The sequence below is a fragment of the Stegodyphus dumicola genome, chromosome 10, assembly GCF_044657685.1.
Source record: "Stegodyphus dumicola isolate Sdum_Otavi_A_Nest chromosome 10, ASM4465768v1".
In the NCBI taxonomy this organism is placed as follows: domain Eukaryota; kingdom Metazoa; phylum Arthropoda; class Arachnida; order Araneae; family Eresidae; genus Stegodyphus; species Stegodyphus dumicola.
In genome coordinates this window covers 87,492,488-87,564,576 of record NC_140777.1, presented here as the reverse complement: position 1 = coordinate 87,564,576, position 72,089 = coordinate 87,492,488, and positions in this window count along the sequence as shown.

The following is a 72,089-nucleotide window of genomic DNA, read 5'->3' as shown; positions in this document are numbered from 1 at the left end:
TAAATAAAACCCTAAAAAAAACCCACACAAAACCCTAAAAAAAGCCCCTTTCTATAATATATATAAAATATATCTATATATAAAATCTGAAAGCTTTCGGACTTTTTTGGATTTTTTTTAATTTATTAATCTCATTGATTTAAATAAATATGCTTTTATTTCATCCTAAATGTAATTAAAAAAATTCAATATTTTACAGAATTAGGTTATATATTTTCCCCCTTCCAGTTATTCAGATTGGTTAACATGACTACGGCAAAGCCTGGAGGGTTGTCTGCCTATGGAGAGGGAACTGAACTACCAGTGTTCAGCGACTTTACCACTCGGCCGCTGATGAGCCGTTCCGATTATTCAGAAGATATGTAGCCTTCTTATGTTAGTCTAAATGTATAACATCATCCAGTGTCTTATAAAATGCTTCTCTAATCTACCTGGGGCATCTCTGTTAATAATCTGTACTAATAAATCCTATTAAATTTTAAAAGAGTTCACAAAAGGCGAGCGTTAAAATGTGAATTTTTTCAGACCTTTTTCTTTCGTTTATTTTCAATTTTATTTATTACTAGCAGCTTCGCTGCCAGCCTTCGTCTGGCTTTTAAATGTACCGGAAAAATGGCTGAAGGGAACAGCAAACGTTAAATTTAAAAACTGCGTAGAATTTTACTCTGCAGAACAACTTCATAAAAAAAAATGTTATTACGTATAACAAAATTACAATTAAATAAGCAATATCTCTTAATACAAATATTAATTATTCTAATAAATAAATTAACCAACTTCCCTTTGCAAAATCTTAAGAACTCAAATAGTATAAAGGAGGTTAAAAACTTTGTTTCCTAAAAACAAAAATCACTCAAAACTTTTCAATATCTTAAAAACAGTGATATGAGCAATAAATAACATAAAAGAATACAAAAAAACAAAAAATTCGGAAAAGCAAAGTATAATTAATGATATTTTATCTTATACTTTCAAGAGAAAAAAATTACAATGAAATAAGCTATATCCCTTAATACAAATATTAAATATCCTAATAAAAAAATTAACCAACTTTCCGTTGAAGAAAAAAAATCAGGCAAAACTTTTCAATATCTTACAAACAGTGAAATAAGTAAAAAATAACATGAAAGGAACTCAAAAAACATAAAATTATTACAGCTGTTTTTCTGCTTTGCTTGTTTATTTGGTTCATTGGTAACATATCCGAAACCATGCGTTGTTTATCTCCTTATCAATAAAGACAAAAATAAAGAAAGAAAGTAAAACAAAAGTCTGAAAAGTTTAGGATTTTAAAGCCTACACAAAAGGGTTTGTTAAGGTCTTTTACGCTCTTGCTGAGTTCCCTATCTACGAGTCTGCTTTTGCATTCACATCTGCTAACCCTACATTTTTCATTCTAGTTTTATTATTAAGCATCATTTTCTTCGCAACTACGCCATATATAGATGAACAACAAACCTGCGAAATGTTTAAAAAGCTGCATAGCAGCATATGTGTAGAATTCCCGATACGATCTTAACACCTTATCGGGTTTGCCATGCATTAATATATATTTTTCAGACGTTTTCTCAGCAGTATTCAGTTTTCTTAGTAAAATGGTTAGTATAAAAATTGTTTTGTCATTTTGTGCGATAATATTTATTAAACATCACTTTCCTCGCATTTTGATCATGTAAAATTCAATCCAACAGCAAAATCTCAAAATATTTAAAAATAGCGTAACTTAGAATTCAAGACAGAGTGTTAAAAGTTGCCATACAGATTTTTACAATCGCTGTAGTTTTTCCTTAAACACTAGCTGCGCGCGCAACAAGCCGTTAAAAAAAGAAAAAGTATATAATGATTGTAATGACCTAACGTAATTTCGTAGAAATGTTGAATATTTGTAATTAGATATCTCGTGATTTAATCCATATGTATTTAAGTCAATCACATTAAAAAGTAGAAAACAATATTCTTAAGAAGTCTGTTTATTGCTATTAAATCGTTACTCAGTAATCTTCCAAATTAAATTTGATAGCATTTTAGGTTTTACTGAATGGCAACATGCTAGCGTGTGGAGGTAAAAGTATTTTATTTCCGGTCGTGACAAGACTTTGCATTCAGAGGCGAGTTTCTTAAATTAAAATAGAAAGGTAACTATCTTGCATTTTCCGGAAAGGCAACAGTCTCGGAGATAAAAATGAGTGTTGCCACATCTCGTTTTGAAAATGAGTGTTGCCACATCTCTTTGAGTTTTTTCATCAAAAATTTATTAAAGGTTTATGAAGTATGAAATAAATAATACAATAAATTCGAAATTAAAAACTGGAGCTTCCAGTTGAACATGTTCGGATGGAGGACTAAATTATTCGAAATATGATGTCTCTAGGTACCGTTGTTTTTCACAATGCGAGAATTCATGCAAATTCTTCATTATTTAATTTCCTTAAACATAATATAGGGCTCTAATATATGGTGGCAACAGTTTGGAAAGTGAAACGCGCTTTATAGTGACCGGACGCAAAATGCCCAAACGAAATTAATAGCCCTTCTGGACAACTGCTCCTTTGGAATGTAAATTCTATTAGTCATTTAGATTCGTTTTTATCCTAATTTGAAAATGGGAGAACAAAACGCGCATTTCAGGAATATTTTATTATATTATTTCCTAAAAATTAGATCGTCATAGCATACGAGATATTATAGTGAAGCCCAAAGTGTTACATATATGAATTAAAAAAATCTGATGTGTACACCACATGACTTCCTTGTACGGAATATTAAATTACACGCATTTTTTCTTGCACTTCATTTAAACCTATTGGATTGAATTAAATCTACTTCGCCGACAGCGCATAAACCACAATAGAATAGATGCATTCTTTAAAATTCACTCTAGTATTTGTTTACCATAGCGACACTCTAGCGCTAGATTCACTTAACAGTATTATATTTCGTTCATATTATAATTCATAATGCCCAAAATTTATATCTTTTAAAGAACAGAATTATCTAATCGTTGCCACATGTTCTATTCAAATACTATAATAAAGCTAGAACGATTTATAAAAGAAATTAAGCAAACAAAACAAAAAAGAAACAGTTTTTCACAGACGACTGAGTATTTCTCATTCACTTCATTCAGTTCTCACTTCGCGACAAGGCAAAAATACATAAAAACTCAAAATATCTATATTAAAAATTACGCAGTAAATCTGAAACACTTATTTCCTCGAAAAAATTCCAGAAAGGATTAAGCATGATTTAATTCGCAATAATAATGAAGGCGTTATCTTTGTTGTTGCCAAGCTAAGTTTCTCTAGATTGGCAACAAATCCACTAGTCTGCTGTTTCAAATGTAAACAATCAATGGCCGCCATAAAAAAAAGGCTTAGCGGCATTTAAACAACTTTAAAATTGTTTATAATTCTAAAAATATTGCATATCGATTTACTAAAGGCATAAAAACCTTAACCGGAAGATTAAAACAACATAATTCAATCATTTTTAAATCAAAAAATGCACGATTTACAAACATATAAGAGTAAAGAAACTGAGATCACTGAGCCGGGTAACAGAGTGGATATATATATAAATATATTTATGTACGTTTGGCGCGGCCGATTGCAACCGAAATACGAGGTGCACATCTACATGTTATAGCAGTCCTATATGCAAAGTTTCAACGTTATGAGCCTACTCGTTTTTGAGTTATGCGAGATATGTACGTACGTACATATGTTCATACAGACGCCACGAAAAAGCAGTTTTATAATTTTTTTGGAGGAAACGAGTCTTTTATTCTGTTCTTACGTACATATATCAGGTAAAAACGTCGTTAAATTGCATTCGATAGCGGTCAAAATGGATATTTTCGTTGAAATATGCTGCCTGAAACTTTTCGCGATTACAATACTTCCTTTGTACTTCGTACAAGGAAGTAAAAAAACGAAATTCAGAGGACTTGATAAATTTAACGATGTACGGAATTAAGTCGCACTCTTTAGAAGATTTGCAGCAAACTCGGGAAAACACAGAACATTTACGTGTCTTCGTATGACGCTTGTTTTACCAAATTTTCAAAATTATCGCAAACGATTGGTTTGATGAAAGATTGCTGCAAATCTTAAACTTGCAATAAGGCACAGCAACAGGAGGTTTACCACTTAATATTGCATTTACTCTTACTTTAAGCACTCTCCAATCATTAAGATGTTATGGTCTAAGCATATTTGATGTTTTCCATTTCTTAGAAAGATCATTTTTGTACGAGTCTAACATAAAAGTACATAACGACTCCAACCAAAAAGTACAACGAATCTATCTTCTATTAGAAAGCGAACAAGAGTGGGAAGCGAAAATAATAATGACAACGCATTATAGCAAAAGTGTCTCCGCCCTCTTTTAAACAGATCATAACCTGAGGGGCTACCACAGACAGCAGTGACACAAATTATTTTTTTTCGCACATGCTTTGCAAAACTGCCCATCGCACACGCACGCACACACACATACACTCACGCAACCCGTCACGCACGCACTCGGATTACGCTGCAAACACAAGAAGAGGAGCCAAATAAGAAGAATAAAAGCAAAAATGCCCCACGGAAAAAAGGAGAAAAAAGCTATCATTTGGACGTTGTTGTCACTCGGTCAACTCGGCAGGACTCTCAAAGCAAGAAGGATTACAGTGATTGAATATGATGAATGTTCTCTCATTATGGCTCATTACTCAAATGGTGGGCCACTTACCTGCAAGCAACAAAATAGTTCTCCAGGTTTCTTTCTTCATTACGGTTTAGTTTCGGGAGCCGTGATGGCGGACCGGTAATGGAAAAGGTCTGGTCTTAATCGTTATTGGTTTTAGCGCCGGGCATTATATCTTCCCATGCATTAAAGTTTTCGCCGATATTTAAGATTGATGTGTTCGAGCGATTGATTGCAAACGTTTGCGCTTTCGAGAAGTATTGGTAATGAATTTGTTGTGTCGGGGGTATGTTTCAGATGCGTAATCTGCCTGAAAATTGTATGCTTGCTTTCTGTTTTCGAGAAAATTACTCCTTTCAAATAAATCCACAACTATTCAAACTATGCACCAAAATCAAATTCAGAATTGAATAATTCGCCCAAAGGGGTTTAGCCCACGAGGACTATTAGTTTCGAAACGGTATTTTCCGTCGAATCACTGTAAACGCCTGTATCACTTTTCAGAGTGTTGCCACCAAATATTATTCAATGTACTATATTTAAAGAAATTAAATAATGAAGAATCTGCATGAATGTTTGTATGTTTCTCGCATTGTGAAAAAACAACGAAACCTATAGCCATCAAATTTTGAATAACATAGTCCTGCCTCCGAATATGAACACATGGAAGTCCGAATCTTGAATGTCGAGTTTGTTAGCCCAAAGTGGCAATGCCAAGAAATGTTATTAATTTCGTTTTGGCATTTTGCGTCGCCCACTATAAAACAGTTTCACTTTTCAAATTGTTGCCACCAAATGTTAGAGCCCCGCATTATATTAAACGAAATTAAATAATGGAAAATGTGCATGAATGTATGTATCTTTCTCGCACTGTGCGAAAACAGCGAAATGAGTTTACTCTGCTTTTCAGTAAAAGTTTACATTTCCTGCCTAATGGTTAAAACTGGCAATCGCAAAAGCAATATTCGCAATTTCACGATGAAATTCCAATATGTAATAAGATTTTCAAAATGTGGCCTCAAAATCAACCTGCTGTCTAAAATAACGCCAAAATTTATTACATAAATTTTCCATTAAATTTCTTCTTCATTCTTCAATAGCATTGCGTTATCTGGTGTATTGCTGATTATAAACCTTCCTAATTATTATTGCAGTTGATTTCTAGGTATTGACGGCTATTGTCTGGACAGGACAAGAATATCAAACAATTTTGCGCTGATTTTGAAAACTATTCATATTTGGAGCTCGAGTAAAGGTAATTGTATCGTCATAAGATAAAGTAAATTGAATTTGCGGTCATGAAGAATGCCAGCTGCGTAAACATCGAATATATTTAAAACAAGCCACAATGATAAACGCCACCTACCACCAATTGTTTCTTCTTCTGGTAGAGTAATCATTTCCAAACTTAACTGTAAAATGTCTCTTATAAAGATAATATGCAATTAAGTTAATTGTAAAGAAAAAGTGTTTTTTTACAAACACAGAAACTATAATCAAAGTCAATGCTTCTTAATTTATTTAAATTGTTATATACTACTAAATAATATTTTGCATTTTTCGATTTAAGCTTTTACGGGGCTAAAAAAGGAAATCAGAAAAACAAACGACAAGTTTTTTTTGTTATGGAAATATTGCACTTGTAGACTGAATTTTAATATTTTGCTTAAATGATAAAGACAAATTTATAAAGTGGCAACAATACAACATTTATCTTCCAAATAGAAGAGAATCCAAATTTCAATTCTATTTTTAAATAAGAAAGTTTCCTTGCAGTAAAATGAATAGGATTTTCTTATAACAGCAAATTATTAAGGTAAATATGTTCATAATATTATGCAAAGTAAATGGTATTATAAGGTATTTCTCCTGCCTTCCTAGCGTGCCTTCGTGGTGTAGTGGTTCTGCACGCTGGGCCGGTATTCAAGAGGTCCGTGGTTCGATTCCCGGCGAAGGCAGTTGCTAATTTTTTATCCCTCCCGCCACCAAAAAAATCCTAATATCTCTACAGTATGACATCGGTATGACATTAGGCTGAGTCGTCAAAAATACTCAGTGACTTATCGACATGTGTCTGACAAAGAGAGAATAAGGTATTTCTAAAACATAATATGTATTTTACATTTATAAGGCATTTTCACCCTTCTTTCTGCATGCCTTCGTGGTGTTGTAGAGACATTAAATATATTTTTTGGAAGCAGGCGAAATGAAAAATACAAACGCCTTCGCCGGGAATCGAACCATGGACCTCTGGAATACCGCCCTAACGTGCAGAACCACAACACTACGAAGGCACTCTAGGAAAGTGGGAAAAATACCTTATATACTCCCCTTTTTAAAGGGCGACTGGAGGTTTTTTAGGAGACCCAATCGCTAAACCCTGGGGGTGAAGAGTCATCATTCAACACCCTTTTAGTTCGGGCGCCACTGTAGAGACATTAGGTATATTTTTTTTGAAAGCAGGAGAAATGAAAAATAGCAAACGCCTTTGCCGGGAATCGAACTACGGACCTCTGGAATACCGGCCCAGCGTGCAGAACCACTACACAACGAAGGCACGCTAGGAAAGCGGGAGAAATACCTTATAGTGTAACGGTACCACACCGTGGCCTTCGAGATAACATGGCCTGGTTAGCTACGAGTGACGTCACGAAAGGCGTCCGATTCTTCCGTGACTTTCTTTGCTTCAGATTTGAATGCGAGCGTTTCGTTCGATGTTTAGAGTGTTTTGTTTTTAATAATGCATAATAATTAAATTTCCAGAGACTTGAAAGCGTATATAAAAGGTCGTATATTCATTTGCAGTTAAGATTAATAACTTAATAAATATTATTTTTTAAGAAATATTCACGAAATTTTCTATGCCATCTTTTAGGTTATCTTGTGCATTTTTTTTTTTTACAATGTATTGTAATAATTTGTTAGAATACACTCAAAAAAGAAAGTACTGAAATAAGTAAATAAAAAGGCTGTTATTTATTAACATAAAAATGTCTTTACAGTTTGAGAAGGAGAGGAATGAAAGGAATGAAAAGATTTAGAAATATAAATAATTCACTAACAAAAGTAAATATAATTTAGCAAATTAAAAGACATAAAAAATAATTTTTTTTAAAACTATAAATATTTCAGAGCTTCCAAACATTATGCAAATGTATTTTTAATTCATTTAAATTATTATCTAATAAAATGAACAGAAAAGCCACAGAAAAAATTTAAATCTCAAACCTTTGTAAATTAAATAAATTACAATTTTGCTGCAACATTACAGAAAACGAATAATTTTCACATATTTATATGTTATCTATAGCAATAATTATAAGGATATTTACATCATTTAATAATATTTACATTATTAGTTATATGTAGATGCATAATAAATAATATATATACAAATAAAAGACATCCATATAATGTTTCACAAAAGCGTAAAATCAATAAATTTGCCAACGAAAACCTCAAAACAACTATACATAGAACAAACCATGATTTCTGTCTAATTAGGAAATACTGTGCAAGTTGTACTAGTATACTGAAGCAATAATTAATCGCAATTGATAATTTATTTTGAAAAATTATGAAGTATTATCAAATAATAAGGAAACAGCAAAAGGATTAATAAATTTAAATGTAAAAGATACATTATTGAAAATATATTTGAACTGCATCATATTTAGTACACTATTTTTAAAAAAATAAAACAATGTCATTTACATACTCATATCTTTTCATCACGTATTCTTGATTTTTTTAAGTTTCCTTTCATCGATTTTTGTATGCATATTATTTTGAAGAACTTTAATATAATTGTTTAAACAAATATTTGAAACGGTGCTCATTATTTTTTTTAATCTGCTAAAAAAGGGAATTCCACACATTAAACAAGTTTCATGAACATCAAACATGTTAATCTTTTGAACATATATCTCGGTAAGTTTGACCAGTAAAGAATGCTGTTCAACTTCTTTACTGGTTCTTTACTTTCAACTGGAACAACTTTATCTCCTAGATAAACTGCTATATTTATATGAAGCGATACAAAGATACTTTTTCAATTTTAGGATATGGATGAAAACTGAGCAATAAAATATAAATACCAGCAATAGATTTGTGTAAAATAATATTTGAAGTATCTGAAATATTTAATTTATTTGGTAACATAGAAGAAAAATCCTCAAATGATGCTATTTTGTCCTTTCTCAAAAATTCATTAAAAATATGCTTCTCCATCTTAGCTCTTTTTTCCTCCCTGCTCATCCTCCGAGGGGTTGGACTTTCAGATAAGTATTTTGGACAACCAGAAAAAATGCATGGGTAAGCATCGTTATTTAATTTAGGATGCCCTCTACACATCTGAATAAAAGTACTTTCGTTTGTTGGTAAATAATCATAGCGAATAATATCATCTTTTCGAAATGTTTTTCACATTGAATTCATCTGCGATCACTTGAAATAAAATTTTTCCTTGGAATTTTTTTGATCCATAAATCCCGTTTTACTGTATCTTTTGGAAATTTTAATACTGATACATATTCATTAGTGCCATCGTAATTGGATTTGCATGCTGGAACGCAACATCGTGCAGGCATGATGAAGACAGCTCTACGTAGAACGTCGATCGTTATTCTTGTTAACAAATAAGTTAACTAGTAATCTCAATTTAAAAACGAAAATATCCTTAACAACATTATTTAAATTTAGCAATAAAAAAGACGCGAATAATAAAAATATACAGCACGCAATCAACGTAATAAGAAGTCTTCGTCAGACGCCTTACGTGACGTCAAATCACGTGATTCTGCAGCTGACCAGGCCATCTAATCTCGAAGGCCACGACCACACTCGGAATCAAGAAGTCCAGGTTCGAGTCCCGGCGAGGACTTTACTCTTTTTTCACAAATCTTCTGCTTTAAAAATCCTAATGACTCTACAGTGGCGCCTTAACTAAGAAGGTGGTGGATAATGATTCTTCACCACAGGATTTGGCGATTGGGTCTCCTAACCCCCAGTCGCCTTTTAAAAGGGAGAGTATAGAAGGTATTTTCTCCCTTCTTTCTGCATGCTTTCGTGGTGTAACGATAGCACACTCGGTGCGTAATCTACAGATATAGCTTCAAGTCCTGGCGAAGGCCTTGCTCGTTCTTCACACAACTCCTGCCATAAAAAATTCTAATGACTCTACGCATTAAAATAAGGTATAACATTGTACATTAAATAAGGTATTCTTGCTAATTCAGAAGTCAAACAACAAAAATCAGCGTTATACCTACAAAAAAAAATTTTTTTTTGGACCATTGACATTGGCCAAACTAAGAGAGCCTTAAAATTTCGCGTCAAAGAACATGAGGCATATGTTAGAAAAAAGGAAACACAGAGGTCTTCTGTTGCTCAACATTGTTGGTCCGAAAATCACACTTTCAATTTTTCTGCTGCCAAAATTATTCAAAAAACATCTTCCATTGGAGAACTGGATTTTCTAGAGGCATTTCACATTCATAAAAATCTTTCTGTTCTAGTTAACGATCCTAATTCCAATCCAAATTTGCCTTCGGCTTTTAGAGAAATTATGTTTTAATTCTGGTTTCGCCAACAGATGGCGCCACTTGCTTATTCTTGTGCATGCTTTCTTATCTTATCTAATCATTATTTCCTATCTTGTTCATTTGCGGTTTTGCAGCTGAAGATGATGGTTCGGTAAAACCATCGAAACTAGTCCTGTGAAAATTTTGTAGGTATAACGCTGATTTTTGTTGTTTGACTTCTGAATTAGTATTTTTTCGGCGTGTTATTGTGTCTTAAGGTATTCTTGATAAAGATATCTCCGGGAATTTCTGCCGTTTCCTTCGTGTTCCATATCAAAGCGTTTTGGATCCATTTCCGCACAGCATAGCAGTTAGGAGATAAATATCTTAAAGCTTATTATTTAGCATTATATTCATGAATGTTACTTGAAATATAATCTTTATATATTAATATAAGGATTGGCATAATGAAATAATTAAAGAAACTTTTGTAGAGGTTTGTTTTTGCTGTGGCTATAAGAACGAAAAACATACGTCCTTTCTTCAGCGTCAGCGGGGAAACAATTTTTCCTTTGAGTGGCAGTTTAATTTTGGGAACAGAATGTAGTCACAATGAGACAATTCTGGAGAACAGAAGAAAGGTTCAATGCACGCACTTGTTTTCGGGCTAGAAACTGCTGTGTGCTAAATGTTCAATGTAAAGTAGATTATTGTGCAGTAAAACGTTTAGTAACAACGGCTTTCGACTGTTCTTTTCGAATAACCGAAACTACTTACCAGAATTTAATAAATGATGTAAAAAGGCCAAAATGACTACTAAGATTGAACCATTGGACTATTGGTTGCTGAATCGCTATGATGTGATATTCGTGAAAAACAAAAGTAAACTCATTTATCCTGTTAAAGAAGGGGTCAGGTATTTTACGTGCTTCATGAAATTCATTTAGCTGTTGGGTACGGAGGACGTGATAGAATGTTGAAGGAACTTTAAACAAAATACCACGGACTGCTACTGAAGTGTATATCCACTTTTCCGAGCCCTACCAAGCACAAAAAAAGGCATTAAAAAGGACATTATTGTGAAACATATGATTTTTCTGAATTTAATTCACATTATCAGGTAGATCTTATAGATTTCCAGTCAGGTAGAGAATACAAATTTATGATCGTGTACCTAGATCATCTACTTTTCTTTTACGGATTTAGAATAAAAGTTTTTTAATGGCAGTCTTTATTTTTTTTTTTTTTTTTCAAAATAACATTTGTATTTTTAAGGAATGAACTTCTTTTAAATAATAGCTTATCAGGACTTTTTTTTACACTTTGCTTAAAACTGCTTGTTATTCTATAAAATGCCTAGGTATTCTATACATGCCTAGGTAAAGTATATAATAATTCTCATATTTCATACATTGCCTAAAAAGACTAGATATTCTATAAAATGTCTAGGTGTTCTATAGAATGCCAGCGTTTCATACATTGCTGGTAACGTTGTAAGGTAGTTCTCCTGCCTTCTTAGCATGCCTTCGTGGTGCAGTGGTCAGCACGCTCGGCGCGTATTCGAGAGATCCAAGGTTTAAATCCCGGCGAGGGTATTGCTCATTCTTTATGTCTTCTGCTTCCAAAAAATTCCTAATGTCTCTATAACATATAAATTAAATTGCTACAGAATGTGAAATTCCAAAGCAACTTATTGACCTATGGCAACAGTTGTTCAAATTTATGACCTCGTTAGGAATGCTTCATACCATAAGATATTTTTCTCCAACTCTTGGCTTATGAAACAGATTTTCTCAGTGTTTCTTAGTAGTTTTTTCCTGAATGAAATAAAATAGCAAATCAAAGATCATTTTAAACAATCATTTACGAGCCCTGATTATTGGAGTTTCACCTTCTTTCGCAGCATAAATAGTATCAAACTCCTAACAGACTTGGAGGGAATTATTGCCGCGTCTGAAGTAACAACAGACAGAGGTGCACAAGAGGAGGGGGGGTAACAGAAAGGGAGGTTCACAACTACATGTTGTAGTAGTCCTATATACAAATTTTCAACGTTCTGGACCTACTCGTTTTTGAGTTATGTGAGGCAATGCATACAGAAATCCTCAAAAAAGCCTCTTTTTAATCCATTTTAAATTAATTTTATAATCCGTTTGGGGGAAAAGAGTCCTTTATTCTGTTTTTACGTAGAGATGTCACTCAAAAACATCGTTAACCTTTAACTACTGTGACTTAAATTGTCGCATAACTACTGTGAGCGGTCTCTCAGACTGCTTCTGCTAAAACAAAATAAGATACTGTTTTACTTTTCTTATTTGAATAAATGTTATTTAATTTCATATATTTAACTTTTTCATGAAGATCTAAAGCAATTTTTATACTTAAATCAGTTCATTATATACTATGATAATAAATCCTTCGCTAACGTAACTGGATGGAAGAAGTAAATTTTAAAATTCAACATTTTTATTTTACATTAAAATTTGCGATAAGAATGCTTTAATAAGAATATAGAATATTAATTTTTATTTTAAATTACAAAATTATAATTCGAGCTGCATTTTATACATACTTTTCTACTGCATTGTAGACACACTAGTTCTTTGCATTCTATACATTTGTAAGCTGTTTTTTTTTTTTTTTTTTTTGCTCGGTGAACAAATATAGCACGTTCTTTTTTTTATCTAATTTATCGTCTCCGATCGCAATGTTTCCTTCATCATCATTTATTTCGAAAACTCTTCTTATTGTAAGTTTGAGTTCTTCAGGTAAAAATGATGAAGTTATCCTCCGTTTTACATGAGACTGCACCAACTGAATTGCTAATGAAATCTTTTCGTTTCCTTTTCGGAGCCAATGGGATAAGATTGAAATAATAAGAATGCATTTGTTGCACATATATCCAAGTTTCTGAAGAATATTACCATAGGCCAACGTCGGGTTCTACGAGCAGTTGTATAGATTGAACGAAGAATAATATTGTGACTACGAGTTCGAACACCCTTGTTGGGCACTTGAATAGACTATTTGAATTCATTTTTTCGAATAAAAAATCTCTTGCAGAAGGAGAACATGAATTTTCATTTTCATCGGCAGCTATTTCTGAATTTGTGTCGTGGTCGCTCTCAATAATTTCATCATGGGAACTTTCATAAGAGAACTCTAAATTAGACCAATTTCGAACTATTTATAAAAATTGGTCTTGGGTAAGATATATAGAATGTTTCCTGCACGCATTTGAAGCAATTTCAAGAATATTTGTAAAAAAGTGAAATATGTAACAACAACGAAAAGTGAACTTTATCGGCCGAAATTTGAATCGTATCTGCTGTGATCGGTCCCTCAGACCGCTGAGGGGGGGGGGAAATTTTTAAAAAATAAAAGAAGAAATGGAGCTAGCCAAACGCAACTTGATACGTGACCTTGGACAACTGTTTTAGGAAGGTACTAAGAATGGCAATACCCATTAATTATTCTAAGAGGTGGAAGCATTAATGGAAAATGTCGCGCGGTCTCACAGACCGCTCACAGCAGTTAAGGGTTAAATTGCATTGGATAGCGGTCAAAATGGATATTTTCGTCGAAATATGATACCCGGAATTTTTTGTGATTACAATAATTCCTTTACTTCGTACAAAGAAGTAAAAAATGACGGAGAAATTTTGAAAAGTAAATATTTTACTTAAAAATATACTTTTACTTGAACAATATGCTTTTACCTTTGTAAACGCAAATGCAAACATTTCATTTCTCTAAAGCTGGTATCAAAAACAGAAGAATGTGGCAGTCCATCCCACTCTGACCTTCACCTTATGCGTATAACATTTCTTAACCAAATTTGTATTTCTGCCGCCCTTTTACGTGCACTCCTCCGTGGAAGAAAAGTGCTGCTACAGTATCGATTGCAGAAGGAGAAAGGGGAACAAAGAAAGACTGGCCCCAGCAGTAATTACCACCGCCTCCAGGTATTGTGTGTCTTGAGTTTCTCAGGTGACCGCATACCGCATTACGCTCGGCATGCTCCCGTGTACGTACACTTTGAGAAAACTGTATGAGGCTTATTTTCTTTTGATTACTCTTCAGGAGGAATAGCTGTGAGGAGTAACAGTGGGGTGAGAAACCTCAAAGCAAAATATAATAGAAGGAGAGCGAGTGTTATAGGTTTTACCAAAGGGAAAAAAGTGATACAGCAAATTCTGAAGCTAAATGATTATTTATTTGGTGAAGAATATCGGAGAAAGATATTTTTGATTTACACGCTTAGGATTGCACAAAATTTATGTCTCAGGTGTTGGAGAAAATTTTGAAAATGAGTAACTCTTGGTGACCTTCCAGTGATAAAAGAATGAGCTTTGTTGAATTTGAAAGAATGATTAATCTTCTTCCGTTACAAAATACGGTTTTATAAATATTTTTTCTTTACAACTTCGAATGGCACTTCACCAAAAATTATTCTGGTGCGTGAAAGAGGAAATAGCATTATACAATAAAATTGACAATTGGCAAATAAAGGACAGCCGATGAAATACTTGTCGGTCTGCAAAAAATTTATCAGGCTCAAAGAAAAATAATTTTTTAAAAAAACCTTAATACTGCTATCGCAATCCGATCCAATATTTAGTTTACGAAAGCAAATTTTTGTTTGCTGTTCTGTTTTTTTTTACTTCCTTGTACGAAGTAAAAAGGAAGTATTGTAATCGCGAAAAGTTTCAGGCAGCATATTTCAACGAAAATATCCATTTTGACCGCTATCGAATACAATTTAACGATGTTTTTGCGTGATATCTGTACGTAAGGACAGAATAAAAGACTCGTTTCCTCAAAAAAAAAATTATAAAACTGCTTTAAAATGAATTCTGAACAGAATTTTTCGTGGCGTCTGTACGAACGTATGTATGTACGTACGTACGTACGTATCTCGCATAGCTCAAAAACGAGTAGCCTTTAGACGTTGAAATTTTGTATATAGGACTGCTATAACATGTAGATGTACACCTCGTATTTTGGTTGCAATCGGCCGCACCAAACGTATATGTGCATTTATATATATATCCACTCTGTTACCCGGCTCAGTGATCTCACTTTCTTTACACTTATATGTTTGTAAATTGTACATTTTTTGCTTTAGAAAGGATTGAATTATGTTGTTTTTATCTTCTTGTTAAGGTTTTTATGCCTTTAGTAAATCTGTGTGCAATATTTTTAGAATTATCAGCAATTTTAAAGTTGTTTAATTGCCGCTAAGCTTTTTTTAATGGCGGCCATTGATGTTTACATTTGAAACAGGAGACTAGTGGATTTGTTGCCAATCTAGAGAAACTTAGCTTCGCAACAACAAAGATCAAGCCTTCATTTATTATTTAAATCATGCTTAATCCGTTCTGGAATTTTTTCGATGAAATAAGCGTTTAAGATTTACTATACTTCGTAATTTTTAATATAGATATTTTGAGTTTTTATGTATTTTTGCCTTGTCGCGAAGTGAGAAGTGAATGAGAAATACTCAGTCGTCTGTGAAAAACTGTTTCTTTTTTGTTTTGTTTGCTTAATTTCTTTTATAAATCGTTCTAGCTTTATTATAGTATTTGAATAGAACATGTGGCAACGATTAGATAATTCTGTTCTTTAAAGGATATAAATTTTGGGCATTATGAATTATAATATGAACGAAATATAATACTGTTAAGTGAATCTAGCGCTAGAGTGTCGCTATGGTAAACAAATACTAGAGTGAATTTTAAAGAATGCATCTATTCTATTGTGGTTTATGCGCTGTCGGCGAAGTAGATTTAATTCAATCCAATAAGTTTAAATGAAATGCAAAAAAAAATGCGTATAATTTAATATTCCGTACAAGGAAGTCATGTGGTGTACACATCAGACTTTTTTACTCTTGTTCAACCAATATAAAAAATAAAAAAGTAAAATCTATAAACCCACGAATATGAATTACATTTCCCAACTAAACTTTGCACTGAAGGATAGGAATTTTACACCAGAAAAAGAAAACTGCGTACATTTTCCAAGCTAATATTATTACCCTTTAATCAATATTTTAACTTAAATATTAGTAATTTTTTTTAATTCCTATGTACTTTTTCCTTAGTTTGCATAACAAATTATTTCAAGTTTGGTTCATTCCTGGAGGGGGGGAAGCCACAGTTCTATATCTGTCGTTCTATTGGGCCAACTGACGAACTTCAAATTTCGTTTTTCACGTCTCCAAAGCGCGACATAGAATATATACCAAATTTATATATAGCATTCTTCTAATATAGGTATTTTGACACAAAATCCAACTTTTTCTGAAATGACCTTGCCAATGTTTTTCCATATTTCGATTCTACGATTCAAATTATGCCTAAAATATTAAATTTTGTAAACTCTGGTGTGAATCTTAGGAAGAAATTCTAAAATTTATCTTAGCTCATTTTTTCAGTTTGCGCCAAGAGTCGCCACTTGGCGAACTTCTTAATTTATAGCAAGCAATTTTCCTTTCCTTTTTTTTCCATTGCGAACGACATGAAAAAAGGTGATCGTTCCCACAGCCAAATACACTCATGACCATAAATTAAGGATAATTCGGAGTCACGCGGAAATCGAACTCTAAAATAAATATATCACCTGTAAAATGACTACACACATCTTCAAGAATCATATGCAAATTTCAGGAAGTAACCAGATGACACCGATGGAACGTCACAATGACGAGAGTGTAAGAGAGTGATATGTAAGGAACACAGGCAAAGAAGTAAAATTGTTCGCAGGCGCTTTATAAGCATTTCGGTGCAATAACCGAATAGTTATGACACAAAGGACTCATTTGGAGGATTTTTTACGTGGTAGAATTATCGGCCGTCTGAAATTTGGGCGTACCTAACTGGAAGTATCAGACGAACTTGGAATTGCCCAGAGTGTCATCTCCAGGCTTTGGCAACGATTCCAAGATGATGGTAATGTGAGTAGACGTTACAGCACAGATCGCCCCAGAGTTACAACGCCGAATTAGGACCGATATTTGGCAGTTACTGCCAAAAGAAACAGGCAGAACACAGCCTCAAGACCTGTCTTGTCAGCTCTCTTCGCCACAGGTACGACAATTTCAAGGCAGACCGTGTACAGACGCTTAGGGCAGATTGCTCTATATGCTCGTAGACCTGTCAGATGCGTTCCATTTTCTGCAACTCACTGTCGCCTGCGGTTAGCCTGGAGTAGAGAGCATGCATTGTAGACACCGCAACAGTGGGCTTGTGTGATGTTTTCCGACGAGTCCAGGTTTAGCTTGCAGTCTGATTCTCGCCGGACTTTCATATGGAGAGCTCCAGGTACCAGTTACCACCAAGAAAACATCATTGAACGACACCGTTACGGTGGTGCAGGAGTGCACCTTTGGGATGGAATTATTCTGGGTTCCAGAACTGACCTGCATGTTCAAATTGGAACCATGATAATCAAAATCCATCGGGACGTCATTCTGGAACATTTTCGTTTGTTTCTGGGCGCCATGGGCGCACAATTTGTGTTTATGGATGACAACGCCCGTCCTCACCGTGCAATCATCGTAAGCGAATGCCTTCAATCGGAGGATATCACCCGTGTGGACTGGCCAGCATTCTCACCGGACTTGAATCCGGTACAGCACGTGGGGGACATGCTTGGCCGACGAGTTGCAGCCCGTCAACCTCCTCCTACATGTCTACCAGAACTTCGGAGAGCATTTCTTTTTGAGTGGTGTAATATCCCCCAAGATCAGATCGATAATTTGATACTCAGCATGCCTAGGCGTAGTACGGACTATATTGCATCGTCTGGGAGACATACAATGTATTAACAATCATACCAACCATGTAATATTGTTTTTGTAAATAGGTTTTTTTTTTTTTTTTTTTTTTTTTTTTTTTTTTGTAATTTGCTCCAGGGAGAAAAAAATCGCTAATTTTTTTAATAATATCAAACATATAGCATCTTTTTTTTATCTTTACCTTTTGTTTAATAAATAAGCTTTACAAATAAGTCAAATTTTTTTTGCTTCTAACTCTTCCTTTGCCTGATTTTTCATTATCCTTAATTTATGGACATGAGTGTAATTATAACAAAGTGCCTAAACCACATTTGATGCTATTATCGCTTTCAAAAAATATGCCAAATTTCAAAACGTACCAATATATAAATTCACTTATATCTTCGGAAATTTTGAATAAAAACTCTAATTTTTTGCAGGTATGCTTAGAAATACATCTACTTTAAGATGATGGTAAAAATTTAATAGATTATAATTCAACATTTTTTTCGAAAAATTTATAAAAATTACTTAAAAATACAAATTTTAAAAATAAATAATAAAATATGGGCGAATTTTATTTGAAATGAACCTAAATTTTTAAATGGGAAAGGAAGAATCAAATAAGTTTGATAAGAAAAGAGATATTAAAAATTCTTTACCAAACTCAATTATTGTTAGTTAATTATTGCTAAAAGTTTGCAAACTAGTTTATTAAAAACTATTCATGCTATTTTTACAAAGTTGGCAGTTTGGCGTCATTTGAGTCCTAGAATTGAAATATGCAAACAAATTGGCATGTCATTTAAGAAAAAGTCCGATTCTGTGTCAAAATGCCTATGCTAGAACAATGCTATCTATAAATCTAATACAGATCCTAAAACGCGCTTTCGAGACATGAAAAGCGCAAGTTGCATTTCGTTAATCGGTCCTGTAAAACGGGAGATATAGACACTGTCCGTTCCCCCCCCCCCGCTGTATATTTTTCCTGAACCTTTCGTTTTCTCCTGGCCATTCCTCTCCGGGAGGTGTGTGTGTGTGTATTTAATTATGGCAAAACACACTAGGGCTATCTGCCTGGTGTCCGCCGATAACATCGCGGCAAAATCATCGCGGGCGAAAACGTCGCGGAGAAAACAACGCAAGGCGAAAACATCGCGCTACAAAACATCGTGGGAGAAATCATCGCAAAGAGAAAACATCGCAGTCCTAAAACATCGTGGTACAAAACATCGTCATCGAAAATAAAGCGGTTCAAAAACTTCGCAGTTTAAAAACATCTTCGTCGGAAATATCGTGGTAAAAAATAAAGTATCTACAAATCATCGCATGACGATAACTTCGCAGACATGCTTTTTCCATACATGCTTTAATAACTGTAAATGAATATTCCCATAAAGATTTGTGAGCGCAAAATGTAAAGAAGGATAATTTTTACTTTCACATTTTTTATTAACTAATAATTTTTTTCTGAAAAAGTAAGAAGGAAACTTAAGCATAGAAAATTAAATGCAACTTATAGATTATACTTTTCACGAAAAATTACCAGTAAAAACTTTATAAAACATTATTTATTAATGGCCTTTGTTAGTTAACTATGTCGGTTTAAAATTCTATTAATTGCTTGCTATGCTTAAGTTTCCTTCTTACTTTTTCAGAAAAAATTTATTAGTTAATAAAAAAATGTGAAAGTAAAAATTATCCTTCTTTCCATTTTGCGCTCACAAATCATTATGGGAATATCCATTTACAGTTATTAACGCATGTTTGCGAAAAGCATGTATGAAAAAAGCATGTCTGCGATGTTATCATCAAGCGATGATTTGTAGATACTTTATTTTTTACCACGATATTTTCGACGACGATGTTTTTAAATTGCGAAGTTTTTGAACCGCTTTATTTTCGACGACGATGTTTTGTACCACGATGTTTTCTCTTTGCGATGTTTTCTCCCACGATGTTTTGTATCACGACGTTTTCGCCTTGCGTTGTTTTCTCCGCGACGTTTTCGTCCGCGATGTTTTCGACTGTAACCATCTGCCTAAAGGGAGGAATGCCTTCGTGGAGGACTTTCTAAGGGAAACTGGCTCGTATATACGTTAGACATAGGGAAAACCACGAAAACACCCATGCAGCCAGCCCGTTCGCGGGATTCGAACCTCGGACCGAACTACCAGTGTTCAGCGATTTTACCGCTCGGCCGCTGTCCTCTCCGGGAGGAATTCGTAGTTTTGACCGATTGATAGTTTGACAGAATATTTACAAAAATTGCGTATTAACCTTGCAACTCGTTTTTCTTTAGACTAACATTCCATTCTTACATGCATTCTCATTAAGAATAAATCTCCAGATTCTAATTCTTTCTAGACATGCCTAGAGCAAAGCAAATAAGTGTAATTAATTTAATATTGCAAAACTTCATATGTTCAGAAGAGAAAAAAATAGGTCATGAGTAGAATGCGATTAATCTGTATTCACTCAGTTCCATGAAATCGAATAATCGATTAATTCTGCGCATCGTCTTGCGTATAGACTAATACCATTCTTGTCCAGAGAACAGAATCCGTTCGCAACAAATCCACCCACTTCTATACCGTTACTCCTTTCCCTTCTATAACATTTCCAGCTTCTTTCGTTAATGGATCTTCGCTTGGCTTTTTTTTCTCCAGTTTCTCCCAAGTAGGACGGACGAACAGATAGCCCTTTGTGCTGCATGCAACAGGAACCCGCCTATTTAATGCATTCTAATGCGTTTTGCGGGCGGGAACGCACTTCGGTCAGCCGGAAACGCGTTCAACTCGCGTGCTATTTCGTTTGCAAGACAGTGTTTTTATTATTTTATTTTAATCTCGTTTCCATTTTATTTTCTTACTGAATGGCAGAAATTTATTTCTAATACACCGGCGTGCATTAAACTGGGAAACAAACTTTCTTATCAATGCTGAATTCAGACTCAGCTAAAATTCGTTTGCTAACACTACGAAAAATATGCTAAAAAATAAACGCTTATTTTTGCTACAAGTATCCAATGTTGGACTATAGAAAATAGTTTAAAGTTAGACAAAATTAACCTATAGACTGACGTTTTATTGAAAATTTCAATGCATTTCGATGACTCAAAATTCAGGTCCCTCTCCTTCAAGGGAAAAAAAATTGTTGCCCTAATATGCAAGAAATAAACTACATGAAAATAAATAACTAATTAAGAAAAAGCGGTGCTGATAAATGTAGAACGGCACCTTGTGTAAAAGAGTAACGAAAGGGGTGAAACACTTGGAAGCAACGCTTTTAAGCATTTTGGAGAAAAACTATGGAAAAAATATTACCGTAATTTCCGGAAGAAAGGCCGCATCAGCGTAAACGCCGCACTCGAGAAAAATGGCGGGAAAAAAATTTAAATTACACAGAAACGCCGCATCAGCGTAAACGCCGCAATAGATTAACTTGCGCGTGACATCGTCGCGGGCCGTATAGATGCAAAAACTCAACCTAAGTCCTGGTATATGACATACCAGTTAAGAAAAATGCATAAAATGAAACCATAACTCAAAAATAAATTAAAGGTAAGAAATGTATAGCTTCTGTGCCGTTTAGAGACATTTTCAAAAATTTTCCGCTCCCTAATTAAAAACTATTCAACAAGTACTTGTACCCAAACTGATGGGATCTGTATTTGGCAGAATGCCAAGAAAAATCCATTCATACTGAAGGGGAAATACGTCAGAGTTCGTTATTTCGAGGCAGGTGGAGTCGTGTCCGCCTTTGAAAAAAATTGCAGAAAAGGCAGGGGTGGGAAGAGGATGGGTCCTGGAAGATTCATCGAATGGCAGAGGAGAGAGACTATTTCAAACTGATGAGAATGTTGATTTGAAAGGGGGAAGAATGTTATTGTTCTGAGATCTCGTTTAGGGTGAATAAGGCATGTAGGTCCGTTCAAGGGAAAGAATGTAAACAAAATAACGTTCGCAAAAAGCAACTGAGTGGTGTTTTGTGTGGAAACAGCACCAGTCTAGGCACAATGACAAGGCCATCCAAACTATGTACAATGACCATCGTAGGAAATATTTTATTTTTAGTGCACCTAAACGCCGCATGGGTAGAAACGCCGCACCCGCTGAAAATTTAAGTTTTAAACACGTAAACGCCGCGGCGTTTCTTCCGGAAATTACGGTAATTCAAATTGCAGTAAACAAAAATCTGAAAGCTTTTCAATGCTTTAGAAAAAAATAGCAATGCAAATCTATCAATTAAAGTTGCAGATATTAATGAACCTGCAAAGGTTGTTGATGTCGCTGACTAATTCCCATTTGTCTGACCTATAATCAGCCTAAACCCACGAATTCCTCGTGGCAAGGAGCGCAAGATACGCCTGTCGTTGGCAACAGCCTCGAGCACCTTACAGGTGACAGTGCGATTTAGATTAGTTCCGCCCCCAATTTTGATGGAGAGCACGCTGCGGGAGACGAGTCCGAGGGTCTCCCATCCCTCTTTCCATATCACCAACCTTTCGGGAGGACTTTGTGCTCAGTGGCTAAATATCGCATGTACACTATCCATTTACAAACATCCATGCCTTGTCCTGGATTTGAACACAATCCCTTCGCGGCACCTGCAAAGGTAAATTTATCAATAAAACCATAATTACTGAGCTTCCAGTATTTAACGAGCTTATTCACATGGCATTGCTTCATAATGGTGCTCAAAGGTGGTGGTACAGTAAGACCCCGCTTAACGCGGGGGATCCGTTCCATCAAAGTAGAGCGTAATGCGAAACAGCGCTAAACGAGGCTATCTTAACATGTAACTAATGGAGTTAGGGGAAGATGGATAGAAAATTGGTTAGGTATTAAATTTAATAATGTTTTTTTTAATAAAAATAAAAACCAAACATTTATTTCTTACAAAAATAAAAACAATATAAACGAATATACTTATAAAAACAAATAAAATTCTAAGCCAGTCAGATCATTCAGTCTATTCTGTGTTTCCAATTTTCTGCCTTTTTGTCAAGAAGGCTTTATGATAGATTGGCTTAATGGCATACTGCGTTCAATTTCGTTGTCAGTCCATATAGACAGTCGTTTTTCCACTTCCTCTATAATGTTTTTTTCTAGAACGGGTAATTCTAGTTGCAGAGCTCGACGTAGTTGCAGTTGCCGATGACAGTATTTTTTCTTTATTCTTAAGAATTGTCCTTATTGTTGAAGTTGCCAAATTCAATGCAGCACTAATTTGAGATTGTCTCTCACCAGAATCTAATCTTTAATCACTTGATTTTAGTTTCCAGTGAAATGCTTTTTCTGGTTGCTTTCTTTTCTTGTTTTTTATTATCACCCATGATAAAAACTAAAGATCATAATATTTGTCACTGTATTAATCGTTATAGTATTATGTAAATTTATGCTTACAATAATGTCAACAAATGTTTCAAATGATAAAAATGCGTCCGTACAGCACCGCGCCAAACAAGAAACACAACTACACTGTTTCGGATATGTTATTTGGAAACCTACCGCTGCGCACAATTTCGAGGAATCCCCGTAGTTCATGCAGAGAGCAATTTCGGGGAATCCCGAGGTTGAAATAAAAGAGAGCTAAATCGAAACAGCGCTAAACGAAACAGCGTTAAGCGGGGTCTTATTGTACTTTCAACTTTGAGCAAGTGCGTGACTACTCAAGAAGATACAAACTTTCAAAAAGCTTGGTTCTTTTGACTGCGGCAAAGCACTCGAGGGCTATCTGTGTAAGGAGATTGGATGCCTTCGTGGAGGTTGTTGTTAGAGAAATTGTCTCGTTTGCATGTTACACATGGGAAAAAACACAAAAACACCCATACAGCCAGCCCGTTCGCAAAGTTTCGAACCTTCAGACCGAACTACCAAGCAGTGTTCAACGACTTTACAACTCGGCCGCTGGTGGCCCTCCTCTTTCAAAAAGGTATTCCGGCGCAGATGTATGTCTACATCTAAGAATATTAATTTCAGATTTAAAAACATGTACGTATAAAGATGAGATAATCTTTATTCTGGAGTGCCTTCATGCAAGTAAGATTTAGTGTGTTACACTGATTAACAAAACAAATGAAAATCCCTACTTATAGCTTGATGTTCTAATATAAAAGAGCCTGCAACTTTATGAATGGTGTTTTCAGCAAGATAGAAATTAATTTCCATGTGGGCACCTTTATGCTGTGGGATCTTCAAGAAAGTTTCTATCCTCACGTAAAAGTGCTGGCGTTTGTCTGATGCAGCAGTCTTATGAAGGCGTTTCACGTATACTTTCTTGCTGTTGAGTCCATTTCAAAGAAAATCAGCAAGAGAATATTTGGATAAGAAGACGGGAAGATCTGTGTTCGAACCCCAGTCGAATGTTCCATTTGGTTTACTTTCATTATGGCAAAGCAATCAAGGACCATCTACTTAACCTTTTGAGGCCGGGGCTTTGGTAGCAGTAAAAGCTACCAAAGGATGGGGAATCTTGAACCGAATGCTTTCCCCCCTTTAAGGAATCACCTCCTATTTGCAACAAAGATTCTTGTGTGTAGTTTAATGGATTAATAATTCTCAGAGGGGTGCATCTATCGCAAAAGGAAGACCTTTGAAAGAGATAAGTGGTTAAAACTGATAAAACTGTTTAAAGAGATAAGTGGTTTGGGACGTCAAATTTGACATTTCACCCCACTTTTCAGCCTGGGAAATGGGGGAAAAAGACACGGCCACTAACGTGGATAGCCCCGTCTTTTCAAAGACAGGACTCTATGGCCACTATAATGGCCATCCCGTCTTCAAATGGTTAAGAGATGGAATGCGTACATGGAGGACTTCTTACCGAAAACTAGCTCGAACCCCAATCGATTGGTTTGGTTAATTACTGCAAAGCCTCTAGGGCTATCTGCCTAAAAGGAGGAATGCTTTCGTGGAGGACTTTCGAAAGGAAATTTGTTCGTATACGCACGTTACACATGGGGAAAACCACGAAAACGCCAGCCCGTTCGCGGAATTCGAACCTCGGACCGAACTACCAGTGTTCAGCGTCTTTACCGCTCGGCTGTTGTTGGCCCGCACACCAGTCGAAGCCTACATGTATTAATCATCTATCCTATATCGATGCGTATATAAAATGTTTTAAAAGTATAAAATAATTTTGTTCTTACACTTAAAGACTAACTTATTACGAAATCAACTCAATAAAGGATGTATTTATAATCTTTCAAGGCTTAAGATCAAGGCTTTCTTCACTTAAGATCCTTTAATTATTACCTCTTAAAACCCCGCCTGTCAATAACGAAGTAAAGGGTTTTTTAATATATCTTACCATTCCGGAAATCCTATAAAATGTCTACCCTTCGAGATCGAAAAATTAACAATTAAATATGCAATATTTTACCCAATTTTCCAGCTCACAGGAAACCCTTTTTATCTTCATTTTACTTCTTCGCTGACTATCGGAAGTATGTCCATCATTAAGAACAAGCTCGGAATAACACATGCGAAGGAAAAAACTAAGAAAAGAGTAGAAAATGAGAAAAAGAGACGCGAGGAGGGGGGAAAAGCAGAGAAGGGGGTATAACTGACGCTGAAGTAGCTTCTGTTGTGTGCATAAAAACGTTTTCAACTCGGCCGCGTCATTAAGATAATTATGCATCTCTGACTTTCAATATTTGTGTGTTTCTTCGAGAGAATTTGCTTTTCTTTCTCTACTCTCTTTTCCTCTATTAATGTCGTTGCAAAAAATAAATAAAAACCGTAACGATGGAAAAGTATTTTTCTGCTCTCAGCAGTTTGCGAATGGCAACTGTTTTTGCATTGGGTTATTTATGCATATGTAAAGTAGTAATGGTTTTGGCGAATTCGAGCATTACGGTACATTGTGGGGAAACAGTAAATGGTTTGGAATTTAATAAGAAAAATGTTTAATGTTTTATTATTAGTTTTGAATCTGTGTATTATTTCTAAGGTATAAAATTAAGAACAATATCAGAAAAAAACTGCAATCTGAAAATTTCAGATTATTTCTTAACACTACGAAAAATTTATCATCATGGTTTCAACAAAATAAAGAATAATTTATTTAATTAAAAAAATCTAGTGTGGACACCGTATTACTTTTATGTATGGCCTGTTAATTATACATACTTTTTTGCTGCATTTCATTTAAACTTATTTCCTCGAATTTCATTAGAGATATATTTCTCATTCAATTAATTCAGTTCTCATTTCGCGTCGAAGCAAAAGATACGTAAAAAATCGAAACATCTTCATTAAAAAATTGTAAAATACAGAAAAGCATAAAACACCAAATACAGTTAAAACAGTTAAAAAGCAATTTTTACAGTTTCTACGCAAAAACTAGCAATTCGGCCAGCGGGCAAGAAGGCATAATTTTCGGTGCACAAAACTGAAAGTTGACTTTCGGCCCCGCTCGGCAAAAAGACATTGAATGTGCAAAACCTATTCTATTGAGTTTCAAATGTAGACAAATGAAGGTTCGTTAGGCTAAACTCGCCGCTTTAAAATTGTTGATCATTCTGCAACTATTGAATACAGATTAGCTAAATGCATAAAAACTTTAACCGGAACATAAAAACCACATAATTCAATCACTTTTAAAGCAAAAATGTACCATTTATCAACATATGAGACTAAAAAAACTAAGTTCCGAGGCAGATAACAGAGAGGAAACAAATATATATATATTTATATATGATTGGTGCAGCCAATTGCAGCGAAAAGGGGAGATGCACAACTACGAGTTTAAAAGTCCTTTATACAAGATTTCAAAGATGGAGGTCAGAATTTAATTTTAAAATATGACCTAGATAAATGCAGAAATAAAATAAAGTTCTAAATAAATCCGTTTGAAATTCCAAAAGACATTCATTTAAGTTATTTTTACCACCATCCGATCATGGAAAGGTCAAAATTCTGCAATGATTAGTTTAATCATTTAATAAAGATATTTGAGAAAAATTGAACACTGTGTAAAAAATATACCTAAGTTGAAATTGAATCTATATGAAATATGAAAGTATTTCTGTGCTTTTTGTCTTTCAAAAAAAGAATTCGTTTTCAACAAATTTTTTTATTTAATCCATTTTTATCGCACAGGTCAAAGATTAATTTCAAAATTTTCCAAGTTAAACAAAACTGTTATTCTATCACATAAAGGTCAAAATTCTGCGATTATTAGTTTAATCATAAACAAGAACTGGAGAGAAAATGTAACACTAATTATAAAATATTTGAAAATGCTTCGAAAAGTTCAAATAAAAAAACAGGATCAAAAATTAATTTCAAGATTTGACTCCCCCCTCTCCAAAGAAAGAAAAAAAACACTCAGAGAAACTGAGATAAATCAAACTACACTGACTACCAATAAGTATTTGCACACCTGGTGATAGAAAAGAAAAACTAACTTTATTCAAAATCAATAGTTGGTAGAGTCTCCACGAGAGGTAATTACAGCGTGGACCCTCCGGGGCATACTTTCCACAAGTCTTTGTATGACAGCTAGTGGTATTTTCGTCCACTCGGCTTGGAGAAGACATAGAAGTTCCTTCACCGATTTTGCACGAGTAGTGCACCCCTGAATTCGGCGATGCAACTCGCCCCAGAGGTTCTCGATAGGGTTCAGGTCTGGACTCTGAGCAGTCCAGTCCATTCGATGAACTCCATTGGCACCATGCCAAGCCTTGGTTAACGTCGAAACATGACAACTGGCATTGTCGTCCTGAAAGTAACAGGGGTCCAATCCGTAAAACTGCCACAACGTAGGAAGCACATTGTCATCCAAAATAGTGCAGTAGGCATTGGAGTTGAGCTTACCATGAATGGGGCCCAAGGGTCCCAGCCCATACCAGGAGAAACACCCCCAGACCATAATTCCACCTCCGCCGAACTTGACTCTTGGCACAATGCATTCTGACAGGAGACGTTTTCCAGGTAAACGCCAGACCCTGCCATCCGAACGGTAAAGGGTGAACCTTGATTCGTCACTCCAAAGAACCCGTTTCCACTGATCTACGGTCCAGTTTCGATGTGCTTTGCACCCCCATTAACCAAGCAGCGCGGTTGGACTTTGTGATCAAAAGCTTACGGGCAGCAGCACGACCATGAAAACTAAGCAGATGTGCTTCCTTACGGATTTTATTCATTGAAACAATACTCCCGGATGCCTGTTGAAACTCCTCGCGGATGAGGGCCATCGGTTGGGTGCGGTTCTTCCAAATTTCTCTGGACAAAACTCCTCGGTCTTTATCTCCCAGTTTCGGTGGTCTGCCGACTCGGGGCACATTTCGACAATCACCGCTCACCTTCCACTTCATAATCACATAAGCCACTATCGATTTTGGGTACTTCAGATCGCTAGATATGTCCTTGAGGATCGGCCACATTTGTGATACCCGATAATTATACCTTTCTCGAAATCAGAGAGCTCCGAAGTGCGAGGCATCTTGCATGCGACTAAAGCCGATGCTGTTTCCTACACGATATATACCGGCGGAGTCCGTGACGTACCTTAGGACCGCAGATATCGTCATTTGCATAGGTGTCCAAATACTTATTGGTAGTCAGTGTATAACTAACTGGCTTAAAGTTTCCCTTTCTTTAATAACATCAAATGTAAGAAACTTCCAAGATCTTAAGTGAGTTAATTATCACTATGTCTTGTAAAGTACCACAGAGCCTGAGAGAGGGTGTAAATGATCCTTTTATTTAACTCAAATAAAAGTTGAAGAAGGCACCTTTCGTACTTACAGAATAGCCAGCATTTACGGATTAAATAAAAGATAATGAAATTGACTTTGTAGAGTCCTATCTTCTTCGACAGCATAAACAATTGAACTCTAGAAAAACTACAGAGGAATAATCCTCTTATCTCAAACTGTAGACAGAAAAAATCAAAGAAGGGTGTATATACCTCTTGTATTTGAACACAATTAACAGTGATCGAACTTGGATTTACACAAGCCAAGCACTTTTCGCTTAACAGAAATACGGGATGTTGAACTAATTCAAAATGTGGTAGATTAGCCCAACGGCTGACAGAATAATTTAACGCGCAGAAAAGGCTCTGGTTTGTAGGAAACCGGCGAGACAAGTCAATGGCTAGAAGCACTCAACGCCACGGAATCAAACCGCTAATAAATCACGATAGAACGCGGCCTGGAATAGGTAAACACGCGCTTACACTAACTTCCGAAACCCTTGCTTAAACAGCACTTCTTTCTACTTCAATCTGAATAAACGCTTGCTGTCTGATTTAGATTCTGGCATGAAAAGGGAGTGATAGGAAGGTCATTCAACTTAAAATTAAATATTATTAAAAAATAAATAGATAAACCTCACAACTTAACGAAGTAAAGAAAGTTAGCTCTGATCTAAAGTCATCCTGACAAGCCTGTAAAGACATTAGGTTAATTGGAAGCAGGAAAGATGAAAAATGAGCTACGCCTTCGCCGGGAATCGAACCATGGACCTCTGGAATACGTGCCCAGCGTGCAGATCACTACACCACGAAGCCATGCCAAGAAGGATTGGATTGGATTGGATTATTTAATTATGGCAAAGCACACGAGGGCTATCTGCCTAAAGGGAGGAATGCCTTCGTGGAGGACTTTCTAAGGGAAACTGGCTCGTATACACGTTACACATGGGGAAAACCACGAAAACGCCCATGCAGCCCGTTCGCGGGATTCGAACGTCAGACCGAACTACCAGTGTCAGCGTCTTTACCGCTCGGCCGCTGGTGGACCATGCCAAGAAGGAGGGAGAAATACTTTATAAGCCTAACGGTGAGAGTGACGCAACGCTACGAAATACAGAAGAAAGAAGAGAATCAAATTAGCAACGTGACCTTCAGCAGGCGGAACACGCTCTCATGCTATCCTCTAAAGCCTTCCTTTAAATGCTATCTACTTCATTTGAATACACACGAGCTAGAAATTTACATTCTGACAGGAAAATGGGAAACGAGAAAGACAGAAATTAAACTACCAGTTAACAACCAATTTAACCAGTTTTTATAAATTGACAAAAAATTTACAAATTTTACGTATTTTCTTTTCGAATGGTTTGGTAGGTGGCGAATGTTACGAAAAACTTCTATTATATGTGTTAGCTTTCGATTAGAAACTTAAAAGCAATACCCTAAATGTATACTTCTTCGAATGTGAGAATTCTCTCCAATTCGATCAATAGATGAGACTTAAATCACTTACACGGTAAATAAGCAGAGCAAGAACCGATCTCAGCTAAGGATAATTAGGGAACATTATTAGGAACCATTTTCAATAAACCTCGTTTTTTTCCCCTCTCCGTCCTACCAGAAATGGGTTTGAGTCTCTGATTTCGAATTCGAGCAAGTCAAGTGAATGGTATTAGAAATCTCTAATGATCATTATCTGCACCCATTCTAGACACTCGAACTTTCCATTTATTATTGCTGTCGAGCATTAAAATGAATTTCCAGAGTAGGAACTGGCAAATCGCCTTGCCTCTATTACCCCGAAATCTCAACCAATTTAGTAGACTTGTAGTTATTATTTCTGAGACACACGTTTTCGATAAACAGATTTTTAAATAGGCTCTTAATAACGTTACTAGTCAATTATTTCTGCATAAAAATGGAAATTACGAGTTTCGGCAGTAGAAGATAGCATTCCCAATTATTAAACGTTTTAAATTCTGAAGTTATTAGCAAATGCTGGAAAAGGTATACAGCTCTCTTTGGAAGGTACTTAAATGGTTTGATAGATCACTTTACACAAATTGAGAACTGAAGAGTTTCTATTCAGGCCACTTCAAGTACGTAGGAAATTTAAAAATTCCTCTTTAAATCACTTCGTGATGCTGAACTTGAAGATGCCTAAACTCTTAACTGGAGCTGGAGTAAATGTGATGAGCATTAAACTATTACCAACAAATAAACTTCGTTTTTAAATGAAAGCTTTGCTGTAATGTTTAGAGTTGTTTGTAGGAGTATGGTATTAGATACAGTATAGGTATATTAATGTATAATCATTTACCTGATTAAGTAAAATTTTATTGAAGCACTTGGTTACGAAATTGTTAGTATTTAACGATTTCACTCCGACTACAGTTACAGTTAAAATTTTATTTATTTATTTTAACTCCTTGGAAGCTAATTTCTTTAATAGCTGAAAAGGTTAGCACTTAACTTTTTCTGACCATTGCAAATAAAGATAAGAATAAAATTTTATCAACTAGGCCTATGATCTCCACTTTCCTCCAGTTGGTAAATGCGCGTTGCTTAGCAGAGCAACAAAGAATTATTATCAACTAAGAATGCCAAAGGTATCTAAAAAATAATTTTACCTATATTTCTTAACATCAATTGGCAACAACCTTTAATGCAATGAATAAAATACCTTTCTAACATCATATAATAGGACATTTTATTTCTAATTTTATTTCTTGCGTATAGATGCATCAAAAATAAAAAATGCTGACAATGATGAAATTTTACAGTGGCATATAAATTAGTAATTATTTATCTATACGTGTCTTCCATTTTATGCAGCTGCTAATATTCTTTTCAATATTATTTTATTTTTCTGATCTTTTAAAGTTCGAAAATGAAATGCATAATAGCCAGAGTACTTTTTAAATACAAAATTATATTTTTTGTGCAGTTCCAAAATCTGTTTAACAGCAGGTACTTTGGCTTTATATGTTAGGCAACAGCAAACATTATTTTTATTTATTGATTGATAAAGTGACATACGAGGAATTATATTATATTCGAAAATTTTTAACGCACAAGTTATCTTTTTTACTTCCCTGGACGAAATAAAAGTAGTATTATAATCGAGAAAAAATTCGGGTATCATACTTTAACGAAAATATCCTTTTGTTTGCTCTCGAATCCAGTTGAACAATGTTTTTGAGTGGCATCTGTACATACGTACAGAATAAAGGACTCTTTTTCTCAAACGGACTTTAAAGTGGATTTTAAATGGATTCAGGAGAGATGTTTTTCGTGACGTTTGTACGTATGTATGTACGTATGTATATATGTATCTCGTTAGCTCAAAAACGAGTCGCTGTAGAACGTTGAAATTTTGGATATGAGACTGCTATAACATATAGTTGCACATCTTTCTTTTTTTTTTACAATCGGTCGCACCAAACGTATATATATATATATTCCAATTCTGTTACCCGGCTCGGTGAGCGCTGTTTTTTCTTCTTATATGCTAGTAAACTCTTTATTTTCTGCTTTAAAAGCGATGGAATTATATTGTTTGCATGTTCCGATTAAGGTTTTTACGCTTTTAGCTCATCTACAAGCAAAACTTATGGAATTATCAGCAATTTAAAATGTCAGTGCTAGGCATAGCGATGAAGCCATTTATTTACATCTGTAGCTCTTAGTAGAATAGTGAATTAATTTACTTGGTGCATCAACTTCAGTGCCTTTTTCCCAGTAGGAGGACAGTTAACTTACAATTTTGTGCATCGATAGTTTTGTCTTCTTGCCCGCTGACTTAATTATTTGTTTTTATGCAGAAATTATAACTGTAATTGTAAAATTGTTTTTTAAACTGTTTTTAACTATATTTGGTGTTTTAGGTTTTTCTGTATTTTACAATTTTTAGTGAAGATATTCTGAGTTTTTATGCACTTTTGCCTTGCAGAGAAGAGAAAACTGAGTTGATTGGATGTGAAATATATCTCTAATGAAATTCGAGGAAATGCGTTTAAATGAAGTGCAGCAAAACAAGAGGATGTATAATTCAATAGGTCATACAAGGAAGTCATGTGGTATCAGCATCAGATATTTTAAATTTGCACCATGTTGAGGGGGGGGGAATTAAGCAGTTTTTCCTTCTGTCGCCGTTTTTGAACAATCACATCTAAGCCAAATACATTCTCTTACTAATTATTTCATTTGTACTACGCAAAATTAAACTGTTCTGCAGAATGACATTAAGCATTATTATGTACATTTTCAAAGTTCTATCAGGTGTAAATATATCAGGTGTAAGTTCTTTAACCTTATTCAGAATGAAAACGATTTATCGCTCCATCCAAAGTATAATAGATTCTAAAGAAGGTTTTAAATGACTTTTTATAAAGATTAAACTTAATAAAGGAACAACTTGTGCATGCAAATTAAAGCTCCCTTAGTGGCGGGTATTAGATAACAGAAAGAATTCCCAAATTTAAATGGATTAGTAGCCAGAGACTACACTATAAACGCCCTAACTAAGCATCAGCTAAACGTATATTTTTATTCTGTGCTAGGAACCTTGTATCATTGTAACTATTTTAAATTCATATAACTAATAGGATTAATGGTAATAGTGTAATAATTTTTAGTCCAAAGGGGATTTGCCCCTGACAGACTATTGTTTTTGCTTTGAGATTTTGTGTCGAATCACTATAAATGTCCGTTTCACTTTTCAAACTATTGCCACCAAATCTTATATATCTGAAGAAATTAAATAATGAAGAATACGCATAAATATATGTATGTGTCTGGTATTGTGATAAAACAACGGTACTTATAGCCATCGAATTTTCAATGACATAATCCTACTGCGAATATGGGCAGGAAGCCCAAATTTGAAATTTGGAATTTGTTTTACTATCGAGTTCATACTTTGTAAAACTTTAACGAATTTTTAATTAACAAACTCAAGGATTTCAAAATCAGCAGTGGCAAAGTTGTACAGAAAAAACATTTTTATCTCCAGCGCGCGAGACTGTGTATCGGAAATTCTAAAGATATGCTCAATTTAAAATTATTTTGCGATATTGCTGTTGAACTGAGTTTTATGGTTTAAATACGAAGAACATGATATTTAATAAATAAAAGTGGCACACAAAATGTTGAAAAAGCGCCCCTTTGGACGTAATATAAAATCTGGAAACCTTTTAGATTTCCTTTTGATATATTTGTTATTGTTTACATTTCAAATTTTCAGCAAATGTGTTGAGTATGAGACTATGCTATCGTCTATTTACATTTTTATGGAAAATTAAGCTTTCAATTAAGGATAATTGCCTAAATAAAACTCCTTTCAAGTCTATCAAACTTTATTCGAAACCGTAAACACATTACATTTAGATATCTTTTCACGAAAGGTAAAACTCTGAGGCTAGAAGGAATTGTTGTTCTTTTGCTATGCACTTTTTTTTTTTTTTTTTTTTTTTTTTTTCCGAAGCGTTGTTTACCTGAGATAAAAGTAATACCTTTGTAATATCCAAACCCAAACAGCACCTTTAAAACAAGAGAATGATGTATAATTAACACTTGTTATTTGTACCAAAAGAATAGATTATGTTATTTACTAATTGTTACCGAACGCCATTTATAATATATGAGGCCGAGAATTTAAAGCACTTTATCAATTTATTAAAAATGCAACTCATTAAAAATTTAACATTTTACTAACTCTTAATTAATGGACGCTGAGATAAACTGATCAGCAAAAATCAGCACAAATCTGGAAAAAAAAAAAAAAAAAAAAAAACTATTGATTAAATTTTAACGAAGCCTGACACTTAAGTGATAAAACCTCGTCAGCAGTACCAACCGGTTATTGGCTCTGCTTTAATACCATCCCATGCTGATGTGGGAAAAAAAAGTTATTCCGCTCACATTTTAATACTTCGCCAGATGCGTGAATAATCTACGATTAAAGCGATAAGCTGTTTAACACGAATTAAGCTATATAGGGGTTTGGAACCATTGAGTTAAACTTTGCTCCCGTGAGATCCTTTCGTAGAAGGGAATCCGGTCATGTGTACATACTCTTCCCCACAGAAAAAGCGTATGAGCGTTGAAACTGAAAGAATCTCTAAAACACGCATCATATTGGTTCATTATTTCCTTCCCTCTGAGCAATCTTATACAAATATGCGTTTGGGGTAGGTTTCGAAGATTATAGTTTTTTATCGTTGTTTTGTTTTGTATGAAGTCTGATTGATCTCTTTAGAAGCAAAACATAAGAAAACCTTTATTGGATTTTATGTTCAGAGTGATTACGTGTATTCTTTTATCTTTGTTATTTAAGTAAAAAAAGTCTGATGTTGACAGCATATGATTTCTTTAAACGGCCTATTAAATTAGATGCATTTCTGATGCACTTCATTTAAACGTATTTTGTCGATTTATTCTAACGTAATTAACTAGTCCCTCGAGACAAGTTGAAAATGACATCAAAAATTGCAAATTTTGAAAATACCCCTGTCAATTTTTGTCCTACTGGAGTTAAACTTTTTGTATTTTTACTTCCTTGTACAAAATAAACGAAGCACTGTAATCTCGAAAAATTTCGGGTCTCGTATTTCAACCAAAATGAGTGATATCTGTACGTACGGAAAGAATAAAGTATGCTTTTTCCCAAACGGATTGAAAAATGGATTTAAAATTGATTCAGAAGAGATGTTCTCGTGACGTCTGTTTTGAGATGTGACGTTTGAGAGACGTTTTGAGTTATTCTGCTATTGGTGGCCGAGTTTTAATGCATCATCTCAATTTTATTACTGTAATTTATACGATTTTATAGTGCAACTTTACGCTTAGTCTTGGCTAACTTTAAACGGCTAGCTGTAACTAAGTGTATATTGCGACGTAGCATTGTGATTTATACTGAAATCTGAGGTTTTACTGTAATTATGTGTAAATAATATATCCATCTGTTAAAATTATTGCAAATTTCGCATACCTCGTAATTACATAATCCATGCGTAATTGCGTATTCATTAATAATATGTTAATATGAATGCTGTAAGAATTGGAGACTCCCTTCAGCCCACCTGGACATGAGTAGCCCCATAGCTCAAAAGAAGGGGCCCCGTATCTCCACAAACGAGGGCAGCCAGTAACCCAGCCACCCCCCAAACAACAAACAAAAATAATAAATAAGCACATCTAACACAAAATTACAGACTAACAAACAAACAAAAGAAATCCATAAACACAAATTCAGAACATAGAACACCACAGATATCCAAAACCCATATAAATACAAAATTCAATTTTAACAGAAGATCCCTACTAGCGCTCTATTTTCATTCATAAACTTCATTAGAGCAATAGAATATGATTTAAAAACTTTAAAATTAATGAATGACACTTACATTAAAATCAGTAATCTTAAAAATCTGTCTAATAGGGGCTGTTAAACTACAATAATCACGAAATGCCTAGCATCACCATCAACCTGACAACTATTACATAATTTATTTTTCTGCAGATTAAATCGGTTGAAATAGAACGGAAACCTACCATGTCGAGTTAAAACCTGATTAACATCAATATTGTTCATACATTTCATTTTATTTGTGATTTTAATTAGTTCCATAAATCCTTTGTTTTTAGGCGAAGAGAACCACTGTATTTTCCATTTGTTAATGCAAAATTTTTTCATTCTTCGAATTGCAATTCTCTTCGAACCTGTTACTTCAATATCCATTGCACCGACATTTGAAACCGCCCTCTCATTACCAATAAAGTCTACATGGGCTTTAACCCAATGTAGCTTAATATTTAAATATGAACTCAAAGTTTCTACTCTTAATTTCGACAATTAATGGATTGAAATTGTCTGGGAGGGAGAGAGCATGGAGAAGTGACAGGCAGTCAGTGTAAATATTTACAGACGTGGGTATAAACAGGGTATTTTTAAACCATAATAAGGCTTGTTTGAGCGCTTCACTTTCTGCCTGGAAAACTGAATTATATATGTTCAAATTAAGCATTCTATGATCCACCACAATTCCATAGTAAAAAACTACAAAGGCAGCTTCTACGCTCCCTTCGACCCAGAACCATCTGTATAAATATCAAACACATCAACAGTTGGATTACATTTATCAAAAACAAAACCAATTCTATTGGAAGGATGTATTAAATGAATATTAAATTTTCAAAAACATTCATTGTAATTAAATAATCTTCATACATTTTCAATTCCTTTGTCCAGTTGTTCTAAACAAAAATTTCTCATAATAAAATTCGTATAAAATTGAGAGAGGAGACGGCCTCGGTAGGCACCGTTCTAAAACATCGGGTTAAAGCTAAACCCCAAGCTCTCTGAATACTGTATAACTTGTCTAATGTGAATGCTGTAAAGAATGTCTGTGAAATATCTTGTTGAGCCGGCTGCGCGTCCAGAAGGTACAGTATCGCGGTGGAGCAATACCTCTAGACAAAATTCTGGTACTCCTTCGGCTTTTCGCTCTCCCAACCCTAGGTGTCTATTCACTTAATGGCCTGTAGGATACCTCAAGATATGATTACTAATTACATGAATAAAATAAAGATTTACGCGTGTCACACTTTAATATCAAATAACTTTCATAAGACCACCATTCATTGCTTTACAACTTAAAAAAGACAGATGATTGTGGATACTAAATACGTACAATTAATCTGCCTTTTACGGTGTGAAACCATCGAAAGCTAACAACCTTAAAGCCAACACCTCGATTAAACCTTAACCCAACCAATTTTAAAAAGGGACATAGGACAGCATAGAACTTAACGTGAGAGTTCAAAATCACACCGATTTACTTTCAAATAATGCGTGCTTGAAAAGTACACATCTTCCGAATATTTATGATTTGCGAAAAGTTAGCTTTATTGCTTGTATATTTTACATCTCAACTACAATTTGTATGAAGTAATTATGACCAAGTGGTTTAAATTTAACCCTTTCCGACACACTACCTTTTAAAGTTGGAGCTTTGATAAAAAAAAAAAAAAAAAAAAAAAAAAGTAGGCAGTCTAATTAGGCCCAGAGGAGAAGACAAATAAAATTTTGTGAAGATAGCACTTATCGTTTTAATTCTGTGGGTGTGCCCAAAGTGGCACACTGATTGAATAGAGTTTCGAAAAGAGTGCTGAAACGAGCATTGTTGTCAATGAACTTGTAAGGATCTTAAGTTTTACTAACGTTTATTTTTATTTTAAATCTTTACTATCACTTCTTATTTTCTACTTCCGGCCAGAATTAAAAGCGTTAACTTATTTATGCAAATTTGTCTGGCGAACGCCAAGTACCTAAGTTGTGGCTTTTTGCCAAGCGAGAGAGAGGAAGGAGTTAGTCGAAGCAGGCCGCTTGCCTTAGAAGTTTTACTCGGTTGCTGGTTGCCTTCAAGGCCAGAGGTTTAATCCTCTTGATAATTTTAAACGTATTATAGTGTTAACAGTTCTCTGTACTACATACGGCTTCCTGTTAATATACGGCCAATCTTCCACGTTTATTATTCCAAAGTTAAGTTAGAATTTAGTTAAATATTTTTATATTCTTACGTTCAGACCACAAGTAGTTGGTCTCTGTATTCCGAAGTACGGAAATTACTGTAAAGAGTGAAAAATAAAGGGTTTCGTATACCCTTCCTGTGTATCTTGTCTACTTCCCACATTTATTGAACATAGCTTTAGTAAGCTCCCTGTTCCGAGTCAGGTCCTTGCATGTTCCCAAAGAAAGTAAGACGGAACATTGAACCTGATAAACTGACCGATGAGATGCGGAGAAATAAAGAATATAGACTCTCAGCTGTCCTAGATTATCGGTGAGCCCCGTCTGGGCACACCTAGGGTTCGCCGTTTGATTTTAGGGAAGATTTCAAGGTAAAAATTTAAAAATAATATAGATTAAGGATATTATCATACAGCCATAAAAATAACATAGAAATTTCTTTTCAAACAATTCCTTTTATACCCTAAAAAAAATCTGGAAGATTTCTTTGAAAAATGAGGGTCTTAAAAAAACTAAACATGGCTAAAATATATGGACTGGTTTGTGTTGAGCTGCCATCTATTATAAATCAAGAAGGTTCAGATTAACCTATAGTAACCTATAAATCCTTTTTCATTCAATTTTTCTGTACGTACAGAAGGAAAGTTTTAGGTGTGTCCAGACCGGACACACTGTGCCGCAAAGGGTTAACACCTTGACTGCCATGCATATCACCGATGATTCACAACGGCTTTACGTTTTGGAGCCGTGTGCATTGAATTTAATTCATAGGTTTTTGTATTGCATTAAGCCGTGTAAATCACATACACATAGATTTATACGGTTAAAATAATTTCTATGGCCCTCAGAAAGTTGCTCTATATTCTTGACTTCCGTCTTCTGGAAACTTTTCTCATAAATTGTTATATGACTTTAATATACATTTTCCTTAAGTAACGTTTAAGTAATTGTTATTTATGTGGAAGTAAAACTAGGTACTGAACTAATTTTTAGGATAAATGGCTTAAGAAAACGCTTGCGTTAAAAAAAGGGACAAACAAAGTATTTTACTCGATTTTGCTATAGCAGTCAACATGTTTATTAAAGAGCGTTAAAAAGATTAGCTAAAATTATTATATGAACTTTAACTTTGTAAAGACATTAGGTTAATTGGAAAAGCAGGAGAGATGAAAAATTAGCAACCGCCTTCGCCGGGAATCGAACCACGTACTTCTGGAATACCGGGCCCAGCGTGCAAAACCACTACACCACGAAGGCACGCTCGGAAAGTGGGAGAAATACCTTATAACTTCCTCTTTACCACTTGAAAGAAAAAATCTTTTGCAATTCGTAATATACAGTTGTATCAAATACACTACTGATTTTTAAGTAATGATAAATATGTACTACTCGCCTAAGTATGATATGCAAGCTAAATGGGAATTTTGATGATACCAAACTCGGTAAGAAAGTAACTGCTATGCACCGTAAGCTGGAAATCATATATAATTATCTTTTCAAATGCAAATAGTTCTCATTCTTACCGTCTAATATAATTAAACCTTTTCCGCTGTAATAAAATTTAAATGACTAATTAAATACATACACGACTGTGATCGATATATTTCTACAGAGTTTTATTATTATCACTAAATATTATTCCAAAGTAAATAGTTAGAAACAGAACAATTAAATGGATAGAAAGGCTGACAGGTAAAGAGAGACAGGTAAAGAAAGGCTGACAGGTAAACAGGAATTTTGTTGCCAAAATGCACAATACAAAGCATAAGTGCATTCCGTTAATTACAGTCATAGTACAAATATTAACAAATATTCTTACAGTTGAAAAGTAAACAAAACTTTCTTAAGAAGTACACACTATATTTCAAAAATTCACGTTATTAGGCTAATAAGTTACATACTGAAGATAACAGAAAGATCACTTTCTCTGTAGACTGCCAACAACTGCTTGCTTTTTACTTCCTTGTACGAAGTAAAAAGGAAGTATTGTAATCGCGAAAAGTTTCAGGCAGCATATTTCAACGAAAATATCCATTTTGACCGCTCTCGAATACAATTTAACGATGTTTTTGCGTGATATCTGTACGTAAGGACAGAGTAAAAGGCTCTTTTCCTCCAAAAAAATTATAAAACTACTTTAAAATGAATTCTGAAGAGAATTTTTCGTGGCGTCTGTACGAACGTATGTACGTACGTATCTCGCATAACTCAAAAACGAGTAGCCTCATAATGTTGAAATTTTGTATATAGGACTGCTATAACATGTAGATGTGCACCTCGTATTTTGGTTGCAATCGGCCGCACCAAACATATATTAATATATATATATCCACTGTGTTACCCGGCTCAGTGATCTCAGTTTCTTTACTCTTATATGTTTGTAAATTGCATATTTTTTGCTTTAAAAATGATTGAATTATGTTGTTCTTATCTTCCGGTTAAGGTTTTTATGCCTTTAGTAAATCTGCATGCAATATTTTTAGAATTATCAACAATTTTAAAGTTGTTTAAGCGCCGCTAAGCCTAATAATTTTTTTGATGGGCGGCCATTGCTTGTTTACATTTGAAACAGCAGGATAGTAGATTTGTTGCCAATCTCGAGAAACTTAGCTTCTCAACAACAAAGCTAACGCCTTCATTTATTATAGCGAATTAAATCATGCTTAATCCTTTCTGGAATTTTTTCGAGGAAATAAGTGTTTAAGATTTACTTCGTAATTTTTAACACAGATATTTTGAGTTTTTATATATTTTTCCCTTGTCGCGAAGTGAGAACTGAATTAATTGAATGAGAAATACTCAATCGTCTGTGAAAAACTGTTTCTTTGTTTTGTTTGCTTAATTTCTTTTATACATCTTTCTAGCTTTATTATAGTGTTTGAATAGAACATGTGGCAACGATTAGATAATTCTTTAAATGATATAAATTTTGTGCATTCTGAGTTATAATTTAAACGAAATATAATACTGTTAAGCGAACCTAGCGCCAGAGTGTCGCTATGGTAAACAAATAGAGTGAATTTTAAAGAATGCATTTATTCTATTGTGATTTATGCGTTGTCGGTGAAGTAGATTTAATTCAATCCAATAAGTTTAAATGAAATGCCAGAAAAAATGCGTATAATTTAATATTCCGTACAAGGAAATCATGTGGTGTAAACATCAGTTATTGTTTCTTTTATTTTTCCTGACGAAGAGATATAATAAGAGGAAAATATTCAGATGCTTAGAGAATCAAATAAAAATAAATAAATAAATAAATAAATTTTAGAAACATTAGATTTTTTTTAAGCAGGAAAAGTCAAAACTGAGCAATGGCCTAGCCGAGACTCGAACCTGGACCTCTCGAATAAGCTCTGAGTGTGCTACCATTACAACACGAAAGCATGCAAAAAGGGGAAAGAAAATACCTTATATACTCCCCCTTTTAAAGGGCGTCTGGAGATTATGGAACACAAACACCAAATCCTGGTAGTGAAGAATCATCCACCTCCTTTTTTTAAGTTCGGGCGCCAATGTACAGACGTTAGGAATTTTTGAAGCAGAAAAACATGAAAAATGAGCAACGCCCGCTCCAGGACTCGGACGTGGACCTCTTGAATACGCGCCGAGTGTGCTACCGTTACACCACGTAAGCATGCAGAAAAGAGGGAGAAAATACCTTATAAAATAAAAACAGGAGCTGAATGATATTCCTTTCAATGAATCTTCGCATGAAGAAGAAATGAATTTCTATTCTGGATTAATAATCTGTTTTCTTTGCGAGTAAAGAAATATGAAAATGTAAACTACATGTTAGTTGTCAATACATTAGTTGCCTAATACAAAGTAGAGCTTAAAAAAATTCTGTGCTGAAAATGTTTGTATCAAATTATTATAATTATTATAATAAATATTATTTTTATTATAATGTTATATTATTAAATTGTTATACTTAAATAAAATAACATGTGCTACAGATATAATTTTCACACAGGAATTCTTTTAGGCCTGAAGATTATTTTAATATTCCTGTAAGGTTAAAATTACACGATCGACGATGTATTGATCGACACTCTCTTTTCACGTCGATACGGAAGCTGAAAAAAAACTTTCGATTTTACTAAGATGTCGATTCAGTGCCGCTGTCGAACCTATGCCGGAACTGATCCTCTACAAGTACCCTAAAAAAATAATAATTTCATCAAATTGTTTCTTTCTTGGCTGTGCGCCGCTGTTAATTATAATGACTATTACACGACCTTGTCGATTTTATGCAAAGCTGGTTAATACTGGTGTCTACTCTATACTGCGATGACGCTGTCCGTCATTTGCCCGTGATCTGCCTTGTGCAAGTAGGAAATGTGTACTAATCATTGTACTCATTATAGCATCATTAAAAAAAATTCCTTATCTATCATTCCTTTGCCGTAAACCTTTACATTAAACAGGTAGCTAGGGTCCTTTACCGTAAACAAGAAAATAGGATTCTTTACAGTAAACATGTGGCTAGATTTCTTTAACGTAAACTTGTAGCTAGGGTCCTTTACCGTGATGAGGTAGCTAGAATCCTTTACCATAAACAGGTAGCTAGAATCCTTTACCGTTAACAGGTAGCTAGGATCCTTTGCCGTAGACAGGTGGTGTCCGTCGATAACATCGCGGCAAAAACATCGTGGACGAAAACGTCGCGGAGAAAACAACGCAAGGCGAAAACGTCGTGCTACAAAACATGGTAGGAGAAAACATCGCAAAGAGAAAACATCGCAGTTCTAAAACATCGTGGTACAAAACATCGTCGTCGAAAATAAAGCAGTTCAAAAATATCGCAGTTTAAAAACATCGTCGTCGAAAATATCGTGGTAAAAAATAAAGTATCTACAAATCATCGCATGACGATAACATCGCAGACATGCTTTTTTCAGGTTTTAATAATTGTAAATGGATATTCCCATAATGATTTGTGAGCGCAAGGTGTAAAGAAGGATAAATTTTAATTTCACATATTTTATTAACTAATATATTTTTGCTGAAAACGTAAGAAGGAAACTTAAGCATAGAAAATTAAATGTAACTTATAGATTATACTTTTCATGAAATATTACCAGTAAAAGCTTTATAAAAATGATTTATTAAGGGCCTTTGTTAGTTAACTATGTCGGTTTAAAATTCTATTAAGTGCTATAAGTTGCATTAATTTTTTATGCTTAAGTTTCCTTTTTATTTTCTCAGCAAAACTTTATTAATTAATAAAAAATATGAAAGTAAAAATTATCCTTCTTTCCATCTTGCGCTCACAAATCATTATGGGAATATCCATTTACACTTATTAAAGCATGCCTGAAAAAAGCATGTCTGCGATGTTATCGTCATGCGATGATTTGTAGATACTTTATTTTTTACCACGATATTTTCGACGACGATGTTTTTAAACTGCAATGTTTTTGAACCGCTTTATTTTCGACGACGATGTTTTGTACCACGATGTTTTAGAACTGCAATGTTTTCTTCCACGATGTTTTGTAGCACGATGTTTTGTAGCACGACGTTTTCGCCTTGCGTTGTTTTCTCCGCGACATTTTCGTCTGCGATGTTCTTGCCGCGATGTTTTCGGCTGTTACCAGACAGGTAGCTACGATCCTTTAGCGTAGAATGGTAGCTAGTATCATTTACCATAAAGCGGTAGCTAAGTCGATGGCATGCCACTGTCAATATTGTGCTGGTGGTACTTCTACACCGTGTGTTGGCGTTACGCGTGGTCGACCCTTGAATGTGTGGATCTTATGTGGTGTCGATTCAAAACGTTGTCGATCAGTATGAACGTTGTACGCCGCATTTTTTTCCTTGTCTTGCCTGTAAATTAGTTTTTTTAGCATATCTTATGTACACGCAGGGAAGTTGCTTTAGTAGGTTTGCCACAAAAGATAAGTTTTTCGTATGTAACTTCAAGGGGTCATATCCTTCTAAATTCTTCTTATCATTAGAAAGTCTTCAATTATATTTTAACGAAGTTTCTTTTAATCTAATAATAAAAAGGATTTATCAAGAAATTTTAATGTATAATCTCTCTGTTTTTGATATGCATGGTGCCTAATGGTTTGTTGGCTTAATCACGGCAAAGCACTCGAGGGCTATCTGCCTAAGAGAAAAGATGCCTTCGAGGAGAATCTTTCTAAGGGAAACTGGCTCGTTGTTGCATATGAGGAAAAGGACGAAAACGCCCATGCAGCAAGCCCATTCGCCGGGATTCGAGCTCCGGATAGAACTACCAGTGTTTATCGAATTCCTTGACTTTCAAATATTTAATATTTTATTCCTTAACATCCGTTGTTCTTTTAACATAACGATGAAATTTAATTCATTGCTAATGAAGATAACACTACAGCGAGTCTAAGAAGCATTAGTTATTCATTAATCTTTCATTAATAATTAATTATAAAAGGGCATTGCTCTTCAACATAAAATTCAATCACTTAAATAAAATTTCACTTCTTAACAATATTTTCACTACGTTTTTGTTGGGATTTTTACGTTAATTAACCAATTATTTATATTTTGAGTTTTTACTAAAACTTCTCTTTTCAGTATTCCTCATCATAATGTAAATGAGTAGCCAATATTTAAACTGAGATTTTGAGATTTTAAGATAGGGCGTGTTTCTGGAATCACGAGAACTTTGTGTGTTAGTTTTCCTGCCAGCTCTGATAATTGCAATTATTAGGCTTTGCGGTTTTTCGCCGCCAGCACTTTAAATCTGACACTACGGTGGAGTAATGAGCCAGTTTCTAGTATAGTATCTAATTGTGTAGTCCTTAACTATTGTTCAAAGTTTGAATGATTTTGACATTTATTTTGCTTCACCGCGAGTTGTGGAATTGTAGTACAACAGAGTTTCTTAATATTCTAATGTCTGTTTAAATAAAAAGGTTTTTTTTTTTAGTCCAAAGGGATTTGAATCCCGAACGACTATTAGTTTCGTTTTGGCATTTTGCGTCGGACTCATAAATGTCGGTTCACTTTTCAAACTGTTGCCACAAAATGTTAGAGTCCTGCATTATATTTGAAGAAATTAAATAATGAAAAATCTGCATAAATGTATGTATATTTCTCGTATTGTGATAAAACAACGGTACATAGAGTCATCGAATTTTGAATAACGTAATCCTCCAACGAATATGAGCATGTGGAAGACCAAATTTGAAATTTGAAATTTGTTTTATGATCGATTTCCTATTTTTTAAAACTTTGACGAATTTTTGATTAACAAACTCAAGGATTTCAAAGCGAGCAATGGCAACGTTGTGCAGAAAAAACATTTTTATCTCCAGCGCGTGAGTCTCTGTATCGGAAATTCTAAAGATATGCTCGTTTTAAAACTATTTTGCGATATTGCTGTTGCACTGGATCTTATGGTTTAAGTGCGAGGAACATGATATTTAATAAAGAAAGGTAACACACAAAATGTTAAAAAACGCCCCTTTGGACGTAATTTAAAATCTGAAACATTTCAGATTTTTTTTTTTTTAACATTATCTTGCCTCTGTCGCTATTTCAGACACAGAGATAAGTCGTTTCATTACGTTATATGTCTATATAGGCCTCACTATGTATGTTAAAGGTTATTAGACATAATTAGCATAAGTAGATCAAGGTGAAAGCCTGCATGTTAGTTTATATCGTTATCACAATGAAAAAAATCTGATGTGTACACCACATGACTTCCTTGTACGGAATATTAAATTCGCATTTTTTCTTGCATTTTATTTAAACTTATTATATTGAATTAAACCTACTTCGCCGACAGCGCATAAACCACAATAGAATAAATGCATTGTTTAAAATTCAATTTGTTTACCATAGCGACACTCTGGCTCTAGGTTTACTTAACAGTATTATATTTCGTTCATATTAAAACTCTGAATGCACAAAATTTATATCATTTAAAGAATTATCTAATCGTTGCCACATGTTCTATTCAAATACTAGCTAGAACTATGTATAAAAGATATTAAGCAAACAAAACAAAAAAGAAACAGTTTTTCACAGACGATTGAATATTTCTCATTAAATTAATTCAGTTCTCACTTCGCGACAAGGCAAAAATACATAAAAACTCAAAATATCTATATTAAAAATTACGAAGTAAATCTCAAACACTTATTTCCTCGAAAAAATTCCAGAAAGGATTAAGCATGATTTAATTGGCAATAATAAATGAAGGCGTTGTTGCGAAGCTAAGTTTCTCTAGATTGGCAACAAATCCACTAGTCTCCTGTTTCAAATGTAAACATCAATGGCCGCCATCAAATTAGGCTTAGCGGCGCTTAAACAATTTTAAAATTGTTGATAATTCTAAAAATATTGCATACACATTTACTAAAGACATAAAACCCTTAACCGGAAGATAAGAACAACATAATACAATCATTTTTAAAGCAAAAAATGTACAATTTACAAACATATAACAGTAAAGAAACTGAGATCACTGAGCCGGGTAACAGAGTGGATATATTTATAAATATATTTATATACGTTTGGCGCGGCCGATTGAAACCAAAATACGAGGTGCACATCTACGTGTTATGGTAGTCTTATATACAAAATTTCAACGTTCTGAGGCTACTCGCTTTTGAGTTATGCGAGATACGTACGTACATACGTTCGTACAGACGCCACGAAAAATTCTCTTCAGAATTCATTTTTAAGCAGTTTTTTAGTTTTTTTGGAGGAAAAGAGTCTTTTATTCTGTCCTTACGTACAGATATCACGCAAAAACATCGTTAAATGGCATTCGAAAGCGGTCAAAGAGGATATTTTCGTTGAAATATGCTGCCTGAAGCTTTTCGCGATTACTATACTTCCTTTTTACTTCGTACAAAGAAGTAAAAATGTGTCTGAGACTTCATATAATATGTAGACTGAAAAACGTTTTCGTCCTACTGCGCACTGTCGTTGAGAGTAAATACTTTAGCAAAACATAGATTGCAATTTGAACTTTCAAAATTGGATTTGACTAATTTTAATCAACACTAATTTTAATCAACATTAAAAATTTAGTTTTAACATCTGGCAACAGCAGGTGTTATTTTAGGTAAGAATATACGGGAAGCATTTGCTCCATTTTTAAAATTAAAAAAATTATTTTAATTAAATTTTATAAATGTGTAATTAATTGCAGATATTGTATAATATTTGTAATAGAAAATTAAATGCTATTTAAAAATCACTTTCTTTTCGTGTAGTGATAATGATAACACCGAGAAATACCGAACTTCGATAAAGCGAAAGGGCAAAAATAATTTTCGGGTAATGAAAAATTTCAATTTATGATGAAAGGTTATAAATTCAAATTCTGTGAATTGGTATATAATTCGACTTACTAAAGCCCATATTATATAATTCTAACATATTTCTATTTTTGATTCATGAAAACTAAGAATAAAGGGATCTGAAAGAAAGCATATGTAGATTACGTTAATCCTTCCATTGAGAGTCATATTACCTGTAATCAACTCAATAGTTAGCATGTTAAAATATAGATGGCGCCACAGCTATTTTGTTGAATCGGCTATTCATTTGATAAGAATGATAAAACTTGCGAAATTTTCTTTGTTTTTCTTTCCGTAACATAAATCTTATACTTCAGAAAAAATCTTAAAATATGAAATTAGAATTCGCATGGAATTTCTAAAATCATTCTCGAACATTTTAACGCATCTAATTAGTGACAGGAATTATTACTGCACATCATATATGAAACCTTTTATAATCATGATAATAACCCAGTTGTCTTATAACTCATCATAACTATAATAGAGAGATAAGGCGTTGATTAATTCCTCCTCAAATCGTGACCTTCCTCTCCACCAAATTTACAAATAAACACTTTTCTAAATTAAATCATTCAAAACCAAGCTGCGAACTTTATCTCCCACAGAAGAGACAGGCATCCTGATAGCTGGGCCATCGCTCAAAATCCGGCACCATTTTTGAGCTACCACCCCACCCCGAATCTACCCCATCCCCCTCCCGAATCCGACGGGTCTCCCGGAGCTGAGTCATGGGGGTCAGCGGCGGGCCTCAGATTAATCTCGACGCAGAGAACCGTTCAGCAGATTTAGAGATAATTTATGGTCTTTAACGCACACTTCGGTGGGCAGGAATACCCCAGGGGGGAGGGGGGAATAAAACTTTGGTTAGCCGCGCCACTGAATCATAAGATAGGATCGTAGAAACGATCCTCTTTTGGAATATTGATAAATTTTTGTTCTTTTTTATTGTTGTTACCATTCATTTAGTTTTATTTTTCCACTATCATTTGCATGCTGTTGCGCCTAGTTGGATTATTCGCTGCAAGGCGAGTACGCCACAAACAGGGAAGTGTGAAAAATTGATTTAGATTAGTTTGGTGTGCCATACGTGTGTTTTGAATTTGTATTTGTCAAACTCCGCAGGCAGAAGTTTTAAGGCGTGACTCTGGAACATATGTCTAAGTGAAAAATAGGGAACTTTATTGTTTAAAGAGCCTGTCGGAAGTAAAGAACAAAGTTTATTAATTTTAGATAGAAATTCTAATAAAAATATACAAAGATTAAATATAACATACAAGAAATATAGTTTAAGAATATGAAAGAAAGTATTTATATATAAAAGTAAGAATTAAAAATTGAGCTCCTGTCCAGGCGTCTTGTTGCATAACACAAGTTAGGAACTAAGGTACTGTCAAAATGCGGTCTAAGCCCCCTCCTCCCACCCCCTCCCAAAGTTATTTAAGAGTTCACAAAAAAGACATTAATACCAAATTCAATCTCAGCTCCAATTTAAATGAATTTTTTGTCGTGATGAGATTTTAAAATTTTATTTAACTAGCTCATTTACACAATTACAAGGCGATATTTTAAACTCCGAGGCAAAAAAAAAATATCTTGTTCAGAGCGCAGACCCAAAAATAGTAGATTTAGGCTGAAACGGTATCATTAAATACCGTCGATATTATTAAGTTTTCTTTTAATTTCTTTTCGAATTTCCTAGGGTTAGTTTAAAATCACTGTTGGTTATAACAGAATAAATTCTGTAACTAGTTATTTTTATTTTAATTCTTTTCTAAGTTTCCTGTTTTCCCATCAGTATTTGCCAGAATGTAAATAGATAAATTAAAAAAAAAAAAAAAACACACGTTGCTATTACTTAACTAGCTGACTTTGGCAGCTCTAAGCAGTTGTTCTTCTAGAGCTCTAACCATACACCTACCTCTTCATGTGTAAACATGCTGCTAAAACTTGCTTTTGCAGATTTGGTGAATAATAAGTTTGATTTAATAACCAACCAAGAATTACTGTTAAGTTTGTAAAAGCTACTAGCAATTTGCAAAGCATATTTAATTTGGTATGATATTCAGCTTATACAGCAGCTTTGTTTCAACGTTTTGCAAGTAGTGGTGGGTAAGACGTTTGAATTTTTTTATTGTAGAGACATTAGATTTTTTTGGAAGCCAGAGAGATGAAAAATTAACAACCGCCTTTGCCGGGAATCGAACCATGGACCTCTGGAAATACCGGCCCAGCGTGCAGAACCACTATACCACAAAGACACGCTAGGAAGGTGGGAGAAATACCTTATATACTCCTCCTTTTAAAGGGCGACTGGGGTTTTAAGGGACCCAATCGCCAAATCCTGGGGCAAATCCCTTGAGGAGAATCATCATCCAACAGCCTCTTAGTTCGGGCGCCAGTGTAGAGACATTAGGATTTTTTTGGAAGCCAGAGAGATGAAAAATTAGCAACCGCCTTCGCCAGGAATCGAACCACGGACTTCGCCAGCCCAGCGTGTAGAACCACTACATCACGAAGGCAAACTAGGGGGGGCGGGAGAAATACCTTATATTATTATTCGTCATAATGTACAATAAACTTTTAAGTCTCTCTCCTGAGTGCTCATTCCTCGAGTTTCAATAAAGATCAGTTTAGTTGTAACGGCGATGTTTATACTTCATAAGCATCATAAGTCGAGATAGGTAAGGGAGTATTAATTAAAGCTAACCTTCTAAGGTCATAAAATTCCAATGTAATTTTTAAATGAATATTTTTGGTTGATTTTAAACAACCAATAACAATTTTAAAGAGTTAACAAAGCGCTCCCCCCCCCTTAAAAATGTAACCGAACGGATAAGGCGAACAGTCTGGCAAATGGGCGGGTGGAATAGTGTATTCTGATAATTCTGGTATTCAGCGTCAGTAACGCGAGTACAAGCAGGGTTTATCTTAAATCTTCGACCAAGTCATTCCTCCGTTTGAACAGATACCCTACTGTGCTTTGTTATATTACTATTTAAACAAACAAACGTAACAGATAATAGACGGAAAAATTTTACTTTCTGTTCAACACAGCGTGGATAGAGAAATTTTATCTCGACTACTGAAGCTTCAAGTTTTAACAGCCTCTAGAGAGGTTACGTGAATGATTTTTCATAAATTAATTAATGATAGTTTTCTCATTAGTGATAAATTAATAAAACGTTTCTTAGAATCAGAATACATCATCTGCTTATATCGTAGCTGGAAACATGAAAATTAATTACCGGTATTCGAACTCCAGACCTTCTAATTGCTAGTAAAATGTACTTCCCAATTAAACCACAGGGCCAACCAGTCGCTGAGCGGTAAATTCGCTGAAAACTGGTAGTTTTTTTCCCATGTGTAATGTATATACCAGCCAGTTTCCCTTAGAAAGTCATCCACAAATGCATTCCTCCTCTTAATAGCCCTCTTAGGCTTTGTCATAATTAAAGCAAACCAGTTAAGGTAAGATAAGAAAATAGATTAAGATCAGAAGCTAGATTCTTAAACTTTCATTCTTAAGCAGAAAGCCTCTTAGGCTTTGCCATAATCATATAAATCAAACCATACCAAACCAAGACAACTGAACCGTGCACGGGAAAAGGAAAAAGAAAATTCCTTAAAATTTTAACTTGTAAACAAGTGAATATACACCTTTTCTGTGACATAATTTGCAAAATTTTATAAAGATTTTATAAAATCTAATAATATAAAACTTTACAAGGAATAAAAAATGAAGCATCAAAAATTCATACCAAATTCAAAACAAAAAGAATGCCGAATGATTCTGTGTCTATGTATATTATAAAAGCTTTACAAACAGCTATTATTAATTGCACTAATACTGCGCATGTTCACAAAATTATCAGTCTTATAATGCTATAATTTAAATACATTATTTTAAATTATATCAGTTGCATATATTATGAAAAACTAAACGATTGTTTCCTCGGTTACTTAACATGTGGAGTTAAATTCATTCGTAAAAAGACCTGCGATTGTTAACCATAATAATGCTGCAAATGTTCATAATTATTCATTGGATGTATTGTAAAGGAAATTTACTTTAAACTATATCAGTTAGACAGAATCTTTAAAAATTAAAAAAAAAAAAAAAACTATTTTAGACTACCTAGAACATATAATGACTAAATATTTCGAATTTTCAGTTTTATGCTTTCAACAAATAGCTGTTTCAGAACAGCGGTTTTCAGCCTTTTGACTACCACGTAACACCTAAACAAAAACTGAAAAACTTTAGTGTTTATTTTACAGTAAAGTAAAACATTTTACAATGATTATTTTTAAATTTCTCAACAGAAATATTTTTAAAAAATTTATATTGACATTTTGTTCAACCTATTAGCTATTTGTATCAAATATGCACACATTAAAAAATACTGCTTACCATTAAATTTAAAAAAAATTTAATTATGATTGAAATTACTCATAATTATAATTAAAAATATTGATAATTCAAATGGTAACTAATTTTTTTAATTATCAAAATTTAAGTTATTCTAAAATTTCTAAAATTTAGTGTGAATTTTAGTGTGAGAATTCGTTAATTATGTGTAGAATTTTAATGTGAAATTTGGGGCAGTTTAAGAGAGATAGGGTTTTTTTATGTTGGTCTTATTTTACCGTAAATTATTATCCACTTTTAATTTTGTTCTGTATTTATTTTTCGGATAAAGTATAGAGGAAAATCCTTATTCACACAGATAGGTTGTGCAAAAAGGCAATAAAAATCTGATAGATTTATTTGTAATGCAAATTCTTTTTTTTTTTTTTTTTTTTTTTTTTTTTTTCTTCTTTCAGGTTCAGCCAGAAGTTAACAAATATGTCATTTGAAATCTTCAGTTCTAGTTCGATCACAGGAAATTTCTATCAATTGTTCTTTTTTTCATGAGATTTTTTAATTTAATTGTTAAAAGCACTTTGTTTCTTTGCGTACCACCGGTTGAGAATCGCTGTTTCAGACGACTCCAAAAATGAAATCCGTAATCATTAAAGAAATTATGACATAAAATGCATCATTTATATATGTAAACATTCTCTGCCATACCCTTTTGTTCGAAGGGTCATAACTGTATTATAATTTTTTCTTACTAGTAGATATTTATTTTAAGTTTCATTAAATTTAAAACTTTTATCTTCATTTACTTAAAAGCAGTAGTTTTATATTTTGAAGTTGGAATGTATTGATCAAGTGCAAAAGCATAGGAAGACTACACCTTCATAGTGACTTGATAGCTTTAATGATGGTCATGGTTATGATGTTTTACTGATACTTACACCTTCATAGTGACTTGATAGCTTTAATGATGGTCATGGTTATGATGTTTTACTGATACTTACACTGTATTATTAAATACTTACAATTTAGCCATCCGTCGTAGTGTCAGAACGTCAATACATAATGTATCTAAATTCGTATGGATAATTTTGTTTCATAAATAGTCAACAGACAGCAATTTGCGCCATGGTTTGTGTTCTACGGATTCTGGTGCGGGTTGTGTCAATGATAAAACTCTTGAAATTGATGAAATGGCTAATCACAAATACTCATTATATGTTTCGTTCTCTATTAGAAAACGTTTAGAAAATTATTCTAATGGTCGAACTGAAAACAGAAGAGAAATATTCAATCATGGCCCATGGGAATGCTTACCAAAAATTGCCTCTGTAACCGTAACTATGTAGAGATCCTCACTCCTTATGATCAACTCTCAGCTACTTCTCGCTGAGTTCAAATAACTAAAGATATAGACTCAAGAAAGGTTAAAATACCCTTTATTTCTCTTAAATAAGAATAATAGTCGGCCCCTTCTCGGGCTTACAGGAAGCCTCTACTGGGGCTTTAACTCAGAATAAGAAACTAAACTGTAATAAACTAAAGCAGATTTATCCGAAGCTAAACACAAGTATCTAACGTAGTTAGCCCTTAAATTAAACTAGCCGGCGAATATCAATAGGCACGTACTATCCGGCACGAATATCAACAGCCACGTACAATCCGGCACGAATATCAATAGGCACGTACTATCCGGCCGAGCGTAACAGTTTCGAGAGTGACTTAGGCAAACACGCGCTATTAAGGATTCCTAGCACTCTCTATCGAAGTAAGTTGAACCTTCCTTAAATACTTCTTCTAACTCATTTGTATTGAACACGATTCTAAAGACACATTCTGGTAGAGAGTTGTAAGTGGAAACAAGAATCGATAGGAAAGGGACTTTGAAATTAAAATAACTGTTATAAAATTAAAATGTACCTTAGAACTATTTTAAATTTAGATGTATTAGGTGCAGCAGTATACTTTAATGATGATACTTAACTCTATAATTTAAAATGCTAAATCGTAATTTAGCATTTTAAGCTAAATCGTAAAATGCTTCGTAATTGAACCAAGATTATTATATGAACAGTTCATTTAGAAGGATCGATTAGAAGTTGTGAGACTGCCTTAAGGTAACAAATGCGTTCTAAATTATCAAGAAAAATATAAAAAAATAAATAAATAAAAACATTCAAAATTAAACAAGCATGATTCAGAAATACTGAAAATTAAAATGACAAATGTACTAGGAAGTATTTATGTAATATATTTTCAATATAAACGGAATCTGTACAGTATTTTCTTTTATTTTATTCAAAATATATTTCTTAGCTGCATTTTGTGTATTCAAGAATAAAAAAAAAAATTCTTTAAGTAAATAGTCTCTTAAACAACACTTAAATCGCAGATGCCGAAAAAAATTAAAATAATAAAAAAAAAAAATCTGAAAGCTTTTTCAGATTTTACATTACGCCCAAAAGGGATTTTTTTAACGTATTGTGCGTTACCTTTATTTAATAAATATCACGTTTTTTGCGCTTAAAGAGCAATTCAATTCAACAGCAATATTGCAAAATAATTTTTAAATGAGCATATATTTAGAATTTACGATGCACAATCTTGCGCGCCTGGAGATATTTTTTTTTTTTTTTCGTATAGTGTTGCCATTGCTCACTTTGGATCGTTGTGTTTGTTAATCGAAAATTCGTTTAAGTGTTACAAAATATGAAATCGATAATAAAACAAATTCCAAATTAGGGCTTCAACATGCCAATATTCGGTGAAAGATTACGTTATTCAAAATTGGATGGCTCTAGGTACCGTTGTTTTAACACAATGCTAAAAACATACATACATTTATACTAATGTTTCATTATTTAACTTCTTTAAATATAACACAGGGCGATAATATTTGGTGGCAACAATTTGAAAAGTGAACCGATACTTAGAGTGAATCATCGCAAAGTGCCAAAACGAAATTCTCTTCTGGACTAACGCCCTCGAGGCTAAACATTTAATTGTTAAAAATTGTATAATTTTTTGAAGTTTTTTTAGTTAGAATATTGTTTTCTTTAGGCCAAAGAATAAAATCCTCTTTATTGTTAACTGACATATTTTTTACAAGCCTAAGTTTTAAAGACATTTTCAAAAAGCATACCAAAAGAAAGCACAATCAATATTTTTTAAAATAAAAGAATATTGGATAATTATAGTAAATTAATTTATGAAAATCCCTTATCATTATATGCATATACACTATAATATATGTATTTTTAATGCGCTAAGTATCCTAGTCATATTTTTATTCTAGAACTAAATAAATGACTGTAAATATGTCTCTAAATTTGCCTCATTTAGCCTATCAAGATGTGTTATGTGACCTTAAGTTATTAAAAATGTGTTTATTGCTTTTAAATCTCTTAGGTTATTTAATATAATTTAAAAGAAGCATAAAAAATCTTTTATCTCGTGCGATGGTAATATTTCACAAGTCGCGTGGAGCCTAAATGGAATGATGAAATGCGTAAAGTTTAAAAATTTGGAAAGCCGCCATTGTAATATTTCCCACGGCAGAAATTGTTTATCAAGGTAATGATAATCACCAAACATGATGATCTTGCGAGAAAATCATAATTTCTCAAAAACTGAAATCTAAGTAAGATAAGTTGCAAATGTGCCGTGATCGAACATGATGTACCCAAAATTGCTGATCCAGTTACAGATCGTTTATGTCAAATCACACAAGTAGCATTTCGGGATAGAATACAATCTTATGACACAAGTAGCATTTCGGGATAGAATACAATCTTATGGCACAAGTAGCATTTCGGGATAGAATACAATCTTATGGCACAAGCAGCATTTCGGGATAGAATACAATCTTATGACACAAGTAGCATTTCGGGATAGAATACAATCTTATGACACAAGTAGCATTTCGGGATAGAATACAATCTTACACGTGACTTCAAATCCAATGCTCAAAATTAGAAGAATTACTTGAGAATTACTAACTACCCGAAGTCTAGGATACTAGCTATCCCACTACAATTCAAAAAGATTTGGTTGATTGTTTTCGGCTTACATTATAAAGTATCTTCTCCCTTCTTTTAGCATACCTTCGTGGTGTAATTGGAAGCATATTCGAAGCGTATTCCGGAGGTTTGGAGTTCGAATCCAGGCCAGGGAATTAAATATTTTTCACCTCTCAACATCAGAAAACGTGATAACTTTACAACATCTATTCTACCTCATTCTGATGAGTGAATGGCCTTCAATGTAATCCTGGTGGTTTGAATATCTGTATCTGGCAATCAGGCGAGTTTCGAATTTTATATATATATATATATATATATTTTTTAATTTATAAATTATTTTCTCCATCCTTCCAGAATGCCTTCATGGTGTCTTAGTAGCACACTCGGCACGTATTCGTGAGATTCAGGTTCGATCCCGGAGATGGCAAGGACGGATTTCTTCAACTTTCTAATTCCAAAATATTCTACAGTGACTCCCAAATTAAAAGGGTTCCCAGGAATTTATATCATATCCCATTTCCTCACCGACCAAGCTAAAAGACATATCAAGTCTTCTAGACATCGATCATAACTTCGAGTATTATAAATTGTATACTCGAAGTTGTTGTCTGCTCCAGAGCTCATTGTCAGTGCTAGAGTATCTGTTCGTAAAGACAAGTGTTTAGACGTCCAGATCTTCGCAAATTCCCATTTGGTGGCTAGATTTTTATAAAGAGACTTGCACGATAATTCATCACCACCAGGATTTAGCAATTGTGTTCCATCATCCTCAGTCGCACTAAAGGAGGAGTATGTAAGGTATTTCCTCCCTCATTTCCGAATGCCTTCGTGGTGTAACGGTAGCACACTCAGCGTGTATTCGAGCGATCTAGGTTCAAGTTCCGGTGAGGGCACTGCGAATTTCTTCAATTTCCTGGCATCGAAAATAACAAATGAACAACGATTTGCAATAATTTAACACATAATTGTTATAATAATAGACAGAATTTTACTCTTTCTCACGAAGAGCAAAGTAACCAGTAAGTATCTCACAGAAATGACACATGCGTTTTGAAACAGCCACTAATTATCAGTATCGCTTAGTATGACAGCGAGATGATGCCAAAAATGGGGATATTCAGAGTCAGGATAATTAAGCCTAATGTTGAGAAGAATCTCAATACTAGTCTGCGTTATAAAAATCTAGCCATCAAATGGAAATTTGCGAAGATCTGGATGTCTAAGCCCTTGTCTTTAAGAACAGATACTCTAGCACTGACAATGAGCTCTGGAGCAGACAACAAGCTTCGAGTACACAATTTATAATACTCGAAGTTATGATCGATGTCTAGAAGACTTGATATGGCTTTTAGCTTGGTTGGTGAGGGAATGAGATATGATATAAATTCCTAGGAAGCCTTTCATGCTTCCCTGAGTGGAGGAGTCCATCCTCTTCTTTCTGAGACGGGATGAGTTCTTAAAGTTTCTATTTTTAACATAGCATGTCTATTTTTGTTAGAGATCAAAGTTAGATTTCTTTATCTTGCTGAAAGGTGCTGTGCTGAGAGCTAATGAAGCAAGCATCCATCTTCAGATAATTTCTTCTTCAAGTAACGATTTACAAACGAGTCATTTCTTCCTTCAGCTTCATCGATGGGACGACGCAAAGTCACTCTTCACAAATTGAAACACACACCAAAACAAGTCGTCGAAGGAGGAGAATGGAATTACTAAAATCTACCTGGCGATACTTTAAATAACTAAACAGATTAATAAGACACATGATATTTTTAGTTTAAATAACACTGATGTGAAATAATTTATGTACGCATCCATTAAATGTCAAATGGGAAAGTGTGGGAAGAATATCCCCCAATATGACCACAGTAGCATCTAGTTGAAAATCCATGATCAAGGAATTTATCCACTTTTCAAACCGAAAGCCTACACTAAAATATTCGAAGGAGTCAAGGACAGTCAACAAAGTTATCCATCTGTTGACACGAAACAAAACAAAAAAAAAAAAAAAAAAAGATGTGCACACCACGACTTCCTGGTATGGCCTATTAAATTATACACATTTTTGCTGTATTTCATTGAAACTTCTTTCATCGAATTTCATTAGAGATATAGTTCTCATTCAATTAATTCAGTTCTCACTTCGCGGTAAAGCAAAAATGCATTAAAAACATCTTCATTGAAAATTGGAGCTACAGGAAAACATAAAACACTAAATACAATTAAGAAAAAAAGCTTTTTACGATTAAAATTAGAATATCTACGCAAAACCAAGCAATTCAGCCAACACGCAAAAAAGGCAGATTTTTTTCCGTACACAAAACTGAAAGTTTACCTTCGGTTCCACTCGGCAAAAAGACATTGAAGGTGCAGAAACTGACTTAATTCACTATTCTATCGAGTTTCAAATGCAAACAAATGGCGGTTCTTTAGGCTTAACTCGCCACTTAAAGTTTTAAATTGTTGATAAATCCACAACTATTGCATGCAGATTAACTAAAGGCATAAAAACCTTAACCGGAACATAAAATCCACATAATTCAATCACTTTTAAAGCAAAAAATGCACAATTTACCAACATATAAGAATAAATAAAGTAAGCTCAACTAGCCGTGTGAGGAGAATGTATATATATATATACATATAAAATTGGTGCAGCCGTTTACAACGAAAAAAGGAGGTGCACAACTACATGTTCTAGTAGTCCCATATACAAAATATCAGCGTTCTGAGGCTACTCGGTTTTTGAGTTACACGAAGTACATACGTACGTACGTACGTACGTACAGACGTAAATCTCTTCTAAATCCATTTTACAATCCTTTTTTGGCAAAAAAGAGTCCTTTATTCTGTCCATACGCACAGATGTCACGTAAAAACATCGTTCAGATGATTTCGGGAGCGGTTGAAATGGATGTTTGCGTTGAAACATAATACCCACATTTTTCGTGATTACAGTACTTCCTTTACTTCGTACAAAAAAGTAAAAAAAATCTGTGAGCAACTGAAAAATTTAGCAATAAAATTCTTGATAGTATAGATATGCATGTAAGTCCTTCAGGTCAAGATTTTATTCTCACAGAGCTCTCTAAAAATCAGTCTATACCAGCAGAAGAGCCAGACTATCAGTGTACTAAATCCTAACACGTCTCTCGCCTTTATACCCACGACGAGGACAATAATAATTTCCTTTGGACGAACAACCTATAGAAACTTGATCGCCATTTAGAGCCGCAGCACTCGTTAACAATACATAATCATCTACTTAAAAAGTAAACCCCCTCTCAACGTTTATTTGCAGCAATATTCTCTCTTTTAGAAATGTTTTTCTATAGAATAAAAGCGCTCCCTCTTGAAAGAGAAATTGAATTCTCCCGCGTTGGCTTCTTCACAAAAGATTTTCGCGCCTTTTTTCATCATTGCATTCTGCTCCTTTTATGTAGATATATCGCTTATTATTATTCGAACTCTTCAATAGAGAATGTGTTACAATTCTTTGCTTTTCACGAGGTAGGTGTCTTTGTACTTGCGAATCTATGGCCTACTTACATAGTGAACATGACAGTTCTTATTGGCTCAATCATTTGGTCTTTGCTGTAGAAATTCCACTTTTTTTTTATTCCCTAATTCCACGACAGAGGGCGCTAATGGCTTATGTAATTGACTGCTTCTTTTACATTTACGTTAAAAAAGAAGATAAACCACGTAATTCGCTTTTTGTGTAGATTTACGCCAATGGATTTAATCTTTGCCTTTTTTGTATTTATTTTGTTATTTGTTCAGCAAAAAGTAAATAATTGATTAAAACGTGTGTAATTTTATCACGTTTAGCGCACGCGAATTGAAATATGTTTTGTTTGTGCGCTATAGAAAATTGCTTTACTTCAGTTCTCTCATTCATGGTTTTATTTATTTCTAGATTTTATTTCTTTATGTTTTTAATTAACATTTTTGCTATTGCTTACATTAAAAGTTCAATATTAGAAAACATTTTAGAAAGCATATTAAAAAACAATTTCCTGTTGTCCGAGAATTTTCTTCAAAATCCAAATTGTTAAATAAATAATTTATTCTGTCTTTAAGTCGCTTCCGGTATTCTGTGCAGAAATGTATTTTTTTTCCCTTAATACATTTTTTCTGAGGGAAGTTTGATTTTGATTGAGTTTTACAAATAACATGTTTGGTTGTGTTCAAAGAGCTGATTTTCAGGAACATTGTAAGTGATGTAACGTTAAAAAGCCATAAGCATCATCTAAAAATTGAAAAATATTTTTGAAAATTTTCAGAATTTTTATCACAAAAGAAAAGTTCTATTATTCTGATCTTGAGAACGGAGTACGTTTTAATTACCGCTAACAGGCAAGCCCGACAGATAAGCAGGCTGTGGTCAAAGCAAAATGTTTAAGTTCTATATACACCTGAAAACAAAATGTATAAAACATTTCATTCTGAATGAAATCAGTTCATTATTTCCAAGCAATAACGAATTCGTAAGCAGCTTTTTGTTGCCAAACCAGGAAACAAAAAAATGTGACACTTCAGGTTATTACGTTTACATATGACGTCATGATTTAAATTTAATGTAATACAGCAACTTTTTCTCAATATCAATAAAAGAATTCACGTGTCAATAACACACCGTGTCACTTAACCTAACCTGAAAGAAAAATGTTGCCAATAGCAGCTATTTATTTAAAATACTGACCATTAAAGAACAATTTTCGACATATAATGACGTTACAAGCAGTCGCTTGCTTTCTTTCAGCTTCAGAATATACCTTATATAATTGTATATACTTAATGTGTGGCAATGCTGTTTTTATTTCCTATTTTGTCAAACTTACACATTTTTTATTAACAAACTCTACAAAAGCAAGCATTAAAACTCTTTGAAAGCGAGCAATGGCAACACTTTTCGAAATAAAGCAGGTTTTGTTCTCTAGCGCACGACGCTGTTGCCACTCGGAAAAATGAGTGCGAAAATTAATGTTTTCTGATTTTTTTAATTAATATCTCAGCTGTTGGAAAGCCGTACGAATACGAGAATGTTCGAAATGGCTTCCCACGAATTTTTGGACTATGGGGGTAACTCTCTCGAAATTCAACTCCCTGTCATTCCGGAAAAGAAGATGTTACAAATAAACAGACAGACGCGCACAGATTTTTAATAGTGTAAGATTGCATTTTCTGAAATGACAGGGCAGAATTGGACATAGGACCAGTAAGAACAATTCAACCAAACTTGAAAACTGAATTGGAATAAAAAATACAGATTATTTCCATTTCGGCAAAGATCTATTCGTATATGGTCTGTTTGTACCGAAATATCAAATACAGACAAGACTCAAGAAGTGGTAAAATTTGAATGAGATAGTCAAGAAGTGGTAAAATTTGATCTGCTGTGCGTAAATAATCAGTTTTGTTTTAGTTTGTCTTTTTTATCTATTTCGATTCGACTCATTTTTGCAAATTTAAAAAGTATACAAAAGGAAGTTAAGCAGATTTTAATTAAATTTGGCAATCGGCCTTCTTAAGGACGGTTCCAAACAGAAAAATCAATTTGGATATAATAATGGGCAACTTATAACTAAAAAAATAGCAACTTCGCGAACCAACTACAGTTATTCAAGATGAATCTTCAAGATTTCAAATAATCATTTTTATGATGATTAAGGAAAATGAACATTCAAATTGTCACAAAGAATTATCACATTCATGAAGTGCGTTGAATATTTTGAGCAAAAAAAAAAAATCTGAAAGGTTTCAGATTTTATATTACTCCCAAAGGGGCGTTTTCACGGGGGATTCAAACCGAGATTTGAAAAATTGGTACAGACTTTCAAAGTAATTCGACGCAAAATACCGTTATCTAATAAATAAATAGATCTATATTACAGATATATATATATAAAATTTTAACATCTTTCCTTTGCTACACTACCAACATAATACCAGTAAGAAATGTGGAAAAAACCTCGCACATGAAATACCAGTGCTTGAAAATGCCCTCAGAGTCAATGTTAATGGAATGTTTTGAAATCGTTAAGTTTGTTAATTAAAAATATGTTTAAGTTTTACAAAATATGAAATAGTTAGCAAATTCCAAATTTGGGCTTTTAGATGCCATATTCGAGTGCAGGACTAAGTTATTCAAAATTTGATGTCTCTACGTATAGTTGTTTTTTTTTTTTTTTTTTACAATGAGAGAAACATGCATACATTCATGCGGATTCCTCATTATTTAATTTCCTTAAATATAATGCAGGGCTCTAATATTGAGTGGCAACAATTTGAAAAGTGACTCAGACTTATAGATTGAACCAACGCAAAATTCCAAAACGAAATTAATAGCCTTTCTGGGCTAACTCCCATTTGAGCTGAAAAGAAAGAAAGAAACTTACGCCTACAATAATGATTCGTGGACAAAGAGAATCTTCGGAAATGAAACGATTAATCGAGTAACAAAATGATAAAAATTCCCCTAAATACTTATTTGCTATTACCAGAAATAACAGTAAAACACATAACGAAACGCAGCGGCCAGGTCTTCGTTAAACTGGTGGAAAAGAAATGGCTAATCCACTAATTATTAAATAATAAAAAATTACGACAAATTTCCATCATACATATCAAGTGCTTTTGGGGTCTAGAAGAGTGAATTAAGATGAAACATTACATCCAAAACTATCCATTTTTGGATTGAATCAGAGCTAGTATTCTTTGAAAATACTTTTCCTATCTTTCGACTAAGAAAATGGCAGGAAAGGGCTGAATAAATTAAATGCAGTATCAAAAATGAGAATGTACAATTGTTAACGCCTCAAGAGGCATCGTCTGCGTGCATTATGTTTGAATACACACTTTTATACATCCTCTGTACGACCATGTTCTCTCTGACTTTGTTTAAAGTAATTAGGAAAAAGACGAACTGAATCCCACCCTTTATACATTAGATTAAGGAATTAAATACTCGGATTAGAAACTGACGTTAACTTCAGTTGACTAACATTCATGCAGATTCTTCATTATTTCATTTCTTTAAATATAACGCGGGGCCCTAATATTTGGTGGCAACAGTTTGAAACGCCATTTACAGTGAACCAACGACATGTTAGAAATTTTGTGCGAGTTTTTGCACGGACTTGCTAGAAATTTTGAAAAATCTACTACCGGATTTCTTAATTTTCAAATAGAATTAGTACCTTGTCATAGTCATAAGATTCCGATAGATCACATGGAAATCCTTAATATAAGATGAAAAAAGTCTAGCAGTTTTAATGATTGCAAACTATTTTGGAAAGAGATTCTGGCCAATTTATTTTGTTTTTTAATTTTCATTATTTTTTTTTAATCATACAGTTTGTGATGATTTTTATGATACAGAATGATTTATGTGATTTTTATTATACAGAATGAATCTTCTATAGAATTCGTTTTGCGTCAAATTTTGTATTTTTATATTGGGAACATTGCTTTCATCCTTGTTAAAATTTCTTTTTCTTTTGTCTTCTGGAATTCCTTTGAAAAAGGAAACAATTCCATCATTTATTTTTATGAAATTAATTTATCATTGAGACTTTCTTTTCATCGAAGTTATGATGAGTCAATAGAAATTCTCTAAAAATTACGCTCTGAAACATTCGACTGAAGAAAGTTAAGATATTTTAATTCGTTTTCCCCGAAACTCAATTTTTGATTCGTTCCTTTGTTCGAACTAGTGATTCAGTCTGATAATTAATTAATTTAAAAAAGAGATAACATTAGAAAATATTTAAAATTAATTAACTCAAAATTATAAAAAAAAAAAAAGTCTGCCTGTAAGGAAAATGTGAGCAAAATGACCATCAACAAGTCGTTCTTTTTAATACTCCATTTCTCCATTTAATAGAATTAGAGTGAGTAGCAGAAGAAAATTCTTCCCTTAAAAACATTCTTTTAAGAAAAACGTTAATTAGCGAGTGACAAATGGTTTTTGCACATTAGTACTTTTGATAAATGATGATTATTTACTTGGTTTCTTTCAGAAAAGAATTTGCACAAAGATAAACAACTGTTTAGAGGAAACGAAAACTCAGTTATTTGAAGCAATCTTTATTTTTTAATTACTTGCCATTATTGCTTATGGAATTTGTATCAGGCATACCTAGCACTACTATTTTAAATTATATATAGATACATAAAAAATAAGTAATTAAATAATGTTATTTTTAGTAAGATGATAAATGAATTTCCAGAGAAAAACAGATCCCCAATAAAGAAAACAGCAAATATCAAGTTGTAATGAAAGAATAATATTCGTATTCACCAAAATTGAAAGAACAGGATGCAGTACAGTTCAGATTTAAAATATTTGGAAAGAAGTTCGTTGTTATGCTTTTATCACTAAAAGATATTACATTTAGGTAACTTAAAAATTAAAAAAGCACTTTGAATAACAAACAAGAAGTTAAGTTATGAAAATTATTCGAAAATCAATTCTTCATGTAACATTAAATTTAAAAGTAAAAATAAATTCAAAAAAAAAAAACTTTTGCCAGTTATCTCCATTTGTCATTCAGTTAATACTTAAATTTTTATCTCCATTCCCCACCAAGATATAATTCATAAAATCTTCTGTTTAAAAAACCAAATCAGATTTCAGTTTAAAACACGGCGGAGATATGTTAAGGTAATAAAGAAATAAGTTGTTCAGCTGCATTCCCCAAATCATTTGCAAATATCTACTTAAATACGTAATTAACTTAAAATGAATAAATAAATTAATTAATTTGAAAGCTTTCAGATTTTATATTACGCCCAAGTGGGCGTTTGTTTGTTTTTTTCCACGTTTTGTGTGTTACTTTTATTTATTAAATATCATGTTCTTCGCACTGAAACCATAAAATTCAGTTCAACAGCAATGCCGCAAAATAATTTTTAAATGCGCATAGCTTTAGAATTTCCGATACTTTAGAATATTTTTTTCTTTTAAATTTTGAGTTCCGCGCGCTGGAGATAAAAAGTCCCCCTCCCCCGTAGACTGTTGCCATTGCTCACTTTTAAATCATTGAGTTTGTTACTCAAAAATTCGTTAAAGTTTTACAAAACATGAAATTGATAATAAAACAAATTCCAAATTTCAAATTTGGTCTTCTACATGCCCATGTTCGTAGGAGGATTACGTCATTCAAAATTCGATGACTCTATGTACCGTTGTTTTATCACAATGCGAGAAATATACATACCTTTATGCAGATTTTTCATTATTTAATTTCTTCAAATATAGTGCAGGAATCTAACTTTTGGTGGCAACAGTTTGAAAATGAAACGGACATTTATTATGATTCAACGCAAAAGGAAAACAATAGTCCGTCAGGGACAAAGCTCCTTTGGACTAAAAATACTTTTTCCTTGAATATTTTATGATTTTTAGTAATTTTATTTAAACATTACTATTTAATGTTAATAATTTTTGTTCCCCTAAATGGTTTAATACAAATTTACCTCATATTATTAGAACTTAAGAATGTTATTTCCTAATTGTCAAGTACCAAAAAAATTCAGAAACAGAAATATTTTTAATAAATTTTATCAAAAAATCCGCTGCACGAAATTATTTGTTGACATTTCATCGTATTTACTTAGGATCTAAAACCGCAGAATAAATGTATGTTTCAAAGCTAGAAATGACAGCTTTTAAAAATCCATTGCCATCGCAAATACTTTACATCCTGAAGAGCTTAATCTCTCATGCAAAGCAAACAACAGAAATGTTTTCTTCAAGAAATAAAAGCGAAGGTGTCTAAGCATAACAAAATGATGATGAAAAAGCATTAAAATTAGCCTCAGCAGATAGTTTCTTTTCATCTCAAAAGCAACTTCACGATATTTATCGGGGGGGAGGGGGGATATCCTTCCCCTACTACTCGTATTACAGTGCGCCTTCTTTTCCATCAACTAAAAGCAACTCGAGCAGATAAACGAAATAAATATCAGGAACGATTCGCCGTTCGAGAGTATTGTGAAAGCAGATAGATCCTCAATTCCCTTCGCTTTCACCTATTGAGAATTCCCAATAGGTTATAGGAATATCGTTTGACGAAGGAAGCCCCTCCAAAGTGGAGTACTATTCCGCGATTCAAAAGGTTTCTCTTCTTTGAATGGCAATAACGTCTGAAGCCGTACACGAGGTGCCAATCAGGAGGACTGGCAGTTGATACTCACGCCCATCGACACGCCTACTCCCCCAGGTGGCAGCACATGACACGCATCGGCAGCTCGCGATATTTGAACTAATTTATTCGCAGGGTAATAACGTAACTGAAAACGTTAACTCCGCTTAAAACTCATCCAATTCTGTTTTTATAGAGTACCAGCGGAAGTACCTGATATCAGTTAAGTTAAATTGAGAGTAATGTATCTAATAACAGAGACAACGATACCGCTGTAATCCTTCTCTAATAACGATGCAGAAAAAATACGATTCATAGTCAAACATTTTTCAGTTTGATGCGATAAGGAACCCACATAAAAATTTCGAAAGAAAAATAAACTTATTCCCTTTCATTCTACCAGCAACAATGGCACGCAGTTTCTAATGATTTTCGCCTTTCTAATGAAATGCTCGTAAAAGCTAAAGGTTCCATGCAATATTTCGCCTATTATCAATTTTAGTCGATTAAATGTGGCAAAAAAAAAATGGATCCTAACTGATCAGAAATTATTAACGCGAACAAACAAACAGGCATTCTTCTTTATAATATACATTTTGTAAAATTTACATATTTTTGATTAACGAACTCTACGATTTGAAAGCGAGCAGCAGCAACACATTTCGGGATAAAGCATTTTTATCTCCCAACGCCCGAGACTGTTGCCACTCGGGAAAATGAGTGCGAAAATTAGCGCTTTTAGAGTTTTTAAATAATACCTCGGCTGATTAAAATCGTACGAAGATGGGAATAGTCGAAAAGGTTCCCCACGAATTTTTTGGAATGTGGAATAATGTATTCAAAGCTATTTTTACTTAGCTAAAAGCTTGTAAAGCTTGTAAATCTTCGAAATTTTTTATAAACAAACTCTACAATTTGAAAGCGAGCAGTGGCAACACTTCTCGAAATAAAGCCAAGGAGGTTTGAATAAAGCGGATTTTTATCTCCAACGGCCGAGACAGTTGCCACTCAGGAATATGAGTGCGAAAATTATTGCTTTCAGAGTTTTTAAATAATACCTCGGCTGATTAAAATCGTACGAAGATGGGAATAGTCGAAGTGGTTTCCCACGAATTTTTTGGAATCTGGAATAATGTATTCAAAACTATTTTTATTTTATTGTAAAAACTTCAAAATTTTTTATAAACAAACTCTACAATTTGAAAGCGAGCAGTGGCAACACTTCTCGAAATAAAGCGGATTTTTATCTCCAGAGTGCGACTCTGTTGCCACTCGGAAAAATGTGAACGAAAATTAATGTTTTCAGAGTTTTTAATTAATACCTCTGATTTTAGTTTTTTAAAGTTTGTTGCCGATAGCTATGGTAGCCACTGAGTTAATCGCGAACAAACGCACAAACAGGCATTCTTCTTTATTAATTCAGAAGTCAAACAACAAAAATCAGCGTTATATTTACCAAATTTTCACAGGACTAGTTTCGATGGTTTTACCGAACCACCATCTTCAGCTGCAAAACTGCAAATGAACCCGATAGGAAATAATGATTAGATAAGATAAGAAAGCCTGGACAAGAATACTTTCAGTTTTTCTGCTGCCAAAATTATTCAAAAAACATCTTCCATTGGAGAACTGGATTTTCTAGAGGCATTTCACATTCATAAAAATCTTTCTGTTCTAGTTAACGATCCAAATTCCAATCCAAATTTGCCTTCGGCCTTTAAAGAAATTATGTTTTAGTTCTGGTTTCACCAACAGATGGCGCCACTTGCCTATTCTTGTCCAGGCTTTCTTATCTTATCTAATCATTATTTCCTATCGGGTTCATTTGCGGTTTTGCAGCTGAAGATGGTGGTTCGGTAAAACCATCGAAACTAGTCCTGTGAAAATTTGGTAAATATAACGCTGATTTTTGTTGTTTGACTTCTGAATTAGTATTTATTCGGCGTGTTATTGTGTCTTAATTCTTCTTTATATATAGATAGATATAGCTTTCTAGAAACAGAGGGCGAAAGGACAGAGACCGTGTATAAAGTACACATAATATGTAAAATGGATTCCAGATGTGAAAACCTTGCATAAACAAATCATTTTCAAAAGAACTATTTAAAAATATTTACACAAATTTCAAACCGTTTTTAGCCAATTGAATGTATTTTTTAGTTTACAAATTTATTAAGATATATAAAAAAAATAAATTCTATTTCATTAAGAAAATAATACGTCTCTAATTTAAAGAGAACAAAAATTTTTCAAAAAACGTAATATATATTTTATGTGCTAATTAATTAGATTTTATTCGTTAGTTTTATGACTGCTATCTGGTAGCTCATTCTAAGTTTTGAATGATTGTTCTACTTAAATCTTTTTTATTTTCTCCGCTCATGGTCAACATACGTATATATTTATTTTTCCTGTAGAAACACGCTTAAGTATAGGAAGATTTTTATAAATGAAAGAAAAATTTTACTAATTTTATGGAATAAAATGGAAAAAATGTGTTATCTTGTTACGGTAGAGTAGTCTTCATTTTGGGGATTTAAAATCACAAATAACCATGCCATTTCCACTACCATAGCCAGACTGATGACAAAACACTTGAAAGGAATGAAGATATACTTTGATGGTCAACGAAATTATAATAGCTGTCAGCACTTATTGATATCGAACTTTCTCAAAACCATCTTTTCGACTGTCCTCTATTTTGGCCAAGCTCTTCAGTATAGATATAGCGCCTCGCATCAATTCTTCTGTTTTTTGAAAATTATTGATGTTGCTGCGGCTGTTCTACATATTTTTGGTTCTATCTGATTCCTCTGTACTGACACCTTGGACAAGACAGTAACAACAAAATCACAAATGTATTCTCAAATCAATTTTAATTCTGAACTTTATTTTATCTTTATAATTTTTATTTTATTTTTTGTCATTTAAAATTAACTTTTTATTATTATTATTTCTGAATACCCTAAAATGTAGTTTCAAAATTTATTTAGGAAAAATTTGGAATTAAGTGACATCATTGTTAGCAATATAAGTTATAAAAAGTTTTTCTTGAAAAACGTATATATATTCTACGTATAAGCAGTATATAATATATATATTCATATAATTCATATAATATATATATAATGGAGCCGTTCAAAGCATCTTAGTTCAAAATAAATCATGCAGAAAACAGAAGTGGGTCTTTTTTTAAACTATGGTAAATTACAATCGTGTTTAAAAAAGTCTGTGAATAAAACATATTTGGGTGTTTTAATTTCTTTTCAAAAAATAATAAATTAATATACAACCAACATGCAACAAATTATTAGCCTAAAAGCAGTTAGCCCAGAACGGGTATTAATTTCGTTTTGGCATTTTGCGCCGAGAACTTTAAATGTCCGTTTCACATTTCAAATTGCTGCCACCAATTATTATCATCCTGTGTTATATTTAAAGAATTAAGTAATAAAGAATCTGTATAAATGTGCGTATGTTTCTCGCAATGTGATAAAATAACGGTACCTAGAGCCATCGAATTTTGAATAACGTAATCCTCCACCGAATATGGGCATCTGGAAGCCCTTATTTGGAAATTGTTTTATTATCGGTTTCATATTTTTAACCCTTTAACGAATTTTTTATTAACAAACTAAACGATTTCAAAGCGAGTAATGGCAACAATGTGCGGAAAAAGTATTTTTTATCTTAGGAGCTGGAGACTGTGTATCGGAAATTCTAAAGATTCTCATTTTAAATTCTCTTTCAAAATTATTTTGCGATATTGCTGTTGAATTTAATTTTATGGTTTCAATGCGTAGAACATGATATTTAATAAATAAAGGTAGCACACAAAACGTTAAAAAAAAAAATCTGATGTGTACACCACATGAACTTTCTTGTACGAAATATTAAATTATACGCATTTTTTCTTGCATTTCATTTAAACTTATTAGATTGAATTAAACCTACCTCGCCGAAAACCGCATAAACCACAATAGAATAAATGCATTCTTTAAAATTCACTTTGTTTACCATAGCGACATTCTGGCGCTAGGTTCATTTAACAGTATTATATTTCGTTCATATTATAACTCAGAATGCACAAAATTTATATCATTTAAAAAATTATCTAATTGTTGCCACATGTTCTATTCAAATACTATAATAAAGCTAGAACGATGTATAAAAGAAATTAAGCAAACAAAACAAAAAAGAAAAGTTTTTCGCAGACGATTGAGTTTTCTCATTCAATTAATTCAGTTTTCACTTCGCGACAAGTCAAAAATACATAAAAACTCAAAATATCTGTTTTAAAAATTAAAGTAAATCTTAAACGCTTATTTCATCGAAAAAATTCCAGAAAGGATTAAGCATGATTTAAATAATAAATGAAGGCGTTATCTTTGTTGTTGCGAAGCCAAGTTTCTCTAGATTAGCAACAAATCCGCTATCCTGCTGTTTCAAATGTAAACAAGAGCAATGACCTCCATCAAAAACATTATTAGGCTTAGCGGCACTTAAACAATTTTAAAATTGTTGATAATTCTAAAAATATCGCATACAGGTTTACTAAAGGCATAAAAACCTTAACCGGAAGATAAGAAAAACATAATTCATTCCTTTCTAAAGCAAAAAATCTACAATTTACAAACATGTAAGAGTAAAGAAACTGAGATCACTGAGCCGAGTAACAGAGTGGATATATATATATAAATATACGTTTGGTGCGGCCGATTGCAACCAAAATACGAGGTGCATATCTACATGTTATAGCAGTCCTATATACAAAATTTCAACGTTCTTGAGGCTACTCGTTTTTGAGTTATGCGAGATACGCACGTACGTACATACGTTCGTACAGACGCCACGAAAAATTCTCTTCAGAATTCATTTTAAAGCAGTTTTATAATTTTTTTTTTTTTCAGGAAAGGAGTAAAATTCTTTTGTACCTTTAAAATAAAGCAAACATTTAAGATAACATATTTGAAATTTCCTTTCATTGAAGAATAGCTCAATCTTATTCTTTTCTATATCAAATAAACATTAAACTTTAAACACTTTTCTACATCAAATAAACATTCAATGATTATAACTTATGACTACGACAGAGTTTAATATTTTGAATGGCGTAACTGTGCCAACTAAGACAGTGTTTAGCTAGAATCTACCCCCTCCCCCCTCCATATTCTCGTAGCAAACTGCTTTTAAGCTTAAGAAAATGCTATTATATTTATTCAAATAAATTTTACCAGGAAAATTATTGAATAAATTCATTATATATTTCAGAAAATATATGGAGGATCTCAGTTTTGAACCTCCAAAATAAAAAAAGCTCTTAATTCAGTGCGCGTCTGTATGCTTGTTTGTGAAATCTTCTCCTCCGCAAGAGCAGGGAGTTGAGTTTCGAGAGAGGTACCCCCTGGGATTCCAAAATTCGTGGGAAGCCATTTCGACCTTTCTCATCTTCGTATGGCTTTAATCAACCGAGATATTGATTAAAAACTCATAAAACGCTAATTCTTAATTTTCACTTTTTTACCATAACTTTCTGACTTGGACATTACAGTAAATGAATACTTCAACTGAATTTATTTTAAGGATTTTTCCTATGTAATGTGTAGTTTTGATGTTTCGAGTTCTCAGCTAGTTTCTTATAGCTATGTTGTCATCAGTATGTTTATTATTTCGTCAACACTGATAAGTCCTATACAAAAGCCAGTTGTTATTTTAACTACTTCACCGTTTTCTCGAGATAGACTCGTCGATTTGAAAAGTGTCATCGTTCTAAACAGAATTTAACAAACTGAAATCCGTTTCACCAACTGAAGAAGCTTTATGGATAATTTTAGCAGAACGAAATTTAAAATTATGATTAAGTATTTATTTAAGATTAATTATCAAAGATTTGTTTATTTATCCTCTTCGAACATCAGATTTATGTTTCTTAATAAGAATTTCCTCAGCTGGTGAAATCATTACTTTCCAGTAAAAGAATATAAGAGCAATTTAATTTCCAGTCTATGTCGTTCTAAT